The following is a 71,797-nucleotide window of genomic DNA, read 5'->3' on the forward strand; positions in this document are numbered from 1 at the left end:
TTTGCCTTTTGGCTGTAATGTTTCAAGGGGGCGGATGTGATGCAATTGCAGGTTAAATAGAATTTTATTAAATAAAGGAGAAATAGAACAAAACATAGGGAGACAACCAAGTAAACAGGAATGCACTTAAGGGAGAACATACACATTAACACAGTAAAGAGAAATACTAGGTACAGAACCAATATAAAAACAGATTAGAAGACTAAATACAGCAAACGGAACTACTTGGGGACAGAACCAATATTTAAATCAGAAGACCATATGCCACAAAAAGAACAAAACCCATACAACATAACTTAAAACCGACAGGGAAACAAAATGGATATAAGGATACAAATACTCGGGGTACAGAATGAGGGGATCCTCTAACTAAACAGGGACACTTTAAACAGCGAATAGAGAACACGGATACTAACCTGAAATCGAAAGTATAAAACAGTACTACACGTAAGGGCAGGAATAGGCGGCAGGTAAACATACAACGGAGAACGACAAACGAAACAGAACTACAGAGCTACAGGGAAGAAGAGAAGTGTATAAGAATATAACAGGACTAGGAAATAACGAACCAGATGGGGGCAAAGGGGAAACAAGACGGATAATAAACAATACCAAGAAAAGAGAGACGGACACAGAACACGTATAAGAACGCTAACAAGAATACAACGTGGAATACTAAGAGATGGGGAAGAGCGGAGAGGAACAGAGCAAAGGAGGTACTCACTAACCACACACAATGACCGACGACGAGGGGTAGAACAGAAGGGTTTAAATACTCTGAAACATGGAAGAGAAACGTTCCCTCTTCACCACAACAGTCCGGTACAACGTACGCAATACTGCAGCCGCAGCACCGACCCACCTTCTTGGAGTCCTTGGAGGGTGAGAGAAAAGATGCTTCTTTCAGATCTCACCTCTTTGTCCCTATGGAGATTATTCTTATTATTCATCATCTGCTGTCTGTCAACCCCTGCTGTGGCAACTATCAGAATCCCTGAGAAGTGTTGATGGTTGCCCACCTTTGCATGCCCAGCACCTCTGTCCTTTGAAGTCTTAACCCTAAGGTGATGACTATCAACTACCAACCCAATGTAGATTGCCTAAGTGCCCTCACCTTCATCCCACAGTGACCCCTCCTTAAACTCCTCTTCCTCTTCACATTCATTCCCAATTTACCCCCCTTAAACTCCTTGTCTTCCTCCTTCTTCCTCCTCCCACATTTCACAATGTATATAAGGTTTTCCCAAATAGACCACAGTAGAACTGGTCGTGATCCACCTTATGTTACATGCTCTGTGTGTCAATAAACTTGTCAACACTGAAGCCGTCCAGTCTCCTGACTCCTGAATCTGATTCCTGAAGGCCGAATTTCTAACAAGGGGATCCTTGTTCTGTGCCTCCATTGTCAATGCAGCAGACTGGAGCTGTGGCCGCAAGGTTGTCGGTGCTTGTCGTGGCAGCAATCCCTGAACCTGGTGGTGGATACCTCAGGTAAGGAAGGCCGTCATGCTGAAAAAAGTCCTATTGGGTCTGGTTGGCTTGTGGGACTCTGGAGGCAGCAGATGGTTACAGGAGGGCCAAGCAGATTGCGGCTATGACTGTTGCAGAGGCAAAAACTCAGGTGTGGGAAGAGTTTGGTGAGACCATGGAAAGTAATTTTGATCGGCTCTGGGAAGATTCTGACAAACCGTCAGGCAACTCAGAAGGGGAAATCAGTTCCCGACCAACACTGTATACAGTGGACCTGGGGATCTGCTGACCTCGCCTGGGGATGTCATTAGACAGTGGAAGGAATACTTCAGGGATCTTCTCAATCCCACCATGGCGCCTTCCGCAGAGGAAGCAGAGCTGGAGGACTCAGACAGGGGTTTGCCCATCACTCGGACTGAGGTGACCAGGGTAGTTGTGAAACTTCTTGGCGGCAAGGCTCCGGAGGTGGACGAGGTCCACCCTGAGTTCCTTAAGGCTCTTGATGTTGTGGGACTGTCCTGGCTGACACATATTTGTAAGTCGCTCTGGATAAGAGCGTCTGCTAAATGCTGTAATTGTAAATGTAAATGTCTTTGCAACATCGCGTGTACATTGGGAGAGTGCCTCTGGACTGGCAAACCAGGGTGAGGGTTTCCCTTTTTAAGAAAGGGGACCGGAGGGTGTGCTCCCACTATCGGGTGATCACACTCCTCAGCCTCTCTGGTAAGGTCTATGCAGGGGTTCTGGAGAAGAGAGTGCAGTCGATAGCCGAATCTCAGTTACAAGAGGAACAATGTGGGTTCCATCTTGGTCGTGGAACACTGGACCAGATTTTTACCCATGCAAGGTTCCTGGAGGGTGCATGGGAGTTTGCTCAATCAGCCCACATGTGCTTTGTGGATTTGGAGAAGGCATTTGACCGTGTTCCGCTGGGAGCAGGAGCTTGGTTCGCACGGACGGCAGTAAGTCAGACTGGTTCCTGGTGGAAGTTGGACTTCGCCAGGGCTGCCCTTTGTCACCGATTCTGTTCATAACTTTTAGGACAGAATTTCTCGGCATAGCCAAGTGGTGAAGGGGGTTCGGTTTGGTGGCCTCAGGATTCCGCTTCTTTTTGCGGATGATGTGTTCCTGTTGGCATCATCAGTCCAAGACCTGCAGCTCTCGCTGGATGAGATGGCCGGGATGAGAATCAGCACCTCTAAAACTGAGACTATGGTACTCAGTCGGACAAGGGTGGAGTGCCCTCTCTGGGTCAGGAGTGAGTCCTTGCCTCAGGTGGAGGAGTTTAAGTATCTCAAGTTCTTGTTCATGAGTGAGGAAATGATGGAACTAGAGATTGACACTTAGACACTTAGCCCATTAATACCAATTGAGCATCTTGTCAATGCCACAGCCTACTTGAGTATTGATGCTGACCATGTCCATCCCTTTATGACCACAGTGTACCCATCTTCTGATGGCTACTTCCAGCAGGATAACACACCATGTCATAAAGCGCTTCTGTCAGCTGCAGCAGTGTTTGTGGTGTCGTGTCTTGTCCCCGCCCCTCAGGAGGTTGTTACCTATTAATGGGTTTGCCACCTGAAGGTCATTTGTCTTTGTGTATATACACTGCTCAAAAAACAAATGGAACACTTAACCCATGGAGGTCTGAATTTGGAATCATACTCAAAATCACAGCTTCAGTGGAAATTCCTCAACACAAGTTAAAATGAGGCTCAGTAGTATGTGTGGCCTCCATGTGCCTGTATGGCCTCGGTAAAATGCCTGGGTATGCTCCTGATGAGGTGGCAGATGTTCTCCTGAGGAATCTTCTCTGGATTAAAGTGTCAGTCAACTCCTGGACAGTCTGTGGTGCAACGTGGCATTGGTGGATGGAACGAGACATGATGTCCCAGATGTGCTCGATTGGATTCAGGTTTGGGAAATGGGCAGGCCTGTCCATAGCATCAATGCCTTTATCAGCCAGGGCCCATTGCACCAGCATATAATCTCACAATGGGTCTAAGGATCTCATCCTGGTACCTAATGGCTGTCAGGGTACCCCTGGCTAGCACATGAAGGTCTGTGCAGCCCCCAAAGAAATCCCTACCCACGCCTTTACTGACCCACTGCCAAACTGGTCATGCTGGAGGATGTTGCAGGCAGCAGAATGTTCTCCACAGCGTCTCCAGACTCTGTCACATCTGTCACATGCTCAGTGTGAACCTGCTCTCATCTGTGAACTGCACAGGGCACCAGTGGCAAATCTGCCAATCTTGGTGTTCTCTGGCAAATGCCAATCGCCCTGCACAGTATTGGGGGCTGTATGCACAAGCCCCACTTTTGGACGTTGGGCCCTCTTACCACCCTCATGGGGTCTGTTTCTGACAGTTTGAGCAGAATAATAATAGTGGTCTGCTGGAAGTCATTTTGCAGGGCTCTGGCACTGCTCCTCCTGTTCCTCTTTACACAAAGAAGGGGGTAGCTGTCCTGCTGCTGGGTTGTTGCCTGCCTACGGCCCCCTCCATGTCTCCTGGTGTACTGGCCTGTCTCCTTGCCACAGCTCGCATTGATGTGCCATCCTGGATGAGCTGTACTACCTGAGCAACATCTGTGGGTTGTAGACACCTCCTCATGCTACCTTTATGGTGAGACAACTGCCAAAATGCCAAAATGACCAAAACATCAGCCTGAAAGGATGAGAACAGAGAAAAGGTCTGTGGTTAGCACCTGCAGAACCACTCCTTTATATGGGGTGTCTTGCTAACTGCCTCTAATTTCTGCATGTTGTCTGTTCCATTTGCACAACAGCAGGTGAAATTGATTCACAGTCAGTGTTACTTCCAAAGTGAACAGGTTGATTTCACAGAGGTGTGGTTGACTTGGAGTTACATTGTGTTGTATAATAATTTTGATTTACATTGATAATTTTATAGGATGTGTTTATTTAGTGTTCCCTTTATTTTTTGAGCAGTGTATGTTGTGTTTCAACAAGCACATTGCTGGTTATTGTTTAAATGTCACATGTTATGTTTGAGCACCTTTTACATTATTGAATTCATGAGACTTGCTTTTTTCACTTCCTTTATTCTGCACGTTCTCCGCCCATGACATAGACCTTCCACCACATAAATCATTGTCTAATGTATGAGAAGCAACTACACTGATCAGCCATAACATTTAAACCACCCTCCTAATTTTGTGAGGATATCCCTTATGCCTCAAACACAGCTCTGACCCACCCAGAGATGGACTCCACAAGGACTCTGAAGGTGTCCTGTGGTTTCTGGCACCAACATGATAGCAGTCATGTCATGTTATGATTTGGGGTTTCCATGTATCAGGTTTCCCTTTCCAGCACATCTCAGAGTTGCTCTGTATTCAATTCATCTATGAATTCAATAATATAAAAAGTCCTTAAACAAAACATGTGACATTAAAAAAATAACCAGTAGTGTGCTGGTTGAAACACTCAATATATATACACAAAGACAAATGACCTTCAGGAGGCGAACCCACTAATGGGTAACAACCTCCTGAGGAGCGGGGACAAGACACAACAACACAAACACTGCCGCTGCTGACAGAAGCAGCCAGCAGGGGGCCTCAATACCGTGACAATCTATGACTTCATCTGAAATGGCGTACTTTCCTCCTATTCACACCAAAGCAGTACGAGATAACAGGTAGTATGTCCCAGGTTATGAAAACTGCCCAGTTGCCCACTGAAAGAATGCACTGCTTTAACGGTTGAGCAGAACGTACTGCATTGAAATCTAGTGCCTACTGCTTAAGTACGGCATTTCGGATTCAGCCTATGTGTCACATACATTGTAACTTCTGTGCCAAATTAGTTTCTCAAGATGTTTCACACGTTCTACCCAAAGACTCAGCACATAACGATCTCCTTCACATGCATTCTAACCACAGCCAGGTGAAAATGAATAGTTTTTTCAGCAATCTTCTCCTCATACTGGCAAAATGTATGTCCTTGATACTTTACTTTTACACATATAAACTCATAAACTCATTAATGTTACATAATAATGTATTTCTGGCTAAACTGAATTATCAACACCTATCTGGTGACCCTTGAGTCCCAAAAGAATAAAAAGCAGAAGTCAAGTCAAGTCAAATTTATTTATACAGTATAGCGCTTTTTACAACACAAGTTGTCACAAAGCAGCTTTTCAATTGTATGGGTCCAGATCCCTAATGAGCAAGCTAGAGGCGAGAGTGGAAAGGAAAAACTCCCTATGATGGTGGGAATTAGGAAGAATCCTCGGGAGGGTCAAGACTCAAAAGGGAACCCATCCTCCATTGGGTGGCCTGCTAGCAGAAGTCCGTATTCATAGTCCAAATGTAGTTCTATAGTTATAGATGTAGTTCTAGTTCCCAGGCCAAGTAGTCACAGTTCCTTCAGTGCAGATAGTGAGCCTCCGGTAGGCTCCGGTAGAGTTCAGCGCATCCTCTTGCGGCAATGGCACATCCAACCCCTGCATCAGTACATCCACTGGCAAGCCAGTGGTAGAGGTAGAGGCATGCAAAAAGATATACAATATAAGTTGAGTATGTGGACATCAATTTAAACAACCATTGATTTAAACATACATATCTCACATGCGAGTGATTAGCATGTGGCTCCGGCAAGCTAATCTATAGCAGCATAAATGGAGGGGTTCAGAGGTGAATACAGTCATGAGGGCTCACTGAGACATTGCTTTCCAGTCAAGTCATAGTCACAACTAGAGTGATTCCATGACACGGCTGGATGACAGCATCAACATCTCAGATTACCAGATGTCTCAACGTCTGGGGCCCCCCCAAGCCCCACACCTTCACAAGTAGAATATTAACTGAAGGCTTGATTAAATAAGTGAGTCTTAAGTCTAGATTTAAAGATTGGAACTGTGTCAGAATCTCAGATTGGAGCTGGAAGGCTATTCCATAACAGAAGTATTGACCCACTGCAAAAAAAAGAAAAAACCCCAAAAACAATTAACAGGAGGTCATCTTGTTAGAGTGGAACTTCTCTGTCTTCTCTGTTAACTATACTACCAGTTTTGTTATGTTTTTCAAACTATCCTCTCAGGCTAGCTAATTCCACTCAGTCTGTCTTACATCTGGACAGTGAAATCACAAATCCAATGTCATAATCTGAGCTCATTGGTTCCAAAGGCTATAGTGCTACAGAGAACATGTCAGTATAGTTCTGACATCACATCGCAGTGCTGTTCTTTGTGCCTTTGTTCTTTGTGTTTCCGTAGGTGGTTGTTCTTTGCGAGGAAGCTATCAGTTACGTTTTTCTTGCGTTGTGTTGTATGGCCATGGAAACATTTGCCTGTAAGTATGTCATGTTCAGTTGCTGCATACATTTATACTGAGTTTATGTTTGATGTAAACTAAGATACGCTTGTATGTCTGTATTACAGATTTTTACAGTGAGTCTCGATTAAAGCTTTGAGGAGAAATCTGACTTTTCTTGGGATACCTGTTGTCTTTCTGCCGAGTTTGTAGCCACACACACACATGAGCAGGGGCAGAATAATAGTGTTTATATGATGGTGCCCGAATATGTCATATATCTTTATGTTGGAATTGAAAATCTATCAAATTTCATTTTTATTTATAATTTTTTTTTCTATAAATATATAACTTTTTTTATCTTTGAATTTCTTTGTCATTTTGCTTGTAGCATTTATTATTTGTAATTGTATAACATTATTATTTGTTAGCAATTATTATAAGTAATTATTATATTTTTATGTTTGCTACACTTACTTTAGGGGAATAAACCATATTTTGGCACTAATAAAATATTGTGTTGTTATTGCCTACTTTGCTAACTGCCTTCTTATATGACATGAATGAGAATGTCTTCTTTTTGAAGAATTACACTGGGTTCTGTTCTGTACAACTGTCAATGCTTATTAAACAATTTCCAGGTCACACAGGAGAGTTTGTTGGGCAATAGGGATGGTTCTCAAAACAAACAAAACGTCAACAAAACAACTTTGTGAAAAACAAAAGGTCAGGGGTCGGGGTCTTAATGCTCCCTCCCTGAAATGGGTTGTTGCAGGCAGTGGCGGATGCAGCCGGCAGTTTTTGGATGGGCCAAAGTGTAATTGGGGTGGGCAAGCACGAACGAAAGTTGTTGCCGGGGGGGGGGTTGGCGAACGAAAGTTTTGTTCGGGGTGGGCGTGGTGTATGGTCATTAAATGACTCGTGCTAGGCGCCATCCTGCAGCAATTATAGTTTATTTGTTTTAATTTTCATACAGAAAACTGTATTCTGAGCTTGTGATTAGGTGGGCCCAGCTGCCAATCAGGGTGGGCCTGGCCCACCCAGGCCCGCCCGTAGATCCGCCCCTGGTTGCAGGTGTGATGTTTATATATGAAGACATACAATTGTAGGTAAGCGTAATTCATCCATTAGCAAAAATAAGGCAAGTGTTTTTCAATGTTTAATTATTAGAAAAAGTTTATATATAGAATTGCAAAGTAAAAACAAACGTTTTGATTACATTAGTGCAACATAAGTTCACAAATGACAAATTTTGCTGTAGCAGTCCATGCCATAGAGATGAGGCATGTCATGTTTGGGGCACAGCACTTTTCTAACAGATTAGAATGGGGATAAAAGAAGAGCTCAGATCCCACGGAGAGTGTTGCTCTCTAGATGACTATCATAACATACAGTCCGACATAAGTTCTGTCGCTTATCCATGTTGTGGAAACAAAAGCTTATAAACTGACTTTAAATTCATCGATTGGTTTTAGAAATGACGCATATGAAAGCTGAAACCCTCCCAAATGAGATTTAATTTACGAAAATAAATTTGCTTTACTGCGGAAATATTGACCATTTAATGAACACAGAAAGGTCAGATTTTGGCAAGACAAAAGTTTTGTCGCCCACAGAAAGTAAGGTGAAAATCAAACAAATAATTCACTTCATATATAAATATATGCTTCATAACACTGGTGAGTGAAGTTTTGGTGCTATTAGAGCCATATTTAATATTTTGTGTGACTTCCACGAGCTTGAAGGACCGCATCCATGCGTTTCATCAATGATTCTCCAGTCTCTTAAGATCTTTTTTTAATTCTTTGTACTTGACGCTGAGACACATTAAAGGTGCCAGCCACCTCTGCAGTGGATTTAGCGTTTTGATAATCCAGGCTTTGGTCGCAGGATGGATTTTTGGTATGTTGTCAGAGGTCAAGTTGCAGTGCAAGTGAAGGTCTGGGGTGCTGGAATTCTTTTTATACACACCCACTAATTAACTGTCACGTATGGCTACGCTCCCTCTCCTAGCTGTCACTCCGGGTTCCCTTGTGTCTGTGTCCCGTGCCTGTTTATCCCGCCCTGCTCGTTGTCTCCGTGATTCCTCGTTTGTTACCACGCCCCCGTGTCATTGTTATCACCTGTTCCTTGTTTCAGTTCTATGTATTTCAGTCCCGTCATTCCCCCAGTCGAGTGATCCGTGGTTTTGTTCTATCAGTCGGTTTGTGCTTTCACGTTCGTTGTTTTTCAAGCCCTGTGTTTCCCATCATCTGTTTGTTCCTGCCTGGTCCGTGAGTCTTCCCTGTTCTCGTCTCGTCATGCCTGTTTCTTGTTCTTGTTCGGACTGCTTGCAAGTTATGACCCCTGCCTGTTCTATCGGGTTTTGGTATTCCCTGTATTAAATCTCGCTCATCTCTGCATTTGTGTCCGTCTCCTCGCTCCGTGGCGCGAGCCACGTTACATTAACCAATCAGTTAGTGAGCACAGGTGAGGCTATAAACTAGGATTGGGTGCATTATATGACAAGGCGACAAAACTTTTGTCTTGCCCAAATCTGACCTTTCTGTGTTCATTAAATGATCAATATTTCTGCCGTAAAGCAAATTTATTTTCGTAAATTAAATCTCATTTGGGAGGGTTTCAGCTTTCATATGAGTAATTTCTAAAACCAATTGATGAATTTAAAGTCAGTTTATAAGCTTTTGTTTCCACAACCTGGATAAGCGACAGAACTTATGTCAGAGACTGTATGACATACAGTATGTTTCCAGTTCAGTGCATGTCAAACTTCCATGAACTACATTAGATGCTACTGTATTAGAAAGGCTTTTGTTTGTTTCACAAAAAACGAACAACTGAAGGAACAATTAACAAAGGTTTCATGGTGGGAATGATGACATACTTCACACATTTTAACACTTGTGATTTCAGTACTCATATGTACTTAAACATTTCAGATTTTAAAAACATGTTTATTACAAAATAGCTTTAGTATGTGCTTTTAGCTGCCCTTTTGAAAAAGATAACCTACCCCTACCAATGAATGTTGCTAGGGTTTTGACAAGCAAATCTCAAATTTGAAGTAGGGACTAGATATAAAGTAGAACTCAGGCAAGAGCTTTAGTTTCCTATCAAACAAAAAGGTCTATTCTGAGAGTTCTGAGAACCAGTGGAGATGCATTGGGGGTGTTGTGGTTAACGCTCAATGCTCACTGTGCAAAGTGCACTCAGCAAAGTTGGCTGTCTTGGAGGCAAATACATTGGTGTCAAAATAAATGCTTTGATCAGACTGCAAAACTGGTATGAAAACAGACCTTGAAAATTAATGAAAATGTGTATTTATTTAAGATTAATTGCAAAATGTCTTTTAGCGGACTATGTGACAAATGCACATCAATGTCGAAAAATCATATATGACACAAGTGCTATGCTACATTTCATTCTAATTTTACACCGATCAGCATCAACCAGTGGCGTGCACAGACATTTTGGGGGGCAAGTGCACACGTGGAACACTTCCTTATAAAAAAAATTACATGCACATGTTGAATGAAATTTGACTTTTATTTGTAACATTCTCTAAACGTGAGTTTTCATTGGAAAAAAGTCACACCGCCAACTGAAAAAAATCCATATCCAATATTAACTATATACAGTCATTGTTAAGTCCTTCAGTTAACTTCTGTTTACCCCCCACTGTCTGCAGGCCGTGTTAATTTATGTTGCCTAACAAAACCTATACAACAGAAAACGTTCAGCTTAACACATAGATTTGCAAACTCTACCTTAATTAACTGTATGTGGTCATCCTCACATTATCTATCATTGATTTGGGGAGTGACTAGTTTATCAGGTGACCAGTCGGCTAAAAATGCTTAGTAGTTTGGTGCTGTATGAGACATTTAACTGCACAACAAAATGATTTCACGTTGGGCTTAGAGGGCAAACAGTACGATTTGACTTGATGTGTATGTGACCTGGTTGGTGGGGCACGGGAGAAGAAGTCTATCTGTGACCGTGCGTGCTGTGCTGAAGACGCTTCCTTCCACTCGCTGAACTGAACTGCTACTGCAGCGCATCTGGTGTGACAAAGGAAGAGAGAGGTCGGGTGTGTGCGAGGTGGTGGCTCATTTCAGGGCATTGTTTTTAATCGCTCAGCTTTTCAAAAGGTCATTTCAAACCGACCTCAATAAAATGATAATATATATTTTTTTAAACTGAAGTTTCAAAAGGGCACTTTCGTTGATAAAGGGCAGAGTTGGTGGTGCTTTAGCACCACCTGATGTCTATGTCTGCATGCCTATGGCAACAATATTAACACTTCCTAAAGTAAACCCCTTCGTGGCAACATTACTTGCTAATGGCAGTAGTCTCTTTCATCAGGGTAATGAACATTCTCACCCTGCAGAAACTGTTCAGGTATGTACTGACTGAGGAACATCACAGAGCATCTGAGGTGATGACCTGGCTTCCAGATTCCCCAGATCTCCATTGAGCAACTCTAAGATGTGCTGGAAAGGAAAGTCTGATCCATGGAAACCCCAAATCATAACTTAACATGACATGACTGCTAACATATTGGTGCCAGAAGCCACAGGACACTTTCAGAGGCCTTGTGAAGTCCATCTCAGAGGTGTGTTGGAGACATGAGGAATATCCCCACAATTTTAGGAGGATGGTTTTAATGTCATGGCTGATCAGTATAGTTGATGCTCATACAATAAACAAAAAAAAAATCATTTATGTGATGGAAGGTCTGTGTTCAAATACATGTGTGCCAAATGAGTTTCTGAAGATGTTTCACACATTCTACTCAGACCCAGCACATAACAATCTGATTCATATGCAGTATAACCACATGCCAAGTGGAAATGAATAGGTGTTTTTCAGCAACACCCCCCCCCCCCCCCCCAGACCATACTGGCAAAACTACACCCTTTGATGCTTGGCTTTTACATGTTTATACTCAGTTTATAACTGTTGTGTATTGTCATATAAAATGCTGATGACAAGAGGTAAAAGAAAAATCAAGAAACTAAAACCGAATTAATTGGTTGGTAAAGTGAGTACAAATAAGTGTCCTATCTTGTCAAACGCATATTAACACTAACGGTTAGGTGAAAAGCTACATCTGTGGAAGTCCATTTCAGGAACTTTCATAAAGTTGAATACCTGTGAAATTCTCAGCAGTTTATCTTGGATCAGTTTATCTTAATAATGATAGATAAAATAACACAATAAGGTTCCAAATGACCTACTTAGTGAACTATTTGTTTTTTTCCCATTTAAACTCAAACACAATGATTAAATAATCATCTCAGATTTGTTCTTTTTTTGGTAATAATTTGAGATAGATTTAAATCTTTATAAGTTTGTCTGTTAAAGTTATTTGTCAAACCACCCTGCTTTAATAAACAAATGTGGCAACATTCTCTGACTAAACAGTGAATACTTATTCCTGAAAAAGATGTGCTGCTGATGCTCCATTCAATACTAGTATGTCAGTATTAGTCACATGCTATTAGTCTGTTATAAGTACACAGTGGTCTGATGTAGACTTCATTAGGAGACATTACTTTCCTTTCATAATTGGTTTAGTTTCTTCTGTTGCTTTGGGAGGGGTTTAGGAGGAACATCACACATCTGCTCACCCTCGAGTCACAAGTGAATAAAAGTCAGAAGTGTTCAGCCACTGCAGTAAAATCATAAATCCACAGCCATAATCTGACCTCACTGGACCCAAAGGCCACAGAGAACAGGTCAGTATAGTACCTTTATGATGGTGTTTATAATGTCATCACAAATATGTCATTTACAACATCTGTATAAAATAAAGGTTGTCACTTTGTTTTTTTAGCCTTACAGCTTGTGTTTCTTCTTCTTATCACTGCCCCAGTACTTCTGTAGGGCGCCGTCATTCCTGCAGTATGTTGTGTGGCATAGTTGACATAGTTGTGTTTTCAAAAACAACTCATTTCTTTCTGCAACCTGTTTTCTCCCTTAAGAAACATTTGAGCTGTACCAAGATGATGACTGTGTATGTTGGCAGGGTGCTACTGCTATTGACACTTTTTTTGTTTATATGGAAGGTGAGTGCCATATATTTACCCAGTGATTAAATGACATGTCCATCCCTAACACTGGCATTGTGTTGTGTTGATGGCTTGAATATTGTATTAACAAGGCAAGGCAAGTTTATTTAAATAGCACCTTTCATACACACTGGCAATTCACAGTGCTTTACAAAAGATTAAATATTAAGGGGCTACTGTTTAAAAAACAGTCTAATTTGCACACATAAGATGAGCAATAGTTCGTTTGCAGCCATTCTACAACAGCATGTGTGAGCAGCATCTTCTGGATTCTAATCCACTGTGTGTGTGTGTGTGTGTGTGTGTGTGTGTGTGTGTGTGTGTGTGTGTGTGTGTGATTTTTAAATTTAGGGTGATGGAGTGTTTCCACTTGACATGGCCACTGAATCTGTGGATGATTCATTTGAACGCTGCCTGGACCAAACACGTAAACTAGTGTTAGCAAAGTACCTTCCAAAGGAGTTAAAGTCTTCAAACATCTTTTCAAAAGCCTGGAACAATGCACAGAATAAAGTCAAAGCGACAGATGAACTCAGCAAAAATCAATACGCTGCCATTTACATTTACACAAAAGGAGGAAACAACCCATTATATGGTATATTCAACAATGTGAGCCGTAATGGAAAAAAAGATTACAAGGCAGGTTCCTTCAAGTTTTACACTTTGTATTTCTTTTTGACTGATGCCATTCAAAAACTTAAAAGTACTAATCAAGACTGTTTTACTTCATATCGCAGAACTAGTGTTTCATTTGTAAACAATGTTAGAAAAAAACAAATTCGATTTGGGTCTTTTACATCGAGCTCTTTGTTCTCAAACCTTAGTAGCTTTGGTGAGAAGTCCTGTTTTAAAATTCACACTTGTTTTGGAGCTAAAATATACAAGTACTCACATTTGCCACATGAGAAAGAGGTGCTGATTCCTCCATATGAGGTGTTTAAAGTAACTTCTATTAAAAAGAGAAGTGAGCAGAAAGATCCTTGGTGTGATGTAGAGTATACACTCAACAGTACTCGTAAAAAAAAGAGTTATGTTAATTGTATGAAAGGCCTCATTCTGGAGTAATCTGGAGAAGCAGATAAACTATTGCTCCCCGTTCTGTTCACAACAGAAGTCTTTAATTCTGGACTCCACATCTAAAATGGATTTGTCCTGGATGTTGTAATCACTGGTTCTGTGATCAAATAATAGAGAGATGTTGATGACGAGGATTGTTATTATTATATTAATTTTTTATTATTTAAATGCTATTGTAACACGGGGGTAGGCAGGATGCTGAAACGAGTGTGCATTTAAATATCGCTTTATTCAATACCAAGGCTGCGCAACAAGCACTTAATAGTGCTTAACAGAGACATGCAACACTGAACACACATGGAGCGAGACTCAGACAAAGACGGGCGACAATCACAACATCACCACACATTAAATACCTTAACATAAACAAGACCCAAGTGCAATGCATAACGTTGACTAGACAAGCCACAGGTGAGACGGATGAATGCACACACATTGAACCACACCCAAAGGAAATACATATATGGACATAAATGGGGAGGGGTCCAGGGGCAGTACAGTGACATTTATTATTAATAGCAGTTGTAAATATACAAAATCCACATTTTGAAATCATCACTCTAGGAAGTGACAGCAGGATGCAGGAGGCAGTTTTGGTGGACCAGTAACATTTTTATGTTGGAAGTGAAAACCTATATAATTTCTTTTTAATTTACAATTCTTTCTATAATTTTTCATATTCTTTGAATTTCTTTGTCATTTTGCTTATGGCAAATTTTATAGCAAATTATTATTTAGCTATTATTATAAGTAATTATTAGCCTATATTATGTTTGCTACATACACTTTGGGGGAATGGAAACTTTTTGAAGAATTACACTGGGTTGTGTTCTGTACAACTGTCGTTGCTTATTAAACCATTTTCAGGTCACACAAGAACAGTTCTCTTCAAAGTCAACAAACAAATCAACAAAACAACTTTGTGAAAAACAAAAGGTAGGGTGTCGGGGTCTTAATGCTCCCTTTCTGAAATGAGGTTTTGCAGGGTGTGATGACATAAAATTGTAGGCAAGGATTTTTCAATGTTTCATTGTCACAAAATGTTTATATGCAGAATTCCAAAGTAGAAACAACTGTTTTTAATACGTTAGTGCAAAATAAGTTCACAAAAGAGTTAATTTTGCTGTAGCATGCCTGAGAGATGAGGGATGTCATGATTAGGGCACAGCACTTTTCTTCAGATTAGAATGGAGATAAAAGAAGAGCTCAGATCCAACAGAGAGATGACTATCATATGCCTTTGATTGTATTCAATAATGACCCTGCTTATGTTTCCATATCACTCCAGCTGGTTTTGCTTAATTGACATTTGAGTGTAAGTCATTCTATGACAATGGAAACATCCAAAGGAAGGAATGTAAGATATGAGAAACACCAGCGACTGTGAGAAGGACAGGGAGAATAGGAGTATCTGTGGCTCTCTGAACCTCAGTTCTTTCTGCCATGGTATAAAGTCGAGTATTGGAAACATTTCTTTAATATTTTAGTCCATGTTGGCAAAAACATGTTTCCAGTCCAGTGTATGTCAAATGTCCATGCTGGATGTATTTGAAAGGTTTCTTTGGAAGCTCAATTTGTTTCTTTTTGGTTGTTGACATTTAATAACCTTAAACAAACAAAATGTGTAACCCCTTATCTGAGAGCTAAGGTCAACTTGGTAACAATTGTTCACAAAAAAAAGTTAATTCAGCTATTTGAACATGATTCGCATCCCATTTGGCAACAGTTTTAAACATATACTGTTGGCAGTATATATGTTGCAACCTTTATATAGCTGTTTTTTTGCTTAAAACCTATATTCTTCTTGTTTTTGTTTGTTTTGCAAAAAACAAACAACCGAAGGAACACTTAACAAAGGTATCATTGTGGGAATGATGACATGCAGTAATTCACACATTTTAAACACCCGTGATTTCAGTACTCAGATGTACTCAAATATTTCAGCTTTTAAAACCAGATTTGGTACAAAAATACTCGGGCAAGGGCTTTAGTTTCCTATCAAACAAAAAGATCCATTCTGAGAGTTCTAAAACCAGTGGGGGTGCATTGAGGGTGTTAACGGTGGTTAACGCTCAATACTCACTACACCAGGGATGTCAAAGTCAAATGCACCGAGGGCCAAAAAACCAAATTTGCTACAAGCCGAGGGCCGGACTGGTTCAATGTTTATTAAAACATTGAAATGATTGCACATAGCCTATTGAACCAAGACCTAACACAGTGTTTATTATTTAATGCTTAAATGAATAAAGCAATACTTTCTTATGGATCTGTCAGTAATTTCAAGTGAAAACATTTTTCAACAAGCAAACAGATAAAAACAAACTTCCTTCAAAGAAAACATGTCCTGTACATTAAATGAATAAAGTAATAAAGGTTTGAAAAGTGCTGGAATTTAGGCTAAAGTACTTGAAAATGCTTGAAATTGTAATTACTTTGTTTCACAACAAATATCTGTCTGACTGAACAGTTAACAAATACGAGCCTCTTGTAATTCCAGGACGAAACATGAGAGAACGTGAAGACGTTAAGATTGGGCGTTCTGAAAATAAACAACCATTAAATAATGTGAATAAAAGCGAATTATGTCGAATCATTTCGAATATATGTATAAAAATTTAACTTAATTAAGTTTAACGTGCTGGTGCGCACAACGTTACAAAATTCGAGAGGTGCACGACCTCGCGAATCGACAGCGCGCGACGCCCTCGCCCACGGGCGGAGCCACTGCGATTACGTCATTTTCGCAGAGCGGACCTTTGCCGCTTGTGTGCGCTGCAGTGACTTCGCGGGTTACCGTTGCGTTGTGGGGAATGTAGTGTTTGTGCGTGCAAAACACCAGCGGGCGGCTGTGGCCTGCGGGCCGGTTCTAATAGTAATTAAATATCATCCAGGGGGCCATAGATAATCAATTCGCGGGCCGGATCTGGCCCGCGGGCCTTGACTTTGACATATGTGCACTACACAAAGGTCACTCAGCAAAGTTGACTGACTTGGAGGCAAATACATTGGTGTCAAAATTAATGCTATTATCAGAATGCAGACGTGGTATCAAAGCAGACCTTGAAAATGTGTGAACATGAAAATATGTACTTCAATTAATGTAATACATTTAAGATTAAATGCAAAATGTCTTTTAGAGGAATATGTGTGACAAATGCATGTAAATGTCAAAAAATCATATATGGCACAAGTGGTATGGTACTAACATTTTAAATTTCATGCTAATTTTATACACCGATCAGCAACAACATTGACACTACCTAAACAAGTACATCCCTTAATAGCAACATTTTTCCCTAATGGCAGTGGTTTCTTTCAACAGCATAACACACCTTCTCACACTGCAGATATTGTTCAGGAATACACTGGGGAACATTACAGAACATCTGAGGTGTTGACCTGGCTTCCAGATTCCCCAGATATTCATCGAGCAACTCTGAGATGTGCTGGAAAGGGAAGTCTGATCCATGGAAACCCCAATTCATATCTTAACATAACATGAATAAGTTAACGTGACATGATTAAGAAACCACAGGACACCTTCAGAGGCCTTGTGAAGTCCATCTCTGAGTGGGTCAGAGCTGTGTTGGAGACATGAGGGATATCCTCACACTTTTAGGAGGATGGTTTTAATGTCATGGCTGATCAGTGTAGTTGCTTCTCATATTTCTTCTTCTTTTGGCAATTCCCGTTTAGGGGTCGCCACAGCGGATCAAACTCCTCCAAACTCTTCCACGTGTCCTGAGTGTCCTCCACTGACACACCAGCCACTGTCATATCCTCTACCACTGCATCCATAAACCTCCTCTTAGGTTTACCTCTCCTCTTGACTGGAAGTTCTATTCTCAAGACCCTCCTACCAATATACCTCTCCTCCCTCCTCTGTACATGTCCAAACCATCTCAATCTCGCTTCTCTGCCTTTATCTCCAAAACATGCTACATGTGCTGATCCTCTAATAAACTCATTTCTGATCCTATCCTTCCTCGTCACTCCAAATGAGAATCTCAACATCATCATCTCAGACACCTCCATCTCCCTCACCTGTCTCTTTGTCAGTGCCACTGTCTCCAGTCCACATAGCAGGTCTCACTACTGTCCTATAGATCTTTCCTTTCATTCTAGCCGACACCCTTCTATCACAGATCACCCCAGACACTTAATGCTATCCACACCACACTTCTTTACCTCTCTTTCACTTCCTCCATTACTCTGTACCCTCGATCCTAAGTAGGTAAACTCGTCAACCTTCACCAAATCAACTCCTTGTAACTGGACCTGTCCACCGTCTGCCCTCTCATTCACACACATGTACTCTGTTTTACTCCTGCTCACTTTCATTCCCCTGCTCTCCAAAGCATATCTCCATCAGTAGTTGCTTCTCATACATTAAACAATTATTTATGTGATGGAAGGCCTATGTTCAAATACATTGCAAGTTCTGTGCCAAATGAGTTTCACAAGTTCTACCTAAAGACCCTGCACATAACAATCTGATTCACATGCATTCTAACCACAGCAAGGTGCAAATGAATAGATGTTTGTCAACAAACGTCTCCTCATACTGGCAAAATGTATGTCCTTCATACTTTACTTTTACATGTATAGACTCATGAACTCAGTTTAAAACTATAATGTGACATACTGGTTTACTTTCTACTGTTATTTTTGGTAGTAGTTATCAACACCTGTCTGGTCCCCTTGAACCCCAAGTGAATAAAAAGCAGAAGCAAAACACTTCATATATCTGCCTTATATGAATAGGTTATTTAAAAAGTTCTAATCTCTTGATTAGTTGTTTTCTTCCATAATTGTTTGTATTTCTGCTTTTGCTTTGGGAGGAGTTTAAGAAGAACAACACCCTTGAGTCGCAAGTGAATAAAAGTCAGAAGTGTTCACCCACTGCAAAAAAATTAACAGGAAGTCATCTTGTTAACTAGATCTATAATCTTTAAACATTTTCAAAAAAAGTTTTAAAGGTTTTCAAAACTGTCCTCCCAGGCTAGCTGATTCCACTCAGTCTGTCCTACATCTGGAGTAACATCTGTAACCCTATGAAAATATAATATCCTTTAATAATAAATAATTTACATAGAGTTCATGATTGAATAAAAAAGGTTTAGTTTAAAAAGGTTAAAAACATTTAGACCTTTGATAATGAATGTTCATTACATTGAGTGTGTGGTGACGTTAGGTTAAAGGAGAATGTAATGCAATATGCATACAGGGTTTTTATGTATTTATTTGTTTGTTTCATTATTATTTTATGAAGTTGGAAAATAGTAGAAAGATGTTTCTATTAACGGGAAGGAAATTTCTAAAGATACTTAATCTTTCGTAATGTTTTAATTTCGGTAACCAATCAGAAGCTTGAGAGGTGAGAGATTGCGAGAGTGTGGTAGTGAATTGGAGAGAAAGGGAAGAACGGAGATACTGATGAGTGTATATATTAAGTCTGAATCCGCTATGAGAAGTAAAAGTGGAAATATGTAATCCATGTATTTCTGACCAGTAATCATAGTAGTAACTTTAGTGACCAACGAGGGAACTTATACCGTTACTACAATCACTTTGGGACTGGTTATGAAAACCTACTGCTAATCGCGGTAAAAGTTCAGACAGTCGCCATTGTCATTTCTGTAAGTTCAGGAGCTAGCTTTGTCGTGTGTCTTAGAAAACGGACATTGTTCGCCAGTCCGGGGAGCAGGCTGTGTCGTTTAAGGAGACAGAGGACATTGCCTAAACTACAGGAGACGTTTAAACCGCGGCAAACATCGTTCGCAGCGAGGTGTGGTTCAACACGTGTTGCGCATGCCTGCAGCTCGTGGACGCGGTGCTAGCAGGAGCCAGGAATCTTTTATAGCATACGCCATCACATCTCATTCGAGGCCTACTCGGATTTATTTCTACGCACTCAAGCATCTCTTTTGCATCAAAAGCGCTGACGTTGGGGTATTTCCTTATAGTTGCCGGCTATAAGTTTCCTTTTCTATTTTCTATATTCTGCGTTACAAGAGTGTATTACTGGGAAAAGTATATTTGGATGTATTCTTTATGAATCTTTTGTTTACCGTGTTTAAAGAGAACTAAGGGAATATTGTAAGGATTTAAAGCTATGCCAGAGGGGTATAGAATATTTAGTTTATAACTGAAATAGACTAAACACTAGTTTACTATTCATTTAAGTTTGTATGTGGGTTTATGTGTGCATTTTAAGTAAACTAACATTTGTTTTAAACCTCTTGATTTATTTATTATTACCAAGGTATAGCCTAATTTAATAACTTAATGGTTATAGAGGACCTAGGGTAGCTAAACCCCTGCGTGATTTCCTGAAAGGAGCAACGGGGCGCTACATAAAATTGGAGGCACCGCTGGGATTGGATTGGGTAAACCTATGGTTTTATTTTGTGCATTTAGGGTTAATTAAATCACATTAAAGGTGTAGTAGGTAAAATACTTAACTCTTTAAAATTGTACATTTTCCCTTTTTATTAGTTTTATTATAGTATAGTTTATACTAGTATAGTATAGTATATACAGTAATAGAGTATTATTACTGCATTAATAGCTTTTCACTATGGATATTAAGTCGGTACAGTCAGAGCTGGCTACGGAGCTCAGAGAGTGGTGTCAAGGTGAGTTTCTCAAGGAAGAAAATGCCTTACTTGCCCTGGTGCCTAAAGGCTATGAAGTTGAAGAGATAGAGAAGACTCTTGAAACTGTGAAAGCTTTGGGACGTGTGCGAGTGAAGGGAAGGAGATTTAATACCAAATTGAACAGATTGAGCGTGCTTTGTGAAACAAGAGAGGAAATTGACCCCACTAGGGTTCCCTCTGAGGTGAGAAGCCTTACAGTGGAAGAATTTTGGCCAGTCATTGTCGCAGGTGAGCGTCCTGTTCCTGATGAACCTGGCCAGACCCCATTGAAAGATCTGCTGGATGTCTCGGCGTCCAATGGCTCTGCTGAGTCCATCATTCGGGCAGTTGGTGAAGTGTTGTCAAAAATAGAGAGACCTACAGGTGAGAACAGCAGTTATCGTCGCCTAAGGATGTTCTCGGGCACACTACCTACACCGGTTGGGGAAGAGGCATTGGAACACTGGCTCGAGCAGGCACGTTTAATGGTGGAGGAAAGTGACTGCTCAAGTAAAGAAAAGCGAAGACGCATTATGGAGTGTCTCAGAGGACCTGCACTTGCAGTAGTGAAAGCAGTGCGAACAGCTGAGGCTGATGTCACGCCTGCTGAGTGCTTGGACGCCATTGAGAGTGCATTTGGTGCAGCGGAGTCAGGTGAAGACCTCTATTTTGAGTTCAGATTGTTGCAACAAGGGAAAGATGAGAAATTATCCGACTTCTTGAGGCGACTAGAGCAGTCTCTTACCAAAGTAGTTTCTAAACAGGGTATTCCCCCCAGCCGTGTGGACAGTGCCCGAGTAGAACAACTGCTACGAGGGGCCATACATTCGGACTTGATGCTGATCCAGCTTAAGATAAGGGAGAGAAGGCAAAACCCACCCAAGTTCTTAGAGTTGCTATCGGAGATCCGGGCTGAAGAGGAATATGCTGCTGCTAGAGCCAAGCTCAGCTCATCCGTTCGTGGAGTTCATGCCACCAAGGAGGTGGACAGTCGCCAAACGGAAATACTGACCTTGAAAGCCGAGATAAAGGAGCTTAAGTCATTGTTTGCCACTATGAACACTAAACCATGTCAAGGAGTGAGTGACGATGACAAGGGGTTTATTCCAGTACCAGTTTCAGTGGCTGAGAGCAGTGGAAACACTGAGGTTGCAGCGTTAAAGAAGCAAGTGCGCAGGTTGCAGAATAAGTTGACCAAGAGCGACAAAGACTCACATTCTCCAGCCAATGCACTGAGAGTACAGCCCTCCAGACCTGCTCACAACGGCCAAAAGCCACAGAAAGTCAAAGCCTCTGATGGGTGCATCTGCTATCGTTGTGGTGAGCAGGGGCATTTCGCCAACAAGTGCCAAAATGCAGAAAATCAGAGCAAAGTTATTCAAAAGCTCATACAGTCTCTCAAGAGGGCAAAGACAGGGCAGTCACCGTGCCAAGAGACTAAAAGCCCAGAGGCTGTGTGCCTTAGTAATAAAAGTGAAATTACTGAGGTGGGAGGCTCACACCTTCCCAAAGGCCTAATAGGTCCCTCCTCTGTAGTACACGTACGTGTAGATGGCCATCCGTGTGAGGCTGTCTTAGACAGTGGATCACAAATTACCATTATTTTCGAAACATGGTACAAGCAGTATTTGTCAGACGTACCAATCCACCCTGTCTCAGGCCTAGCCATATGGGGGTTAAGTGAGAACAGCTATCCATACCTGGGCTATGTTGTGGTAGACATGGAGTTCCCTGAAAGTATCAGTGGTTCCACAGAATCCATCTCTGTCCTGGCATTGATATGTCCTGGCCCCAGAACACCTGACCAGATTCCAGTCATCCTGGGGACCAACGCCAGTCTTTTCAAGCGCTTGGCAAAGGTATGCAGAAAGACTGCCGGCGTGGACTTAGCTGAGACGCTGGGGATACGAACTGAGGAAGTAGTCCAGCCTGGTCCAGAGATCGGTGAAGGAGAAGAAGACGTGGGATGTATCCAATGGATGGGTCCTGGGCCCCTGACCATACCTGCTGGTCGAGTCTGTCAGGCCATCTGCCAGGTGGTGACAGAGGAGTCATTCGACCAAGAGGTATTGATGGTGGACGCTTCGCCCAAACTTCCACTTCCTGCTGGTTTGCTACTGCAGCCAATGGTCGTGCCCGGTCCAGAGGTGAACGTGAATCATTTTCGCGTCGTAGTACGTAATGAGTCAGTACGTGATACCGTCCTCCCTGTTGGAACGGTAATGGGAAACTTGTGTCCTGCTGATGCTGTGAGACCTGCTCTACTGCCAAAGAAGACGCCAAGTACTGAGGGGACAGAGAGGTTTCACCCCAGCCTCATTGACTTTGGCGACTCACCCATCCCAGAGCACTGGAAGTCTAGACTCCGGCAAAAGGTGTCAGAACGAGCTAGCGTTTTCTCTCTGCATGAATGGGATGTTGGACTGGCAAGAGGAGTAGAGCATCACATCCGGCTGTCAGACACTAGGCCATTCAGAGAGAGGTCACGGCGCCTAGCGCCTGCTGACATTGAAGATGTACGCAGACATCTACGTGATCTTCTGAAAGCTGGCATTATCAAGGAGTCCCGTAGCCCATACGCTTCTCCGATAGTTGTCGCAAGGAAGAAGAACGGTAGTGTCAGAATGTGTATCGACTATAGAACATTGAATGCCAGAACTGTACCTGACCAATACACCACTCCTCGCATTGACGATGCGCTCGACTGCCTCACAGGAAGTAGGTGGTTCTCGGTGCTAGACCTACGGTCGGGGTACTATCAGATCGCTATGGCAGAACCTGATAAGGAGAAGACGGCGTTCATCTGCCCATTAGGGTTCTACGAGTTCGAACGAATGCCACAAGGTATCACTGGAGCCCCTGCGACATTCCAGCGATTAATGGAGCGTGCAGTAGGGGATATGAACTTGTTACAGGTACTAGTGTACCTTGATGATTTAATCGTGTTTGGGAAGTCCCTAGAGGAACACGAAGAGCGGCTTCTCAAAGTGCTTGACCGACTCGAGGAAGTGGGACTTAAGCTTTCTCTTGACAAGTGCCAGTTTTGCCAACCAAAGGTGAAGTATGTTGGGCACGTAATATCGGCAGATGGCGTTGCCACAGATCTTGATAAAGTGAAGGCAGTCACCAACTGGCCTCAGCCAACAGATCTGAAATCCTTGAGGTCGTTTCTAGGATTCTGCGGATATTATAGGAGGTTTGTGGCCAACTATTCAGCGATTATTAGACCCCTCACTGAACTCACCAAAGGGTACCCACCCACTCAGAGAGGCAAGAGAAATGTCAAAGAGAAGGATAAGACCTATCTGAAGGAATCAGAACCCTTTGGAGACAGATGGGACCAAGCGTGCACAGATGCTTTCCATCGCATCATCCAATGCCTCACTCATGCGCCAGTCCTTGCTTTTGCAGACGCCAACAAGCCGTACATCTTACACACCGATGCCAGTTTGAAAGGGCTTGGTGCTGTGCTGTACCAAGAACACCCAGAAGGACTCAGGCCAGTTGCTTTCGCGAGCAGAAGAGTGAGTGCTACTGAACAACATTATCCTGTGCACCAACTTGAATTCTTAGCACTCAAGTGGGCAATTGTGGATAAATTCCATGATTACCTCTATGGAGCTAAATTCACCGTCCGTACAGATAATAACCCCTTAACCTATGTGCTAACGACAGCCAAGCTGAATGCAACAGGACATCGCTGGCTGGCGGCCTTAGCCACATACGACTTTGACATCAAGTATCGGCCCGGTAAGTCGAACATTGATGCAGACCTGCTTTCCAGAAACTTGGCTGATGAGGAACAGAGAGGAGAGTGGGTGGAGATACCACAGAGTGGAGTGAAGTCCATTTGCCAGAGGTTGTGTGCTACAGATGATGCTGGAACACCACACAGGTATGTGGACCAGTTAGGTGCATCCCCTGAGTGCATACCTGAGGTGTTTGCTTTCCCTACTCACCTTAATCTGTGCTCTTTGAAGCAGATGTCTAAATCTGAACTGTTAGAGGCACAGCAGAAGGACAACATCATCCGGAGAGTAATGGAAGCCATGAGAGATGAAAAGTGGCCGAATGACAAGGAACTACTTCCTGAAATCACTTTGTTCAAGAGAGAGAGAGACCGTCTTGTGCTGAAAGATGGACTGCTACAGAGAACAAGCAAGCGACCTTCCGGAGACCTGGTAACACAACTGGTGCTGCCTGCAGAGTTCCGAGGGGCCGTTCTGAAATCCCTACATGATGACATGGGACATCTAGGAGTGGAGCGGACGATTGACTTGCTGCGTAGCAGGTTCTATTGGCCCAAGATGACAGCGGATGCTGAACATTATGTCAAAGACTGTGGAGAGTGTGTCTTACGAAAAACACCTTGCAAGAGGGCAGCCCCCCTACACCAGATCATGAGTAGTGGGCCGATGGACCTGGTTTGCATAGATTTCCTCTCCTTGGAACCAGATTCGAAAGGGATCAGTAATGTGTTGGTCGTGACAGATCATTTCACGCGGTACGCCCAGGCATTTCCGACGAGGAATCAGAAAGCCCTCACTGTAGCCAGAGTCCTGGTGGAAAAGTACTTTGTGCATTATGGCCTGCCGTGCCGAATACATTCTGACCAAGGCAGGGACTTTGAAAGTAAATTGATACGAGAGCTCTTGATGATCCTTGGGGTACGGAAATCCAGGACTACGCCCTATCATCCGCAAGGCGATCCACAACCCGAGAGATTCAACCGTACTTTACTGTCCATGTTAGCGACCTTGGGGCATGAGAAGAAACGATCGTGGAGTCAGCACATTCCATACGTCGTCCATGCCTACAACAGTACAAAATGTGATTCGACTGGGTTTTCACCATATCTACTGATGTTCGGCAGAGAAGCAAAGTTGCCAGTAGATCTGTGTTTCGGTACTTCTGTTGATGGAGCTGGAGACAGACATCATTCCAAGTATGTGGGGAAACTGAAGAAGGATCTGCAGGAAGCATATGAACTCGCAAACAAAGCAGCTGACAAGACACATCAAAGGAATAAAAGAGCATATGATCAGAAAGTTCGTTTCCAGACTGTTGACATTGGTGACAGAGTGCTCCTGAGAAATGTAGGGTTAAAAGGAAAACACAAACTCGAAAGTCGTTGGAACTCAGTGCCCTATGTCGTGGTCGGGAGATTACCTAACTTACCCGTATACAAAGTGAGGCCTGAAAGTGGGAAAGGTGGCGTGAAGACCATGCACCGAGATCATCTCTTGCCCATAAGCCAGTCCTTGAGAATGCCAGATGTCGAAGGTCCTGAACAGTTGCCCGTGAAACCACGGACAAGGTGGCAGAGGACAAGAACTAAAGAAAGATCCAAAAGAAACCTGGAAAGAGCACCGCACATGGATAATGATGACACGGATTCATCTTCAGAAAGGGAATATGGGTGGACTCGTGGACCCTACTGGAAGGGTCTGAGTGAACTCTTACTGGAAGAGGCCCACCGAAAGCCCAGTGCTGCAGACACCAGAGTGGGTGACGAGCCGGAGGGCCAGGAACCCATTGAAGAGGATGCAAGAGTCTCAAGTGATCATGAGGAAGAGATAGTAGTCGAGGAAGAAGCAGATGGAGTCTCTGATGGCAAGGAATCCCAAAGACCGGATCAAAACCTAGAGGAGTCGTCATCTCAGGATGAAGATGATGTCAGCGTAGCCACTTCTGACGCTGATCTCTCTGACTCTGAGGCAGACCAAGTAGTTGAAATACCTGTTAAAACTCCTAGAGGAAAAACTAGTGCTCCATGTAAGGTTGAGCGTAATCTTAGATCTAGGTCTAGATCTAGAAGATCTGTAAAACCTGTAATTCGTTTGACATACGATGAACCTGGAAAAGGTAGTGATAGGCCAATCACTATTGTCCACAAGGGTATTGTTATTAAACTAGGTTATTGACGTCAGCAGTAGTTTAATAATCTCTTACTGTGTGCGTCTCATGAGGACATGCAGACATTTAGAAGGGGGAGGGTGTAACCCTATGAAAATATAATATCCTTTAATAATAAATAATTTACATAGAGTTCATGATTGAATAAAAAAGGTTTAGTTTAAAAAGGTTAAAAACATTTAGACCTTTGATAATGAATGTTCATTACATTGAGTGTGTGGTGACGTTAGGTTAAAGGAGAATGTAATGCAATATGCATACAGGGTTTTTATGTATTTATTTGTTTGTTTCATTATTATTTTCTGAAGTTGGAAAATAGTAGAAAGATGTTTCTATTAACGGGAAGGAAATTTCTAAAGATACTTAATCTTTCGTAATGTTTTAATTTCGGTAACCAATCAGAAGCTTGAGAGGTGAGAGATTGCGAGAGTGTGGTAGTGAATTGGAGAGAAAGGGAAGAACGGAGATACTGATGAGTGTATATATTAAGTCTGAATCCGCTATGAGAAGTAAAAGTGGAAATATGTAATCCATGTATTTCTGACCAGTAATCATAGTAGTAACTTTAGTGACCAACGAGGGAACTTATACCGTTACTACAATCACTTTGGGACTGGTTATGAAAACCTACTGCTAATCGCGGTAAAAGTTCAGACAGTCGCCATTGTCATTTCTGTAAGTTCAGGAGCTAGCTTTGTCGTGTGTCTTAGAAAACGGACATTGTTCGCCAGTCCGGGGAGCAGGCTGTGTCGTTTAAGGAGACAGAGGACATTGCCTAAACTACAGGAGACGTTTAAACCGCGGCAAACATCGTTCGCAGCGAGGTGTGGTTCAACACGTGTTGCGCATGCCTGCAGCTCGTGGACGCGGTGCTAGCAGGAGCCAGGAATCTTTTATAGCATACGCCATCACATCTCATTCGAGGCCTACTCGGATTTATTTCTACGCACTCAAGCATCTCTTTTGCATCAAAAGCGCTGACGTTGGGGTATTTCCTTATAGTTGCCGGCTATAAGTTTCCTTTTCTATTTTCTATATTCTGCGTTACAAGAGTGTATTACTGGGAAAAGTATATTTGGATGTATTCTTTATGAATCTTTTGTTTACCGTGTTTAAAGAGAACTAAGGGAATATTGTAAGGATTTAAAGCTATGCCAGAGGGGTATAGAATATTTAGTTTATAACTGAAATAGACTAAACACTAGTTTACTATTCATTTAAGTTTGTATGTGGGTTTATGTGTGCATTTTAAGTAAACTAACATTTGTTTTAAACCTCTTGATTTATTTATTATTACCAAGGTATAGCCTAATTTAATAACTTAATGGTTATAGAGGACCTAGGGTAGCTAAACCCCTGCGTGATTTCCTGAAAGGAGCAACGGGGCGCTACACATCAATGCCATAATCTGAACTCACTGGACCCAAAGACCACAGCTCAACAGAGATCAGGTCAGTGTAGTGCCTTTATGGTGTTTAAAATGTCTGAATATACATCAGATATATTGTGCAAGATTATTTCAACATTTGCATGAAAAAGTTGGCCCTGTGTATTTTAGCCTCATAACTTGCATTTCTTCTTATTATTATTATCACTACCCCAGTACTTCTGGAGGGCACTGTCATAACTGCAGTATGTTGTGTAGCATAGTTGAGTTTTAGTTGGAATAGGTGTGTTTTCAAGAACCACTCATTTTTCTCTGCAACCTGTTTCTCCCTTAACAAAGATTTGAGCTGTACCAAGATGAAAGTACTTGTCTGGATGCTAAAACTATTGGCATATCTTTTCTCTGTATGGAAGGTGAGTGCCATATAGTTACACAGTGAGTAAATGACACATCCACTGCTAACACTGGCGTCATGCTGTGTTAATGGCTTGAAGATTATATTAACAAATTAAATATTAAGGGTGACTGTTGCCTAGCACATAATCCATGTGCTAAATGAGAGGAAATAACAGACAAAAGTCTAATTCTGACACATAAGACACAGTCGTGTGCTTGCAGCTGTTCTATAACAGCAATTCCAAGCATCTTTTGGACTTACAATCCACTGTGTGTGTAATTATTTAATGTTCTCACACATTACAGGTTCATGACGATCTGCCTCTTGACATGGCCGAACAATCTGTGGATGATTCATTTAAAGGGTGTCGGGACCAAATGTATCTACTGATACCAACATACCTTGAAAAAGAGTTAAAATCTTCAAATAATTTTCCAATGGCCTGGAGAACCGCACAGAATCGCTGCAAATCAGACGATATTCTCAACAAAAATCAATCTGCTGCCCTATATGCGTACACATTGGGGGGACCAAAGCCAGTATATAGTGAGTTTAATCACGAAACTCGTACAGGAAAAGAAAAGTACTCATCAGATGACTTTCCATTTTATACATTGTATTTCTTTTTGACTGATGCCATTCAACAGCTTAAACGCAACAAGTGTGACTGTTTAACCTCATATCGTAGAACTAGTCACACATTTGTAACTGATGTTCTTAATCAAGAAATTCGATTTGGGTCTTTTACATCCAGCTCTCTGTTATCAAACCTTAGTAGATTTGGTGATAAGTCCTGTTTTATTATTCACACTTGTTTTGGAGCTGAAATATACAATTACTCATCTTTGCCAGAGCAAGAGGTGCTAATTCCTCCATATGAGGTGTTTATTGTGACTTCTGTTGAAAAAAAAAGTGAGCAGAAAGATCTTTGGTGTGAAGTAGTGTATACACTGAACAGTACTCAGGAAATTAGGAGTGATCTTAAGTGTGCGAAAGTCAGTGCTCTGGAGTAATCACTCTAGGAAGTGACAACAGGGAGCAGGCTCCCCCTTTTTCGTATGCTATTCAACAGAAGTCTTTAACTGTGGAATTCACATCTGAAATTTAATCTGGGATTTTATGATCACAGGTTGTTTATGATCACTTATCTGGGAGGAAATAAAGAAAATTAATATAACTGCTGTTATTATTACTACTGTTATTAATATGGTTTATTATTGTTATTATTGTTGTTGATTGGTATTATTTTCAAGGGTAAATTACTCAGCTCTCTCTCGGAACCTCCCAACTATTTTGAGATAAGCAAAATAAAAACAACAGACTGGTAGTAAAGCCTGTTTCTGAAACTGGACACCCACGATAACCACACTGTATTCCAAGGCTTTGCACAGTCTTCTGTACTTGTATCGGTTACTCCAAAACTATAACATCCCATGTCTGGTGGGCAAGCTGTCAGTTTTGGTGAACCAGTAACATATTTATGTTGCCATTTGAAACTTTCATAATTAATTTTTAGTTTGCACATTACTTGAAAATATATTCTTTTTATTATTCTTTTATTTTATTTTATTTTCTGCCAATAATAATATCAAATTTCATATTATAACAGTATATATTATAAATACTTGGCAATCATTCTATTCTCAATCATTCTGTTATTTTGCTTGGGGGAAATAAACATATTTGGCAATAAAACGATTTGTGTTTGTATTGCCTTTATCAGGCTCTGATAGAATCAGAATTATATGCTGTGTACTGCACAGCTATAATTGATTATTAAAAGCTTTTCCAGATCATGCAGGTTAGTTTTACAGGAACAGCCTAACCGCAAACTAATTGCAATATTTTGCTAATGAAAATTAAAGAAAAAAGAAAAAAATTGGGAACAAAACATTATCGATATGTTTGTTACATCTTAGTGATAACACAATAACACAGTAGTAATATTTTAATGTCTGCTTCATCTACTAGAAGAGAAGAAAATAACACACACAACCAGAAGTACATATATGGACATGGATAGACGCAACAACAAACACACGGACATGCCTGGGGAGAGGAGTCAGGGGCTGTACCGTGACAGACCCCCCCCCAAATGCACCAGAGGCAGCTCCTCCTGGAGTGCCCAGATGCAGCTTCACAGCTCCGTACTCGCAATGAAGGGCGGGACCGGAATGTTTTTATCACATACAGAAATATAATTGCAATCATATTATGAGTAACAAAAGCTTTTATTGACAGTTAGAATGAGTTAATGCAGCAAGTCAATATTTGCAGTGTTGACCCTTCTTCTTCAGGACCTCTGCAATTCTCCTTGGCATGCTCTCAATCAACTTCTGGACCAAATCCTGACTGATAGCAGTCCATTCTTGCACAATTATAGCTAATCCCAACCTTTTCTTTACTAGTTGAAAAAGGTGCCGCGCTCCGACTGATGGTTTAAAGTTTATTACAGGTTGTTTTCTGTCTTACACTTCCAAGACCACCGTGAACACTGAAATAAAATACAATATACGTCAACGAAAACATCATGTTCCGGTCTATGAATTATTTAACGAATTATTACATAAAACGCTAATGTTCTTCAACCTAATTTACACACACATACAGACAAGAATATTTTACTCAATTGATCATACCGTGTGCACCTCCAACCAGAAGGTTAGGCATAGCTAGAAGTCAATTTTCTTCCAAGCTCTTTGTCCTTTTGTAAGCCGCTTGCACACACCGACTAACTTTTTGCGAAACTTACATCCCTTCCCCCCAAGTGCATCACGTGACCAACTGATGACCTCACTGCTGACATGGTTAGGTGTTATTAACTAAACAATTCTTACACAATTCTTGTACACATAATAATCAAAATATACAAATATGAATAGATATTAAAAGAAAATGAATAAATTTACACAAACAAAATGCTTATATTACTGCATTCGTTACAACAATCAATGCTTGCATTTTGTCAGAATGTGCAGGTTTGTGTTTGTCCACCCATCTCTTAATGCAGTGGTGCTTAATGCAGTGGTGTAGGCACCCCGCCTACACCCCCCCCCCCCCCCCATTGACTAGGGATGTGTTGAAAACTTACAAAAACAATAGGTTCACAACTTTGGTCAAACATGAAAAAAATAAACTGCAAGAAACCTTTTAAATGGTTCAAGAATTCTAAATTTAATTTAAAATAAATAAGGAGATGAAATAAGAGAAACAGCAATACATATGCGGCTAGTTTGCAAGCGCAGACATCACGCAGAGCACAAAGCATGTAACGGCCAGAAATATGTGTACTGTCTCTTTAAGGGAGCGAGTTGAGCGCACGTATGGAATATTGTTTTTTTAGCTTTCTGCCGTAGACCGAGTCAGACCACTGCTCTTTAATTTATTTCTGTAAGTAACGCATTAAATGAGCTTTGGACAACTCACCAGTTCATGTATGAACAGTGAAGTATTGCTGGAGCCCAGGTTTATTTTGGCCAACCAGCAAATAAACTGACTAAGTGGAATACCACCAGCGCGAGTATTAATGTTAAACTAACTCATGTTGAAATGTTGAAAAGCAAGCAATACAAGCATAGAATTAGACTGAATAGATCTGTTTTTATGGATCGGTCACATTGTCCCCGATACCCGATCTAGAATTTTTTCAGATATTAATATCGGAATCGGTGCATCCCTAATATTGACACATGTGCACGTTTTACTTTCAAGCTCCGCGCCCCCCCTGCAATAGCTCCGCACCCCACCTAGGGGGCGCGCCCCCCACTTTGGCAACCACTGTCTTAATGATTGACCACAAGTTCTCAATGGGATCTGGGGAGTTTCCAGGCCACGGATCCAAAATCTCGATGTTTTGTTCCCTGAGCCATTTATGGCAAGGTGCTCCATCATGCTGGAAAAGGCATTGTTGATCACCAAACTGCTCTTGGATGGTTGGGAGAAGTTGCTCTCGGAGGACATTCTGGTACCATTCTTTATTCATGCTGTTTTTTTATGCAAGACTGTGAGAGAGCCGATTCCCTTGGCTGAGGAGTAACCCTACACATGAATGGTTTCAGGATGCTTTACAGTTGGCATGAGACAAGACTGGTGGTAGCGCTCACCTCGTCTTCTCCGAACAAGCTGTTTTCCAGATGTCCCAAACAATCGGAAAGGGGATTCATCAGAGAAAATTACTTTACCCCAGTCCTCAGCAGTCCACTCCCTGTACCTTTTGCAGAATATCAGTCTGTCCCTGATGTTTTTTTCTGGAGAAAAGTGGCTTCTTTGCTTCCCTCCTTGAGACCAGGCCTTGCTCCAAGAGTCTCCGCCTCACAGTGCGTGCAGATGCACTCACACCTGCCTGCTGCCATTCCTGTGCAAGCTCTGCACTGCTGGTAGCCCGATCCCATTGCTGAAACACTTTTAAGAGACGGTCCTGGCGCTTGCTGGTCTTTCTTGGGTGCCCTGGAGCTTTTTTGACAACAATGGAACCTCTCTCCTTGATGTTCTTGATGACGCGATAGATTGTTGACTGAGATGCAATCTTTCTAGCTGCGATACTCTTCCCTGTTAGGCCATTTTTGTGCAGTGCAATGATGATTGCACGTGTTTCTTTAAAGATAACCATGGTTAACAGAAGAAAAACAATGATGCCAAGCACCAACCTCTTTTTAAAGTGTCCAGTGGTATTATTCTTACTTAATCATGACAGATTGATCTCTGTTTTGCCTTGTTGCTATTGTGGATCAGCAATGTCGCACCATAAGTAATTTTATTTATTTCGAAACATTGTATATGAATGGGGTGTTTTGTTTTTAAAGGTGTGAGTCTGATGTATTTTTTCATTTTACAATCTTATGTTATGGTGAAGCTAATGTCGAAAGACCGTGCGCTACTGTGACCCCAAGAATCAGGCTAACAGTGCAAGTACCTAGTAAGTAGCAAGAAAAAAGATTTATAATTAACAGATACAGATACAGATGAGCTTTATTGTCACATTGTACAAGTACAAAGTGAGATGACATTCCCCGGGACCAGTGTTAAGGCACTGGGAGCCCTGAGTCGGAGAAGCCGCAATAGGACGTTAATTTGCGCGCAGCCCTACATGCCACAGGGTGGGGAGAGAAACATAAAGAGATAACATGTCCTGTCGCAACAGGACAACAGTCTGTGTGCATGCAAAAAATTCCCATAGCACATACAAGCATTGATAACACAGACAGTAAGCAGTGAGAGGCATGATTCATTCAGATGGGGAGGGGGAGCCAGAGGCCTGGCACAGAGTTTTTGTGTCAAAGTTCACGGTGGAAGGCGAGAGCCATCTCTGACAGTCTCTGTGTGGGGGTAGGAGCAGGTAACCAAGATGACAACCTTCTGGGAGAAATTTGTTTGGGCGCCAATGCAGATAAGAAGAATGAAGAATTTAGCAAGGAGCTCGTCCTTGGGAATTTGAGCACACAAACTCCTCTTTAAGGCAGCGGTCTCCCAACAGATCCATCTTCGCACGTAGAGCATTGATTCCATCCGTGATCACCTCCAAGCTTTTACTAACAGTCACAGTCTGTGTTCCAACAGCTCTACCCACCGCATCAGTCATGTTGGGCACTTGACGTGGACGTTCAATGACTGACTCCACTTTATCAATTTTCCGATACACCAGGGCAATGCCTAATCCAATCAGCAGAGCCACAGCGAACAAAGTTCCAAATAAGAACACGTCCTCAACATCTTCCAGGGAGAGAGGCGCAAGACACAAACTACGCCAGGTCCCCCATGAGTCAAACACATATCCAGATGAGAACGTATCGTCCGGGCATGTGGGTTCTCCCGCACCATTGACTCTTCGTGGAAAAAATAGTGTCAATTGCGTTGAGAGACCACCTGATAAAATTCTCGTTGAAGATTCGAAGAGCAACGTCAGGTTACTAAGACAAGACAGAGAATCTAAGCCAAGCAGAGCAGAAGGGAGGGAGTGCTGGAGCAGAGATAAAGTGCGACTGCCTTTCTTGAAAACCGGAAGAAGAACTTCATAGTGAAATAGATATGCACAATTAACGATGATGAGCCTATATTTTATCATTTCTATAAATTTTTTCAATAGATATACCCGCAGAAGGACCATCTGACAGGGATGTTGCCGATTATGAGGAACCGTCTTACTTCCCCACTGTGACGCTCGAAGGAAGGAGGCACGACGAGCGTAGTGCGGTGCAACACAACGTTTAATTACACAAAACAACATTAAGCTCAATGCGCAAGCACTTCCACACGACACTTACACAGGCACGGAACTGTAGACAAAGACGAGCACAAGACATTGTGCGAACGCACATTATATAGGTGATTAACACGTACCCTCCTGATCTCGAGACAAGGCACAGGTGAGACTACAAACACGCTCACAGACGACCCACACCCCCGGAACTACAAACATGGACATAACTGCACGCAGACGACATAACGACACGCCCACAGGGATGGGTCCGGAGCTGTCATCGTGACAGAGCCCGCCACCAGGGGTTCACTACTCCCGGGGCATCCCGCGAAGCTGGAAAGCCCCGAATCTATACCAACGGGCAAGTCCGGAGCCGCTGAACTCACGAGCCCCCGAGAGCCTTCTCCCCCGATGGCGGGAACCGCCGCGAACAGCTCTAAAACATCCTCCCTGGGAAGACAGGGGAAAAAACATTTAAAACGGGCACAAACACACACACCGGCACATGAAACACAAACAGCACAAGAGGGAAAAGGGGATTAGGGAAAAACATTGGGACGGACAAACAGACAGAGCGCTAACAGAGGCGCGACCCCTCCTGGGGTCGCAGGTGGAACAGGCGGCGAAGTCCCTCCGGTCTTCGGGACGGTCTTCCGAGCGCGCGTTGCGCTGCTCGGTGCACCCGCTGACTGAACACCCGGTCCTTTCTTTGGGGACGCCTCGGGTGCTTTTTTGGGCACTACCGGGGGGCTTGCCCTTCGCCGCTTGCTGGCGGCTTTGTGTGGCACTTCCAAGGGCACTCCAGACCCTCACATCGAGCCGCGGACTATGCCACCGCTTGCTCGCACTCCTGGGGACAGCTTCACCTCACCGCCAGACATCTCCATCTCCTCCTCTCCCTCGAAGTCGCCCTGACCCAGCGACATTGGCTCCTCAGAGGCCGGGTAGTGGGAGCAACTCATGTTGCTCTTCTCCGAGGGGGCATGAGGAAACTCCTCCCCTTGAGGACACCCCTTCTCCGAACGCACAGTCACCTCCGAATAGATTGAATCGTGGTCCTCAGCCTCGCTCTCGCTGGTGTGCTCGGAATGGGAGGAGCAAACGGACGGAGGTAAGCTGACGTAATACTGAGGTAATACTGAGGTAATACTCCCACCCACTCCCACCACTATAGGCGCACTGGATTCCTCCTCGGGGTATACCAGGTTCGGAGCGCTGTACTCTTTGGGGTATGCCAGGGTCGGAGCGCAGTGCCTCTTGCTCCACACCCTCTGTGCGGCCAGTCGGAAGCACTTTGCCTCCGCCTCGGATTCGGCCGCCTGGGCTTGACGCAGCAGGTTGGCACAAATGGGGTCCTGCTGCATCCCCTCAACTGGGACATTGCGCGAACGCACATTATATAGGTGATTAACACATACCCTCGTGATCGCGAGACAAGGCACAGGTGAGACTACGAACATGCTCACAGATGACCCACACCCACGGAACTACAAACATGGACATAACTGCACGCAGACGACATAATGACATGCCCACAGGGAGGGGTCCGGAGCTGTCACCGTGACACCCACAGGTAATCAATTATTAGAACGATCAAATAATAGAACAAATTCTGATTTTATGAAAAATCTGAAACTCACATTCTTTTCCCATTGCTTTATCAGTATCGGTATCTGATGAGGAAGATTCCGAAGAAGACAAGCATGCTGATCCCTATGAGGTACTTTTCAGACTCCTATTTAAAACTGTTTCCAGCCTAATTAGGAACCATGAACAAATAAATTCACAAATCCCACTAGAGTGTAGCAGTAACAATTTCATGAAATTCTTTAATGATAAGGGGTAAGTTTTCCGAAAGCGATTGAACTTAGTGATTTACAAACAACTTTAAGAACAACGTGACTTTAAGAACGCCGTTTTTACACTGGTTTCCCAAAACCCTTCTTGTCTTTGAAACTTACGAACGAGTCCCTAAGTAGCACTTACTTGACTCCGCCCCCGCGTTTGCACAGAACAGGGTCTGCCAGTCAAAAACTGAACAACCGATTTACATACATTTCTATATTATTTAGCCACAAAAGTGTCATTATGTAACTAATAATCATGAAATCAAACAAACAAATTTACACAATGTATTTACACAACATGTATGTAAAAAAATTTAAATAGCTCATTGCTGTCCATCGCATGCCAAGCCTACCTATAAATAGGCAATTAACCTATTCTAATAATCTTTAGAAGCAATCAAGCAGCAAGCCTGGCAAACCGACCACGCAAACTAAATTTTTCTGAGGACGAACTAACACAAATGCTGGACGAAATTGAAGAAAACAAGAGCATACTATTATCCAAAGCTCGTGGAAGCTCAACAAATAAAGAAAAAAACAGAAATGGGAAGAAATTGCCCAGAAAATAAATGCCTGCAGTGCATACAAGAGATCTGCAATTGACATACGGAAAAATGGCATGACTTCGCTAGTCATGCAAAAAGAAAGTTAGTGGAACTTGGGAAAGAGAGGGCTAAGACTGGTGGGGGTCAATCATCTACACCAGAAGAGGAAAAATCCCTGGGAATACTGGGCCCAACTGCAACCCAAGGCATGACTGAGGGGATAGATGTATCCTCAAATGAGTTCCTGACTACCCCACCTCACCTGCATCCCCTGTGAAACCTTCTTTTCCCTCCAACAGTCCTGTCCCATCTCCTGGCCCTTCCTCTGCAAAACATATTGAAAGGCCTTCACATGCTCTTGACAATGAATGTAGCAAGGAGTTAATTTCTATTGAAAGCCAAAGGCTCCAGATAGAAAAAGATTGTCTGCAGTTATATGTGTATATTAATTAACGGCCCACCACTAACGGCCCACCACTAATATTAATAGTATGTTGTATTTCGTGAAAACAATCATTTTAATTTACGGTAGTATGTATATTAATGCGCAGTATTGAACTAAGGACGTTGGATCTAATTAATGTGACGCAATTACGCTTTCAAAGGTACATTTAACTGTTCGTGGATTCGTGTTTGTACACACAAGCGTGCATGGTTCGTAGCATTTTTAAAGGGATAATCAGCGGCCTCTATCGTTTTTCAGACAGAACTGCGCGTGAACTTCAGGTTAAGAACAACTTAGCGAGTTACGACAGGGTCAGACCACTCGTAGATTTACGAACGAGTTTAAGTACAACGTGGGTTATGAAGACTTTTGGGAAACTGGCGTAAATTTAAGAACGTTCGTAAGTACGAGGTTACGAAGTACTTAGCGTTAAGAACGTTTTGGGAAACTCACCCAAGATTGATAAAATTTGGGAAAAAAATTGTAGTGCTATCTCAGAGCCTGTCAACATGCCAATGCACCTTGACAGCTGTCTGGTCAACTTTGATGCCCTGTTAGAGTCCTTCTCCCCAATTGGTTGTGAGGAGCTTATTTCATTGGTGGAATCTGCTAATGATGGGCAAAGCAGTTCTTTTAGATGAACTGAATCATTAGAATCAGTTCACTAAAAAGATTCGTTCAAAAGATTTGTTCACCAAATCGTTCAGTGCTTGGCAGGACTCCAACCCATGGTCACCCACCTAATGACGTAATCACGGTAGCTCCGCCCGTGTGCGTGGGTCTCGTGCGCTGTCGCTTCAATTCTCACTGTCATATGAGCTCATACGGAGTGAATCCTGTAACAAAATTCACTGAAGATCTTCTGGCCAACAATACAAACACATACATTTGTGCACATATCTTTTCCTTTATCCTTTGTTACCATTTATCCTTTCCAATTTACCCTGAGATTGAGAATGATAAACCAACCCATATTTGTGTCTCAAACCCAAATTTTGTTCCACAAATTTTAGCTCCTAGGTAGCATCCCATTATCTTAATTTAGTGCACTTAATTTATTATACAATGGTGCAGTATCCAGTAATTTTATCAACATTTTGTAGACCAACTTAGGGTCCTCTGGCCTGGTGGGAAATGCTTCTACCCAACATAAGAATTTATCCACAGTCACTAACAAATACCTTAGTCCCCAAACTGGTATTAACATGTCAGTGTAGTCAGTCTGGATCTCCTCTCCTGGCTCCTATTGCCCAGGAAACTTGCTTAGACCTGGTCTTAAAACACAAGTTATGTGCTTTACAGATATTCACATTTTCAGTCCAGTCTGCTATTAAGTCAGTTAAGTATGGGTGTGACCAGTGACACATGTTCCTTCATTTTTGCTACCCCGTGTGCTTCAGAAAACACTAATTTATCAATTGACTTGGTAAAATCGGTCTCCCGTTAGGTCCTTTCCAAATCTCCCTACCCCATTTACCACCCTTATTTAACCACAACATTTTTCCTGTAGTTTACGTAGCTCTGAATCCTATGGCAGAGGAGACCACTGTCCTCTGCCCTGCAAACCATCTGATGGGCTCCTGTAACATATCCTGCCTCTTTTTAGCATCCACGTCTGCAGCTCAAATCAAAGTTTATTTGTATAGTGCTTTTCACAACACATGTTGTCACAAAGCGCTTTACAGGATTTAAAAGGTTAACAATACTATGGGTCCAGAACCCTAATGAGCAAGCCAAAGGCGACAGTGGCGAGGAAAAACTCCCTATGATGGTGGGGATTAGGAAGAAACCTCGGGAGAACCAAGACTCAAAAGGGAACCCATCCTCCATTGGGCGGCCCGTTAACACACAAATTACACAAAATACAGACAAATACACAAGTCACACACAAATCACACAATCAGACTAATGGCGCATTTCCACTAGGGCCTGCTTGGCGCGGTACGGTTCGATACGGGTCGCTTCGCAACGGAACGGTACGGTCGCGTTGTGTTTCCATTACAATGGTGAACCACCCCAATGTGGGTGGAGTCGCTGTTGGCGCGCGGGTTGTAGTGTCGTGACATCATTTGTATGCGACCACAACACCGGCACAACACCCCTTAACAAATAGCATTATTGTATCTTATTTATCTTTATCTTCATTATTGTATGTGGTTGCTCTAATTATTGATAATAATTTGGTATTACTCAAACAGGCTGAATACACCCTGCATAAAAAGCATCAGTCATACAATCAAATGAAATCAAACTTTATTATGAAATAGATATTTAAAGTACAACATATGTAAATTATAGTTATAGTTTAAAAAAGTGCAAAAAGCAAATATATACGTATAGCTTTATATGAAATAAATATTTATAGTACTACAAGCAACATTTTGTGTGCTTTTACTGGCGTCTGTCTCGCATGGTGTTCACAAGTTCGCCAAGCACCCCGAGGAAAGCCCGGTTGAAGGAAACATTTTCCGCCAACTCCGCTCGCCTCGTCAATGGAAGGGGAATCTTGAACGTAAAAAATAACAAATATTAAACACAAGTATTCCCGTGAAAGCAACAACAATATAGCGTAACTGCACAAAATGTGTAGCACGTCATCGCTGCTATGGCTACAGCTAACTAGCAAGGCTAAGAGCTAGCTATTGTACAGTAGTGACTGTGGTGGTAACATTAACTACAAACACAGCTCTAAATTCCTGCGTTTACAATAGATGCGTTCATATTACGTTCATATTACATCTTTTACGAGCCTAGTAGTAAAACTGTGAAATCACAATACACTCACCATTCTCCGTGGCCTCCAGCACCGACATCGTCGTGTCCAGCACGTTTTCTCTTCCGTTACTGGCTGGCCGGTGACCGTATACGACATCCATTTGCTGGAACCATTTCCAGTCTTTGCGGTTTGCTCCGCTGCGTCCGTTATGGTCCTTCACCGCCCGGTAATCGCGTTAAGCTTTTTTAGCTTGGACCGACCGGCACTGCTGAACGGACCGCTGGTAGCCATGAGTGGCCATTAGCGCGGAAACATCGCTAAAAACCTTTACATTTCTAGTGCCCCCGTCCAGTTCACCCTGGATTTTTTGATCGCTGATTATTAACAGAAAGGTTTGTATCTCGGCGTTTGACCAGGGAACAGACTTCGCTCCTTGGGTTTTAAAAATGGCTGAGGAGTCCATAGCATAGCGGAGGAGTCGCTCTCCTGACGCACCCTGTGACGACACTCCCTGGCCAATCAGTGTCATGCTGTTCCTCCACGTCACAGAACTGTACCGCTTCGGAACGGTTAGAACCTCGAGCGAGTCGGTACGAAAAAAGTACCCAAAGGGGCCGGCTAAACGGGTCCTGGTACTAATGGAAACACTCACAAACCGACCCGTATCGAACCGTACCGCGCCAAGCAGGCCCTAGTGGAAATGCGCCATAAGTAAAGGTAAAAATGAAAGTTCTGGGTTTTGATATTGTCACTGTAAATGTCTGTTGATGAACGCCAGGCTTTCATTCCATGTCGGAGCAGCGATGCTGGTATTGTAGGCTCCGACTGCAATGTTACTCTCCAGGTGAACCTCGGAGAAAAGATACGAGATGTAGTAACTATGTAACAGATTAATCAAAGGCCAAACTAAACAGATGAGTCTTTAATCAAGTTTTAAACATTGAGACTGTGTCTGAGTCCCGAATAGAGGCAGGAAGATTATTCCACAATTGTGGAGCTTTAAAAGAAAAGGCTCTTCCACCTGCTGTTATCTTTTTGATCCTAGGAGCAGTTAATAACCCTGCGTCCTGCGAGCGAAGTGAACGCGCTGGGTTATATTGTTCAATAAGTTCACTAAGATTGTCTGGAGCTAGCCATGCAGCGTTTTATATGTTAATAAAAGTATTTTATAGTCAATACGGAATCTAATTGGCAGCCAGTGTAATGACGATAGTACGGGACTAATGGGCAGTCATGGCCTGGCGGTTAGGGAACTGGTCTTGTGACCGGAGGGTCGTGGGTTCGATTCCCAGACAGGTCATGACTGAGGTGCCCTTGAGCAAGGCACCTAACCCCAACTGCTCCCCGGGCGCCGGGCTAGGGCTGCCCACCGCTCTGGGCACGTGTGATCCACAGCCCCCTAGTAATCACTAGTGTGTGTGTGTGTTCTGACTGCACAGATGGGTTAAAAGCGGAGGACAAATTTCGATTGGGGTGTAAAAATCACAATTGACAAAATATGGCACATTTCATTTCATTTCACATTTCATGGCACATTTCATTTCATTTCATTTCTAATGTGATCAAACTTTTTAGTTTTTGTTAAAACTCGTGCTGCTGCGTTCTGAACCAGCTGGAGTTTGTTTATCGATTTACCAGAGCATCCAGCTAGGAGACTGTTGCAATAATCTAAACGAGAGGATATGAATGCATGGATTAGTTTTTCTGCGTCACTAATATTTAATATGTTTCTAATTTTGGCAATGTTGCGCAAGTGAAAGAACGCTACCCTAGTTATATTATTAATATGTGTATCGAACGAGAGATCTGGGTCTATTGTGACACCCAAGTTCTTTACCTCTGCGCTGGGGTTATAGTACAAGAATGTAGATTCAATGCTACATTATGTATCTTGTCTCTCGCAGTCCTAGACCCAACTATTATTAATTCTGTTTTATCGGGATTTAGTGCTAGAAAGTTACACGCCATCCAATGTTTTATCTCTTCTACACATTTCTCAATCTTACTGTTTGCGCCTAAATCATCGGGTTTTGCCGATAAATATAGCTGAGTGTCGTCTGCGTAGGAATGGAAACTGATGTCATGCTTATGCATAATCTCGCCTAAGGGTAACATGTACAGTGTGAATAGAAGTGGTCCTAGGACTGTCCCTTGTGGGACACCATATTTAACCTGCACAGATTTAGAGGTTTTATTATTAACACTTACACATTGGAAGCGGTCAGTTAAATATGATCTAAACCAGGAGAGTGTGACTCCTTTAATACCTACCGTGTTTTCTAGTCTATCCAGCAAAATGTTGTGGTCTACAGTATCAAAAGCTGCACTAAGATCTAACAGTATAAGGAACGAGACAAGCCCATTATCGGCCGATATTAGTAGATCATTCACTACCCTGAGTAATGCTGTTTCAGTGCTGTGGTTTGGTCTAAATCCTGATTGGAACTTTTCATGGATACTATTTGATTGGAGATAGTGGTTTAACTGATTGGAAACTGCTTTTTCTAAAATTTTAGAGATAAATGGGAGATTAGAAATGGGTCTATAGTTAGCTAGAATCTGCGGATCGAGATTCTGTTTTTTAATCAAGGGTCTAATTACAGCGCATTTTAATTGTTTGGGCATGTAACCTAGGTTAAGGGAGGAGTTAATCATATTAAGTAAGGGCCCTGCAATGGCTGGGAGTAGGTCTTTAAATAGACGGGTTGGAACTGGGTCAAATATACATGATGTAGGCTTAGACGAATTAATCAGTGTTGTGAGCTCTTTTTGCGATATAGGATCGAAGATATTTAGCTCAGTAATATTTTTGGATGCATAGTTACTAATAACTAAACTACTGGGGTTGGATTGGAGGTTAGGCTGCGATGTATTATGACTCTGTAGTCGGATATTATCTATTTTATTATTGAAAAAGTTTAAAAATTCATCGCTAGTGTGTAAGTGCTGTGTTAGAACTAGTGTCGTTGATATTTCTTGTTAGTTTAGATACCATCGCGAAGAGAAATCTAGGGTTATTCTTGTTGTTTTCTATCAGTGTCGAGTAGTATGCGGCTCTAGCTTTTATTAGGGCATGTTTATATTTTACTATGGCGTCTTTCCATGTGATTCTAAACACTTCTAGTGAGGTGGATTTCCATTTTCGCTCCGCTGCTCGAGCTGCCTGTTTTAGAAGACGAGTGTGTTCGTCATACCATGGTGCAAGCTTTTTCTCCCTAATTAATTTTGTTTTAATTGGAGCTACACTGTCTAAGGTATTGCTGAGTGTGGAACAAAACTGTTGTGTTGCCTGTTCCAATTCATTGGGCTGCAGTGGCATAGTGTTCGGTAGCTCTGGCAGTAAGTTTATAAATGTTGCTGCAGTGTCGGATGTGATAGTGCGCGTGGTTTTTGTATGGCGCATCTGATGTACATTGTATAAAGTCATTTCATATATTAGTAAGGAATTATCTGAAATGGCGTCATTTTGGGGGATGACTGCCAAATGTTCTATGTTTAATTCGTAAGTAAGTATTAAGTCTAAGGTGTGTTTGCAGCGGTGGGTAGGCCCTGTCACATTTTGGGCTATACCTACTGAATCTAGTATGGAGTCGAACGCAATTTTCAGTGGGTCTGATTCATTTTCATAATGAATGTTGAAATCACCCACAATTACAAATCTCTCGATGGTTAAGACTAGTTCCGAAAGAAACTCAGCAAATTCCTGAAGAAATTCTGAGTAGGGACCCGGCGGTCGATAGATGGTCACTAATTTAAGCTTTGTTTTATTGCCTATAAGATTATTGCCTATTTCACCTATCAAAACCTGGAATGAGTTAATAGAGGTGGTTGGTTTTACAGTAAAACCTATATCTGTGTCATATATTGTGGCTACTCCACCTCCACGCCCTGTGATACGGGGCTGATGAACATAACTGTATCCAGGAGGAGCTGCTTCATTAAAACCTACATATTCGTCTACTCTAGCCCATGTTTCTGTTAAACAGAGTGCATTTAGTCTGTTATCTGAGATTATTTCGTTTACTATCACAGCTTTTGATGCAAGCGATCTAATGTTTAAAAGTCCTAGCCTTAGCTTAATATTGCTGCTCACTTCATGTTGATTATTTAATTTAATTTTAATTAGATTTTTAAAACATATCGCCCTGTTATTCTTATACCTGCCACGGCTAACAGACACAGTCTCAATGGTTTGGTAGTTAGGTAAGTAAGTTCTACTTAGCTGATTTGCGTGGTTTGTTGTGGCTGGTCAGGCCTGGCGTAGCACGTCCTCGATGTTCCTGGAGAGGACTGCCGAGCCTAGGCGACTGGGGTGAAGTCCATCTCGGCGGTAGAGTGATGGACGTTCTCGGAAACTCTCCCAGTTGTCGATGTAGTCCACGCCGGCGCTGCTACAGGTGTCCCGGAGCCAGCTGTGGAGACAGAAAAGACGGCTAAATAACTCGCACCCTCGCCGGAACGTTGGAAGCGGACCGGAGACAACAAGCCTGGCCGACGTCTTCTTCCGCGCGGTGTCCAGAAGCGATCGGTAGTGCTCCTTCAGGATCTCGCTGCGCCGGGCGAAGGTGTCGACAGCCCCCACGTGAAGGACGACGGTGCCGAAGTCGTCTCGCTGCTTCAGCGCCGAGGGAAGCCGCCTGGCCACGTCCAGGACACGAGCGCCTGGAAAACATGACACAGTTCTTTTAACTCTGTATTAAATTGCCCCCTTTTGATAACTTGAACATTTAATGATAGCAACTCTTACCAATAGTAACAACACCTTTTACATCTTCTTGTCATTTAATAAATTTACCTTCTGAAGTGGTGTAACCTACTCTCTTTGTACAGAGTTCTACATGAACCACTCCTACAACGTACGCCGAGTGTGTACAGATGTTAACTTCCTTGCCTTCCACCCACCTTAGTGCTGCAATAACAGCCAAAAACTCAGCCTTCTGTGCTGATTGTACTACCCAGTTTTACCTGAATGCGCTACCCGGAACTCGCCTGCGTCTCCCTGAGCTTCCATTACCACCACAAATCCTGATTCAACACCACCATCTCGACTCCTGAACCTGCACGCATGTTCTCTACCCCAGGGATTGGTTCCATTTAGCTGCATATGCCACCTCAGTTACACACTCATGTGCCGGACCCTGTAACATACCATGCCATATTAATTCCTTCAAGCGAAAACATTCAGTTTTAAAACACAAAACCTTCTGTAGTGTGAACATTTGTAATTTTACAAAAGCCATGACGCTGTGACTGGTTAGAATATATAATGAATGTCTTGTGACTATGTGTGCTGTTTTATTTATTTAAACAAGTTGATGTAATAAATCAGCACCTTCCTGCCCCCCCCCCCCCCCCCCTTTTTCCTGAAACACAAAGGGGTGTTTCAGAAACATCTAGAGTAATCTGCCTGTGTCTCAAACGCAGCTGGTGGCTGTGAGATGAAGCCAACGTCATGAGGTCCCTCTGACCACAGAGAAGCTGTTATCTGATCTAAAATTAAATTATGGTCAAGATGATCGCAGCATTCTCTCTCCTGGAACCTGCTCAACATATCACATTCGAATAGTTTGACAAATGACATTGTTTTAATAAACCAAGTATTACAAGACTTAGCATAGCTCACACATGGAATATTAGTTATTACCCAATTCTTAGCTATAGTGGCTCTCCTAATCATACCAGTGTAGCTAAGCAGGTGTCAGCCCCACAGGGACCACCACACCCTCAGGCTCCACTAATATGGGAGACATACCTGATCCTGTAGCTCTTCCTCAAATTCCTCCCCAAAATATGGATCCCCTATTGGGTCATAAAACAAAGTAACATGCAATGGGTCGGGCGGCAGGACGCGAGGCTCAGAGTGATCCACAGCTCCCAGGCCATGAAGACAGAGTGGACGCTCCTCGCAGTGCAGGAGTCTGGCTCCAGAATATGTGAACTGTGGGAGGCCATTCCGTGGAGATCACCAGTCCTAGAGGGCTACATAACACAGTAGCTCCTAAGTTTAAAAATGTCTCTTCTGCAGAGGTTATCAGGTGCAGTCTCTGATATGAGGAAGTTGTGGTTAATGGCCTGCTGGCCACATTGCACAGTCATTGGAACAGCTTTATGCAGCTTTGGTCACAGAATCAGCATCAGGTAAAACACAGTTGAATGCTGAATGAGTTGCTCCTTTGTTTCAACCAGAAATGACAACCTTTGAGTACGGGCAGTGAGGGGCAGCATGGGGTCTGCCACAGCTTTGGTTTGGTGCTGGTACATACGGACTTCTGGACCTCCCTTGTCCAACGGCGTTCTGAGGACACTCCCTTGACCAGTAACACTCCTGCCCACAAAGAAACATCCACCTGACATGCCACGACCACAGTTGCCAGGACAACCCTGACCACCGTTCCCCCTTGCCCGACCCCTCCCTCTTAAACTTGAGTTAAATCTCATTGGTGGGTACTCCCACCCCTGTTGCAGATAGAGAACATATTGAGGAGTCTGGGGCGGGCCCCTGTACGCGTACACTGCCTGCGTACACCCTTTTCTAAACCAGTTAAGGTGTGAGCATTGGGACACCCGGATGTATGCTGCTTGGCTCTGATAACTTGTGGGAGTTGACTTATCCAACCATGTGACTTTAGAAATGGCGGATGCTGCATGTACTGGCCATTTAACAGAGGGCCTCACCTAATGCTCCATTATGTCTAGTGAGGGGTACTTCATGTAGCAGGTTAGTTGTGCTTTCTGCATACTGAAAGGCACTTAACTTAAACAGTAACTTAATACAGTAAACACTGTATTCCCTGACAGTGTGGTGAACTCATTAAAGTTATTCTATTTGTAAGCAAAACTGCAAAACAGTTCAAACAGCTTAAAACATTAAAGTTCATACAATGATATTCAAGTTTTAATCTCAATAAGCTCAACATTTTCAAGTGATCACTAAACTCATTGTTTTCATTTAATATTTGCCGAGCGTCTGACACAATGCGCTCCTGCATGCCTATTGGTTAAAATCATCTAATTACCATACTGTGATTTTTGCTACTTAAATATTAGGTTTTAACTGTAAAAACTGGGGGGGGGGGACCAAAACCGGCTTTTGAAAAAGTGGGGGGACGTCCCCCCCGTCCCCCCCCAAAACTACGTCCGTGCATGAACTTAACATTTCTTAGGTAATCGGTTACAGCAAAACTTTTGAGTTTAGTGGACTTGTTGGGTTTTACAGTGCACTTTAACACTAAGAATATGAAGGTCCACCGTGACTATGCAAGGAAGAGAAATTTATATGTAAGGGAGTGTTAACATAACACGGGGCACAGGGAAAACACTGTAGGAACTAAAGCAACTAGCGATACAGAAACAAAACAGAACCTTATTAACTAAACCAGACTGCTAAAAACATGTGTAGCAAGGGAACATGTCAGTAACCTAAACCGAAGACAAAACTGCTAGACAGGCAGATTCAAACACTAATAATGCATGAACATCTATCATACTTTCATTAATGGCCAGACATCAAAACAAACTAAGGACAAGGAGGCTAGATGAACCAGTAAAAATCCAATACCGGCAAAGCTTTTAAACATTTACCTAAACAAACTTATGACCCAACTGGCCAGAGTAACAGAGGGAAAAAACACAAGATCACAAACACAATAACCCACGATCAGAACATATAAAACCAGGAACCCAGACAATAATGAGATATAAACTAGAAACAGCTGAGATGGCAAATGAAGGCAGAACTATACAATGAATGTATGACAGTGCATCAACGTGCTACCACACCTCTAACGTCTCCCAAAGCCAATATCTTATCAAAACTTATCTAGTTTAACTTGCCAAATACATCACCGTTTCACTCTGGCATGTCTACGTCGCTTACTCACTTCGCTTATCCCGGTGTGTGCGCCATCTATAATTATTTCCACCCAGTCCCTATTAATTTGCAGTTAACCCTTACCGCACGACCCGACTTACTTTTATTGTCTATTTCCCTTTTTCTTGGTCCCTTAACTCCCTTCTTGGTCTTTCCTAGTTTAATTCCTTTTAGCAGGATTAGCACGTTTTTTATTTTATTTTATTATTTATTTAGTTATTTATTTATTTATTTAACCTCTGCTCGCCTGCCTGTCTTCTGTGTGCAGTGTGTTCTAATGTTGTTCACCACTTCCTCTATGTCAGTCTCTCCAGAGTGCTCAGACTCACTTCCTCATTGGTCGCAGTTCTCCCCCCCCCCCTGCTTTTTTTGCTCTCATCTTGTCGAATGACTGAATTTGCATGGGGTTTTTTACACTCTTTATTGGGGGTTTTAACTATTTGGAACATGGGTTTTTTACACACTTTATTGGGGTTTTAACTATTTGGACTGTTCTTGTTTCTACATTAACCACTGAATAGATTCCTTTTACTTCTCCCTGAGTTTTGGTGGCACTCTCCTGTGAGGAAGCTGTGGGCATTACCGGGCCTTGTAGCACATTTTTCTGACTGTCTGCTATCTTCCTGGCCTGTTCCCCAATAGCCCAAGCCAACAAACTTATATTTTGCATCGCAATGCTAGTTCTCTTTCACAATTGATTATTTTACGGTTTAACTGCGCTCGCTTCAGTCTTCCTACATTCTCATGTTGCTCTTTCAGTTATTCTAATTTGCAGAGAGACTGTGATGATTTATGGTCAATGATGTCACCTAAAGACACACAATAGTCACCTGCCTGTCTTGGTCACCTCATACTTTTAATGTCTCATAACATTAGTTGTATGAATTACTTTACAAGTCACAGTCATTTGTTCCTATAAAGTTTTCCACTCACATAAACCAACACCATAAACCAACCATTTTACATCAAACTTTTACATACGTTTCACATTTCCTCACCAGTCATTGTTATTGATAAAAAAACTGATACTCGCCTGCAGTCATCTTCAACCTTACTTTAATAGATTGAGGGCTCTGTTGACACCGTAAGGTTTACCACCCTCAATCAATAAAAAATTTAAAAATTGCTATTTAATTTAGCATCGACCAAACACCATTAGTTCATCACAATTTGGTATTATACAAATGTGCAGAAATTTTGTTGTAACAGGTATTCTGCTTTACCTTTAGCCGGCTCGGACGAACTAACGGTATTTTAGAAGAAGTGTTCCAAAAATCTCTCTTCCCATCACGTCGGGGTCACCAATTGTTGTGGGCTTTAAACTTCTACCTACCACTTTAGCCCAGCGTGTTCGTTTGATGGGAAGGAGATAGCAGGAACAACCATACCAAAATTATAGCAATAACAAAAAGGCCTTTATTAAAACAGAGATATCTCTGGGGATCTCACATCCTAACATTTACATCAGAGAGACCCAACAAGTGTTTGTACATGCCGTCTTTATATATGATTTCTCCACCCCCAAACGCTTAGATCTTCTTCTATACCTTACATGGTGTTGTTGTTCGAGCAAACATGATTTTGCTGTTCAAGCAGACATGACTTATCCATTTGTTTCAACATATTAAAATATCTGGTCAAAGGGATGCAACTGTAATGTAACTTTGCTCTTAAAACCGGTTTAAAACTCAAAAATATTACTGGCAACACCGTAGTACATGTCGCTAGGCTTACAGTATCGATGTGTATTAGAAACGCTCACAAAATAACTGTTTTAACTATTAAAATGCACAATTTATGTAGAGCGCTACACAGTATACCTCTCTCAGTCGGGTTCGCTGCAGACTGAGGTAAAAATAGCGCCAACCGCGACAATAGGGAGGGTAACTACGGGTGCACATACTGGACAAAAAAGTATATACGTACTCCCATTGCCATACAGAACCGTAAAGAACGTAAACGTACGTAAAATGGACACAGATTCAGTGTTATATCGCCGGTGAATGGCGCCAGAGCTAGCGAACTAGTAACGTATTGAATCATATATGTGGATCTGAGGTAAATAAACTGGATACTTTTTTTCGGTGTGAGATATCGGAAGTGTGGCGTGAGAGCGTGTGAAAACGGTCAAATGCGTGTGTCTCACGCTCAATGCGTGAGAGTTGGCAACCCTGATAAACCCCTTGTAATGTATAAAGCACGCAGAGAGAGATCCTGATGCCGAAATGACTTGTTTTTATTAAGGCAATGCTGTATAGCGAGCCGTGCAGACAAAGTGGCGGTGTTGTGCTGGTATGGGGCTGCAGCGGAGTAGTGATGGTCAGGACGGTCCGGGGTCGTGAGGCGAAAGCAGAGTCCGAGAAGGTACCAGGGATCAGGCAGGAGACGAGGTCTGGGGAACGAGCAGAGATTGGTACACAGAAAGACAGTCAGGAATAAAGGCTTGGTACGTGACAACATGGAGGCAATACTTCGCAACCAGGAAGTGTAGTTCTGGTGCTTAAGTACGCATGGAATGTGGGCGTGGTGGTGAAACAAGTGAACTTGATTATGTCATCGGCTATTCCTGACACCCCTATTATAGTGAGAGACTCCATCAACTGGTTAGAGCACATATGTCAAAGTCAAGGAATTGATTATCTATGGCCCCCTGGATGATATTTAATTACTATTAGAACCGGCCCGCAGGCCACAGCCGTCCGATGGTGTTTTGCACGCACAAACACTACATTCCCCACAATGCAACGGTAGCCTGCGAAGTCACTGCAGCGCACACAAGCGGCGAGGGTCTGCGCGGCGAAAATGACGTAATCGCAGTGGCTCCGCCCGTGCGTGAAGGCGCCGCACGCTGTCGATTCGCAAGGTCGTGCACCTCTCGAATTTTGTAACTGCGCGCACCAGTTAAACTTAATTAAGTTAAATATTCATACATATAGTCGAAATGATTCAAAATAATTCGCTTTTTTATTCACATTATTTAATGGTTGTTTATTTTCAAAATGCCCAATCTTAACGTCTTCACGTTCTCTCATGTTTCGTCAGGGAATTACAAGAGGCTCGTATTTGTTAACGTAATACAAGAGAACTGTTCAGTCAGATAGCTATTTGTTGTGAAACGACGTCATTACAATTTCAAGCATTTTCAAGTACTTTAGCCTAAATTCCAGCACTTTTCAAACCTTTATTACTTTATTCATTTAATGTACAGGACATGTTTTCTTTGAAGCAAGTTTGTTTTTATCTGTTTGCTTGTTGAAAAATGTTTTCACTTGAAATTACTGACAGATCCATAAGAAAATATTGAAATATTGCTTTATTCATTTAAGCATTAAATAAAATACACTGTGTTAGGTCTTGGTTCAATAGGCTATGTGCAATCATTTCAATATGTTTTAATAAACATTGAACCAGTCTGGCCCTCGGCTTGTAGCAAATTTGGTTTTTTGGCCCTCGGTGTATTTGACTTTGACATCCCTGGGTTAGAGGATATACCTGATACACTAATATGAATGAGCCACTGCTCAATACTTCTGATGATTGTCTTTGATCAAATTGATTAGTTGCTTGAACATTGCAGGGGCAGAGGAGGGGTCTGTGGCTAGGGCTGAGCCGGAGGAGGGGTTGTTTGAACGGATAGACAGCGCAGGAGAGGGGTTAGAGTAGTGTCAGAGAGGCTAAGCAGAGCAGTGGGAGATGTCAGAGCACTGAGTCTGGAGAGACCGTTTCCTCAACACAGTGCTTAGAAGAAGCATTAATTTTTCAGCCCTGGTCCAGAACGTTGAGTTTTTTTTGGAATTCTTCTGGAACAGTTAGACAGTGTGTTGGAGATTGCTAATCCTTTAATTTCCATGAAAATAACCCTGAAAAGAATATTTTTGAGTTTGAGCAGCAGGCTAGACAGATGCAGCATAATGTGGGTATGACTCCTGACAATAAGGTTCGCTTTACTGACATGGTTTGAGTGTCATCTGGGATGTAAAATTGTGGTTTTCGAGACGGCTCAAAAAAAAGGATGCAGTTTTTTTCAATTCACAGAATTACTCCATAGCAGACGTTACGGCTGTGCTCTGTGTTTGCTGTCTTGTTGTTGTGTCTGCCTGTTTGTTCTAGTGTTGTGTCATTCGTGAACGTTCAAATGTATGAAACGTTTGAGTGAACGAACTGAATCGAATCACTTCCTCAGCTGATTCGTTCCTTTTTCAGTTCAGTAATTGAGCTCAGCAGCGACCGTGGGAACCGGCAGGGGAACTGCAGTGTGGTCTGTGAATCAGCGAATCACCCGCCAATCTGGAGACAGACACATTCATTGCGAGGGAACTGTGCATGCTCAGTGATTCGTTCAGTGATTCGTTCATGAACTGAAAGCTCTCGTTCACTCGCTGATTCGTTCATGAACTGAAAGCTCTCGTTCACTCGCTGATTCGTTCATGAACTGAAAGCTCTCGTTCACTCTCTGATTCATTCATGAACTGAAAGCTCTCGTTCACTCGCTGATTCGTTCATGAACTGAAAGCTCTCGTTCACTCTCTGATTCGTTCATGAACTGAAAGCTCTTGTTCATTTTCTGATTCGTTCATGAACTGAAAGCTCTCATTCATTTTCTGATTCGTTCACTGAACGTAATGTCACCCAGAAAACTGTTGTAAGGAGGTGATTCACGTTTGCGCTGCCACTCACTCACATTTTCTTTTTGATTGCACATTTAAGTCTTAATTTTCATCTGAATGTACAGTTTTTATCTTAATGTTGCTCTTAATTTAATATTTATTTTGCACTCAGTTAGTTTGCACTCAGGTTAGTTCATACTTATTTTTGTGACGGGCAGGGTGAGCAACTAAAAAGGAAGCGATCACGGCAAGTCTCAGGGAAAGAGGATGGTTTAATTGAAAGTGCGCAAACCAGGAGCAGCCTGCAACACATCACACACACACGCACACATACGACACACAACATAACGCGCACCTACTCTGACCTTTGACCCCCCTTTACCCAGGGGGGAGGGGACCCCTTCTTGGCATGAGGAGACACCCTGTCCATACACCCCAGGCATCCTCTGCCTACATAAAGGGGTACAGGGGCTCCTACCCGCTCAGGGGTCCCTCCCAACCGGTCAGGTCTCCTAAGGGAGTTGCGCCTTCAGAAAAGAAAAAGGAAAGGAACCCCATAGCTCCCCCCAAAAAACATATTTAGGGAAGGCCCCTCTGGGGATGTAACGTGGGTCCACTGACTACAGAGGACCCACGGGGTTTTTTGTTTGATGGGCTCAGGAGCAAACTCCAAACACAAACGGTGAACTGAGGCCTCCGCGAGGAGCGGGAAACGCAGAAAATAAAAGCAGAGAATACGTCTCTGAAAATCCCAACAGAAAACACACGGAGGCAACGGCTCAACGTGTCTGCACAAAACAGGAGCACAAACGAACAAAATAAAGAAGCCAAAGAACCAAAAACACACGGAGGCAATAACTCAACGTGTCTGCACAAAACAGGAGCACAAACGAACAAAATAAAGAAGCCAAAGAACCAAAAACACACGGAGGCAATAACTCAACGTGTCTGCACAAAACAGGAGCACAAACGAACAAAATAATGAAACAGTAATACAGGAAGGGAACAGTGAAGGAAAACTTGAGGTAGGCCAGGAAGGGCGCAGGAGAGAGACTCGAAGTGGAACAGGGGAAAGACAAAACAAACGAGAGAGAGAATGCACTAGAGAGGAGTAGAATACCGGCTGGCAGCACGTGCGAGTAGCAACGAACAACTCAGCAGTGAGGCACTGCAACTGTGCCTGTTAAATAGGGGAAGACACAGCTGCAGGTCCTCACCGCTGATTGCGTCTCGTTTGCGCATCCAGTCTAGCACTCCTTCTAGTGGCGACCGGAGGGACGGTTCTGGACCCAGCCCTGACAGACGTGGGTAGAGCGCGCCCTCTAGTGGCGACAGGGGGAACGGTCCTGGGTCCAGCCCTGACAGAGCCCCCCCTCCTAGGCCCGAGGCCCCGCGGGCCCAGAGCGACGGCCCTGTCGCGAAAGAAATCCCGAATAAGGGCCGGTTCCAGTACACGGGACCGGGGAACCCAGCAGCGCTCCTCGGGCCCGTACCCCTCCCAGTCCACGAGAAACTGCTCGCGACCCCGGACACGACGCACGTCCAAAAGGCGGCGAACGATGTGAGCCGGCGACCCGCCGACGTCGAGCGGAGGGGGGACGGGAGGCCTAGGGGCACCGCACAGGAATGGCCGGAGATGGGACACGTGAAAGACCGGGTGTACACGCATCGAGGGAGGCAGCACCAAGCGGTAAGACACGGGATTGATCCGTCGGTCGACCTTAAAAGGGCCCAGGAACCGAGGAGCCAACTTCCTGGTGCCCCCGCGTACTGGCAGGTCACGGGCAGCCAGCCAAACCCTTTGGCCAGGCCGAAACGACAGTGCAGGGAGGCGATGCCTATCGGCAGCGCGACAGTGGACAGCGGAGGCCTTCTTCAGGGCCTTCCGCGCTCGCACCCAGGCCTTCCGGCACCGCCGCACATGAGCCATAGCCCCAGGGACCGCCACGGCCTTTTCCTGTTCAGCGAACACCTGCGGGGCGTAGCCGAACAGGCACTCGAAGGGCGACATGCCCAACGATGAATGCCAGAGGGTGTTGTGAGCGTATTCCGCCCACATGAGGTGGGTAGCCCAGGAACCGGGGTTGTCACAGGCCAGGCACCGAAGGGTTTGTTCAAGGTCTTGATTGACCCGTTCGGTCTGGCCGTTAGACTGGGGGTGAAACCCGGACGAGAGGCTAGCAGTAGCACCGATGAGGTCCAGAAATGCCCGCCAAAAGCGGCTGGTAAATTGAGGGCCCCTGTCCGACACCACGTCCTGGGGAAACCCGAAGTTGCACACAACGTGCCTGAGGAGGAGAGAGGCGGTCTCCTGAGCCGAAGGCAGCTTGGGCAGCCCAATGAATTTGGTGAACTTGGAGAAGCGGTCGACGACCACCAGGATAGCGGTGAGACCCTTGGATGGCGGAAGACCGGTCACAAAATCGAGGGAGATGTGGGACCATGGCCTAGGGGGCACGGGAAGAGGATGTAACAGCCCCCTGGGCTTGCTACGGGGAGTCTTACCCCGACCACAGGTTTCACAGGCCTCTACGAACCTCCCCACCTCCTTGTCCATTCGGGGCCACCAGAACCTCCGTCTGATGAATTCCAGGGTACGGCGCGCCCCAGGATGAGCCGTAAAGCGCGCCGTGTGGCCCCAGAGCATCACCCTGCGGCGAACGGCGGGGGGAACATAGAGGCACCCAGTGGGTTCGCCACCAGGCCCGCGGTCCTTGGCCAGCTCTTTTTTAACACTAGAACTACCAAGCCGCCTGCTTTCGACAGTACCCCACTAGAACTACCAAGCCGCCTGCTTTCGACAGTGTCCCAACTAGACTCTTGGTCTCTTGGCAGGTGTGATAAGCCCTTCTTACCTCCAGTGTTATGTAAATGAGGCGTGTGCTGTGGGTGGTTGCTGTTGACACACCTTTCAATACACACCTTTGGCTGCCTCATGAGACTGCAAGCTCTCTTGCAAGAAATCTGCTCATCTTAGGATATGTTTGAGATTTGATTTGTGGAAGGTTGAAATAATGTGAAATTGACACAAACATATTTGAATTATAGTGACATATTGATTATTCAAAATGGCTCTGATTAGAATTAAATAGAATAATATTCTTGAGCAATTTTAACTTATCAAGATGGTACTTTTTGCAGTGTGTCTCTTTCAAAAACACAACAGCCATAACTGGCAAACAAAAATAGAAAATTTACTTTTCTCTCCCTACTCTCTTTTTTTGGCCTACCTCCACCCCCCCATACCTTCTTTGGAGGACAACTTTATTTTTATGTAAGGATCAGAAAACAATTCTGTACCACCACCATCACCACACAGAGAGTAGCCTGTTCAGCCATAACAGTGTTATGAAAATGAGGCCATTACATTGATTCTAAATGTAGGAGTACTGTTTGTGTGTTTGTATGGGGAGGGGTGGAGGTGGGAATATGCAGGTCCAGAAGAAATGGTCCTCTGGAACAAGGTGAAGGTGAATTGGTGAAGCCACCCCCCACCCCCCAAAAAAGTCAACATTGCCAGAAATTGATATTCAAGTTAGCTTTATTGGTATATAGGTGTATATATAAATACACCTATGAATATTCTGCACACACTTGGCACTGCCACATCATCTCCTTTCTGCACTTGCCACATGTGAACCTATCACAAGACACACAACGATTAGTGGCACGGTTACTTTTGCAACAACACTTGACCTGGCACCATGCCCTTTTCCCTGTGTCAGGTGTAGGTGGTTGCTGCTGCTGAGCCTTTTCCTTGGCCACCTCCTTGGCTGCCACATGAGCCTATGCAAGCTCTTCTGTAAGATTGACCAAAAACTCCGACCGTCTCTCCTTTACCTCAGTGCATGCTTGAAAAAGCACATAGGCATTCAGTGCTGCAATGTCAATCATATTATAAAACACAGCGACTGGCCAACGCCGTGTTCCGCAACGCACAGTGTACTTTCGTACCATCTGGTCCATTATATCCACACCACATTTTAGGGAGTTGTAGACAGTGATTGTGTTTGGCTTTTTTTTTGTGTGTTCCCAGTCTCCACCGTACTGTGCATGGTACTGAGGATGCATACAGTCTTTCAGAAGAAAACAGCAACGGGTCTTGGATGGGAAAAGTTGTTCATCTATGGTGATATGCCTTCCTGGGTGGTATGAAGTGATGCAGTTGCCATCGAAAGATTTCCAAATATTAGAAATTGCAGCAAACCGGTCAGTTGCAGCTCGTTCATGGCGTGTGTCCTTGTCGTCAAAGCGTAGGTGCCGCATGATGTCCTGAAAGCGGTTTCGCGACATTATCTTCATGATGAAGGGCACTCCCAGTTTTGCAGACCATGCGTCATGCACCGCTGGAAGGCGGACAATCCCTCGCAGGATGAGGATTGCAATGAACACCATTAGTTCAGGGATGGCCATGAACCAGTTTTCTTGCTCTTGCTGTGTCTGGCGTGCATGCTGGACAGTCCACTCCTGTATGGTCTGAAGTATCTCCAAAGAGATGAAACAGAGGAAACTTTGCAAGCGACTAGTCACTTTCCTTCTGGGAAAAGCAGTTGGCTCTCCGTTCATGGGATGGCGTTCAGCTGGGCTGTGATGTGCATAACAAAGAATGGGGGCCATACAGGTGGACCATACAGGACAGGATAGAAATGTAATTTTTTAACCTTATTTTCAGTAGTTTTTAGCACTTTGAGTTGCATGAATGTATGAAAGGTGCTATACAAATAAAGACTATTATTATTTATTAGAAAAAAACACAGCTCAAATGACCACTGCAATGGTTCACCAACTGCTGCTACATTGGACATCCATATTCATCCAAACACAAAGACAGTCTCCCTCAATCTCTCCAAGGGGAGGCCAGAGTTTTTTCTTCTCTATCTGAGTCAGTGAACACATCCAGCAGAACAATGAACTGATGGGTCACACCATCACCCACTCCCCGTCTACCTATAATGGCTGCATGTGCATAACAAAGGGTGGCCTAATGGGATGCAAATGTCCCCAGAACTGCCCCCTGGTGGAGGCCAGGTAGAAAAGTTTGGAATTAAAATGGTGGTAGTCCTAGTGTTAACGAGGCCCTCTACCTCCCACTGGATGGGAGCCACCACCACTCCAGGGGGAAGCACGGTTTCGGGGAAGGCGGGCTCGGGCTCGGGTTCCCACTGTCTGGACAGGGCGTCAGGTTTAGTGTTCTTGGAGCCGGGGCGGTAGGACAGGGTGAAATCAAAACGACCGAAGAACAGGGACCACCTGGCCTGCCGAGCGTTCAGGCGCTTGGCCTGCTGTAGGTAGGACAGGTTCTTGTGGTCAGACCAGACCAGGAATGGGTGACGAGACCCTTCTAACCACTGGCGCCACTCTTCGAGAGCTAACTTAACCGCCAACAGCTCCTTGTCCCCTACATCATACCTGCGCTCGGTGGGCGTGAAACGGTGGGAATAGAAGGCGCAGGGATGCAACCGGGGAGGAAGGCCGACTCTTTGAGACAACACGGCTCCTACTCCCATGTCGGAGGCATCGGTTTCCACAACAAAGGGGAGCTCCGGGTCGGGCACCCGTAGAACCGGAGCAGAAGTGAAACGAGCCTTGAGGTCCTGGAACACCTGTTCGGCTTCCGGGGTCCATGTGAACCCCCCCAACCTCTTGCTGGTCAGGGCAGAGAGTGGGGCGGCCAGGGAGCCGAAACCCTTAATAAACCGCCGGTAAAAGTTAGCGAACCCAAGGAATCGTTGAACAGAACGAACCGACGTGGGTGTGGGCCATTTAGTAACAGCCTGGATCTTAGCGGGATCCATAGACAGCTGGTTCTTAGACACGATAAACCCCAAGAACGGCACCTCTTGACTGTGGAACACAGACTTCTCGAGCTTGACATAGAGGTGGTTTTCCAGTAACAGCTGTAAGACCCTGCGGACGTGCTGCACGTGCTCCTGGACGGTACGACTATATATAAGTATGTCGTCGAGGTAGACGAACACATAACGGTCAAGGGCCTCTCTAAGTATCTCATTGACAAAGCGTTGGAAGACCGCCGGGGCGTTCATCAGGCCGAACGGCATGACCAGGTACTCGTAGTGCCCGGCTGGTGTGATAAAGGCGGTTTTCCACTCGTCCCCCTCCCTGACCCGCAGCAGATTGTACGCGCTGCGTAGGTCCAGTTTGGTGAACACCGACGCCTGCTGGAGGGCCTCAAACGCCGAGGACATGAGAGGGAGGGGGTGACGATCCTTGACAGTTATCTTATTGAGTTCTCGATAGTCGATACAAGGCCTAAGGCCCCCGTCCTTTTTGCCCACAAAAAAGAAACCCGCCCCAGCTGGGGAAGTGGAGGGTCGGATGATCCCGGCCGCCAGGGACTCCTGGATGTAATCCTCCATGGCCCTGCGCTCGGGTAACGCTAATGAGAACAGGCGCCCCCTAGGGGGAGCCGTACCCGGGAGGAGATTAATAGCAATGTCGTTAGCCCTATGGGGTGGTAGGAACCCTGCCTTGCGCTTGCTGAAAACGTCCCGGAGGTCGTGGTATTCCGCGGGGACCTTTCCTAACCCCTTGATCTCCTCCGGGTTACCCCCTGGCTCGGGGCGGAGAGGAGTCAAACAGACCTTCTCACATATGGTGCTCCAGCGGCTAATGGTGAGGTTAAGCCAGTCTATATTGGGGTTGTGGCGTTGGAGCCACGGGAAGCCCAATATGAGCTGTAATCGGGGCGCGGCAATAACGTAAAGGGCGGTCTGTTCGTGGTGGTTGCCTTTTTGTATCAACAGGGGCACCGTCTGATGAGTGACCATACCAGAGGTAAGTATACGACCGTCGACAGCGGACACAGAGAGATGCTTCTCTAACGGGGTAAGGGGTATCGCGAGGGACGAGGCTAGGGACGCGTCAATGAAGTTCCCCGCAGCTCCGGAGTCGATCAGGGCCAGTAGCCGATGCTCCTTGGAGCCTCTCCATGACAAGACCGCATGAGCCATCAGACCCGTGGCAGGGGAATATGTGGTCTGACCCGTCGGGGTTTCCCCAGTCACCGGCGGGTCTGCCCTTTTCCCTGTAGCTCGGGGCAATCCGCGATCTTGTGCTCGGTACCCCCACAATACAGGCATTTACCCCCCCGCAAGCGGTCCTCCCTTTCCTGCCTTGACAGGCGCGTATGGCCTAATTGCATTGGCTGTTCCCCTGTCTCGGCAGGTCCGGACGTAGTGCCGGGTGTGTCTGGGTGTGTTACCACTCTACTCTGTGGTCGCCGCTGCGTTTTACGGTCACGCAACCTGTTGTCTATCTTGATCGCGAGATCGATCATAGCGTCTAGCGTGGTGGGTGTTTCTCTGAGGGCTAGCTCGTCCTTGAGTTCCTCGCTAAGCCCCTCCATGAATATGGCCCCGAGAGCCTCTGATCCCCAAGAGCTCTCTGCAGCCAGCGTGCGGAAACTCAGGGAGTACTCGGCCACGGTCGCCCTGCCCTGGCGTGTCCGCAGCAGTCTAGAACCCGCCAGACCGTCGGCCAGAGGATGGTAGAAGGCCTGACGCATAGCATTGGAGAAGCGGTCGAACGAGGCGCAGGTCTCAGGCTGCTTCTCCCACACCGGCGTGGCCCACTGTAAGGCCTTGCCTGAGAGCAAAGCCATCACGTAGGCTACCTTAGCCCGCTCGGTGGGGAAGCGGGAGGGTTGCTGTTCGAAAACGAGTGAACACTGCAGCAAAAACCCTCGACAGCCTTCGGGTTCCCCGGTGTAACGTGCGGGAGCGGGTAACACGGGCTCCCCACGTGAGACGCTAGTGTGTTCGGGCACCGGAGAGGAGACAGACGGCCCGGGGTGAGCGGCAGCCTGACTAGCCGCCTGAACGGTAGCAGACAAGTTCTGCAGTTGGGTAAGTATCTGCTGTAAGACCTGCTCATGCCTGCCTATAGCTTGCCCTTGAGCAGCCAAAGCCGTCCTCAGCTCATCGACGGTCTGGGAGCCTGCTGAGTCCATAGTTGGCTGAGTTGTTCTGTAACGTGGGTCCACTGACTACAGAGGACCCACGGGGTTTTTTGTTTGATGGGCTCAGGAGCAAACTCCAAACACAAACGGTGAACTGAGGCCTCCGCGAGGAGCGGGAAACGCAGAAAATAAAAGCAGAGAATACGTCTCTGAAAATCCCAACAGAAAACACACGGAGGCAACGGCTCAACGTGTCTGCACAAAACAGGAGCACAAACGAACAAAATAAAGAAGCCAAAGAACCAAAAACACACGGAGGCAATAACTCAACGTGTCTGCACAAAACAGGAGCACAAACGAACAAAATAAAGAAGCCAAAGAACCAAAAACACACGGAGGCAATAACTCAACGTGTCTGCACAAAACAGGAGCACAAACGAACAAAATAATGAAACAGTAATACAGGAAGGGAACAGTGAAGGAAAACTTGAGGTAGGCCAGGAAGGGCGCAGGAGAGAGACTCGAAGTGGAACAGGGGAAAGACAAAACAAACGAGAGAGAGAATGCACTAGAGAGGAGTAGAATACCGGCTGGCAGCACGTGCGAGTAGCAACGAACAACTCAGCAGTGAGGCACTGCAACTGTGCCTGTTAAATAGGGGAAGACACAGCTGCAGGTCCTCACCGCTGATTGCGTCTCGTTTGCGCATCCAGTCTAGCACTCCTTCTAGTGGCGACCGGAGGGACGGTTCTGGACCCAGCCCTGACAGACGTGGGTAGAGCGCGCCCTCTAGTGGCGACAGGGGGAACGGTCCTGGGTCCAGCCCTGACAGGGGAATAACAAAATAAATATATAAACACAACATGTAACATGCACGCGCCTCAGACGCCCTCCGTGCCACATCCAGTGGCATGGGACCTCAAATGGACCCCTCCCAACACACAATAAGGAGGGGTGCAAGAGAGGAATTACATAAAACAAAACACGCTACACACTAGGACAAAACGAACATGCTAAGACAGAAAACACAAACAAATGGACAGGACCCACCGATGCGCGCGCTCTGTAGAGCGTGACGCGCCTACTCCAGCTCGCCATGGGATCCGCAGATACCTGGAGAGAGAGAGCTACGCGGCTTACGCGTCACGCCCACAGCGACGCGTCTTCTCGGCTCGCAGTCGCTCACCCCCGTCACCACGGGATGTCTGGTGAGCGAGGCAAAAGAGCCGAGAGACTCCAGCGTCTCACGCAGTCTAGCGTGCAGCACACATCGGTGGACCCGTCCACACACGAACACAAACACCACCAGCGAGACACACACACAACGGCACACACACACTCGCTCACGTCCGCGTCATTATTTAGACAAAACAACGTACACACACACACACACACAGACGATAACGAACGTGGGACGAGCGCATTGTGAGGTACCGGTAGTTACGCTGGGCGAGAGCGGAGTCTACAGGTCCCCAGCACTAGTCCCCAGCGGGACGAGTGGGGACAGAGTCAACACACTCTCAGACAACACACGTCAAACACTCACCACGTAGACCAGGGATGGGCAACTGGCAGCCCGCGGGCTGCCAGTTGCCCATCCCTGGTAAATAAATCAATAATAATTTAATAATTAAAAGGAAAAAAAACCGATGGAGCAGGACTTTTTGTTCTTGTCATGTCGGGCTACGCCCCCCTCTCCCGTGTCGGTGTTGTTCCTTGCCCGGTTATCCCGCCCTGCGTGTCTGTTGTCCTGGTTTCCCTCTGTCTGCCACGCATGTCATTGTGTTCAGTTGTGTCTAGTTTAGTCCTGTGTACTTGTATCTATGTTGTCGGTTATTTGTGGTTTGTTCGGTTTCGTAAATTATCTGTCATCGCTGTTCTGGTATTTTCCGTCTCCGTTGTGTTTCTCCGTTGTGAATGGCTTTCCTGTTACGACTCCTGCCTGTCCTGTTGACCACTTGGAAGGCTCTCCCGTTTTGACCCGTGCCTGTACAAACAACTTTGCCTATGGAATTGTCCTTATTAAATCTCGCTCTCCTCAGCGTTTGTGTCCGCCTCCTCCCTCCGCAGTGAGCTACGTGTTACAGTTCTTTGATATGAAGGAGTTCAAATTCCTTTTTACACTTTTTCATTAAGCAAATGTTTTGTCTTTGTTGCTTATTAAGGACATGTCAATGTATTTATATGCAGAAAATAGATGTATGTTGGTGCAATAAACATGTTGGTGCAGTAAAAACACAGATCTGAATTCATTTAAAATGTGTTCTTATTGAGAATAATTTGTAGTGTCTTTCATATCCAATTATTTGAAGTGCGTGGTCATGTGGCCCTCCAAAAATAGTGCTGAAAAAATTTTGGCCCTTTTTATCATGGAAGTTGCCCACCCCTGACGTAGACAAACACTCACCACGAGACATGACCACGAACGAAGGAGAAAGTAAAGGAGACTGGCGGCTTCCGAAGGGTGGCTGGTTTTTCTGTGACGGGCAGGGTGAGCAACTAAAAAGGAAGCGATCACGCCAAGTCTCAGGGAAAGAGGATGGTTTAATTGAAAGTGCGCAAACCAAAAACCCGTGACATAGTTCCAAATGAAGGAAATAATAACCAGCAGTCAACTGGTACAAAGACAAGACATATATAGACGAACAAACGACCCTCAGGTGAGACGGATCACGGGTCCCGTCCACCTGAGGGACGAACATCACGTGACCAAAACAGGACAGCTGCCGCTGTAAACGTGACAATTTTTTGTATTATGTTACAGTGATCCTGCGACACTTCGCACTTCAGCTTTTGTGAATTCACTATTTCACAGGTTTTTTTAATGGGAAAAATAATTTGCGGGTCATCACTTTTTTGCCAGTTGTCTGCGGAATTCGATCGGCGGAAAAAAATATATTTTATGATTTTTTTACATGACAAAATCCTAAAATGTATAAAAATATATTATAATTATTAATTCTAACAATTAACAAGGAATGTTATAAATAATAAAATAGTATGAATTACAGTAAATAGTGCATATTTTCTCTCGGAAACGAGAAGCAGCATCACTTGCCTGAGACGCTACTTGCCTACATGAGATTGTATACAACACGACTGGTTGCTTGCTAGACAAGCACACATGCACAGAACACTGTGGGGATGGTTATTAAGTGAATGGGAAAGATTTATGTAAAGGTGTGGGGAGGGTTTATAAAGTCATAATATAGTGTATAAATACTTAAATATACCGTTTCTATTTTCGGTTATTGTGGGTAGTTCTGGAATCTCCAGAATGCGATAAAGGCGGGATTACTGTATTTGTAATGTAATTTATATTTTATAATAATTAATATTTTATAAACCCAAACTGAAACATGAACCGTTCAGCCGTGTATCAGTTAAGGCTGGATACTTTCGTGAGTGACCATAGCGCGCGACTTTGCACACCTCGCGCAAACCTCTGTGAACGGCAGAGGCGTTTAAACTTGACACGTCACATTCTGTGCAGTGTTCTCTGAAACGATATGTGGTAGTATAAAGAAACACCCCTCACAAACAGGGGAATGAACATTTATTTATTTATTTATTTTATTTAGCTGACACTTTTATCCAAAGCGACTTACAATAATACAAAAGAATAGTTTCAATAGTTAAAATTCAGATTTGGCATTAAATAGATGACAGTGCAGTGGAATATTTAGGGTCACTAGAGCAGGTGCTCTAGTTCGCTCTGGCGCCAACCACTGGCAATCGATCGATCGCGATATAATATAATCCATCCCCCCCCCCCCCCCCCCACCAACAATTTACAGCCACTGAACGATTCAGTGAACGAATCTTTTGAACGAATCTTTTTAGTGAACTGATTCTAATGATTCAGTTCATCTAAAAGAACTGTTTTGCCCATCACTAGTTTGTTCCTCCGTGTCCCTAGGTGGTGCTGTCCTGGAGGTAATACCCTGCCATCTAGGAAATCCCCAAAAGGGCATGGCAAGAGGTCAGAAAAGAGAGAGAGAGGAAGGGGGAGGAGGCTCATTGTGATTGTTGACTGGTTGTATCCAAGTTGTGTTACTGTTGTACCCTGAGTGTTCTGTGTGGGTGGCTCAGGGTTGAACTGTGTGTCTTGATTTATTGTATGTTGCCAGAAGGGGGTAAGTGCCATTTTCTTTGGAATGTATGTCTTTTTTCTCCTGTTTTTGTGTGGGTTAGGGAGTTAGTGTAGTTGCCTGTTCTTTGGTTGTTTTGTACTTGTTTTGTAGTTGTAGCTAGTTTTGGTGTCTGGAGTTATAGTGGGATTTACTTTGGTTTGTTTGTTATTTTTGGCCTGGCTTACCCCTGGAGAGATGGCTTGGTGTACATGTGTGCTATCTTTGTATATTATATATAAATGTAAATACACGATTGACTAAAAACCCTTGTGTGTTGGTTCTTGTTAACTTTTCCTGGTCTGGTTGCCTTTGGAGGGAAAACGTAACATTTGGGGGCTCGTCCTAAGCCTTTGGTGTGTGGGTCTTGGTCTGCCTTCTTTTTTGGGTGTGGGCAGGTGTGGTGTGTTTTGTCATGTTTGGTTTGCATTTCCTTTGTTTTAAGATGGAGTTTGATTTGGAGCAGTTTGTGTTGTCTCCATCTGTTGAAGCTCTAGCGCAGTGTAGAAAGGCTGACCTATTGTGACCTATGTTTCAGTGGCACGTTCTGCCAGAAAGGCAGAGATCAGAGAAACTATACTTGAGTGGCTGCGTGAAGACCGGAGGTTGCCTGTGTCCCCTGATACAAGGATTCCTGCTGTGGCCCAGGTTGCGAGGTTACATGGGTTGGAGAGGGCTAGTGTTGCTGTAGGGGGTGGTGGTTTACTGTCTGCTGCGGAGGTTACAGGGCATTCACCAGGCACTTCCCCAGGCATGAATGTAGTCGATTCTCCACCAGCAGCTGGTTCTCTCAGTGACATTGATTTGAACATGGCTGTAAGGCTGAAGGAGTTTTACCGCTTTTGAGCATGTAGCAGCCACTCTACACTGGCCCAAAGACATGTGGTCTTTACTGCTACAATGCAAACTGGTGGGTAAGGCGCAGGAAGTGTGCTCTTCCTTAACTATTGAGCAGAGCCTGGATTATGACAGAGTCAAAGTAGCTGTACTACGAGCGTATGAGTTGGTGCCTGAGGCTTATAGGCAATGTTTTCGGACTCACCAGAGATCTGCAGACCAAATGTTTGTTGAGTTTGCTCATGAGAAAACAGTTTTATTTGAGAAGTGGTGTTCTGCCTCAAAAACAACTAGCTTTCAACAGTTAAAAGAGCTAGTCTTGCTAGGGAAAACGTAACACAGAACATATTTCTCGCTCCACTTGGTAACTCTGATCACTCTCTCATCCATCTCATCCCCTCATATAAACCTAAGCTCAAAACCATTAAGCCAGAGGCAAAATCAGTGAGGACTTGGTCTCCTGATGCCATTGAGAACCTGAGAGGATGCTTAGAATCCACCAATTCGGACTCCTTCCGATCAGCCAATGCTAACCTGGATGACTTTGCAGATGCTGTCACCTCATATATTAGCTTCTGTGAGGAGACCTGTATCCCATGAAAAACCATGTGCAGAATAACAACAAGCCCTGGTTTTCAAATGAAATAGGAAATAGCGCACTGCTAAGGAAGAGGCCTTTAAAAGTGGAGACCGTGATGCATACAAAAGGGCAAAGTATGCACTCAACAAAGGAGTGAGAAGTGCCAAACACAAATACAGGAAAAAAACTGGAACAACAGTTTTCTTCAAATGACTGTTCTTCAGTCTGGAAAGAACTTAAAGCCATAACCAATTACAAAACCAAATCTTAACACGTTACAACAGACCCACTGCTGCCTGACCAACTCAACAGCTTCTACTCAAGATTTGAATTACAAAGGACAATTCCCCCCTCCCCCCAGTCTACCTTCAGTCTGTAACCTCTTCACACCTTACCCCCATCTGCCTTTAGCTCCATTACACCCTCACCCCCCACCACCCCTCTGCTGCAGTCTCTTCACACCGCGCCATCTTCCGCCCTCAACTCCAGCAAAATATCACCCATCCACCCCTCCCCTCCACCGCCTATCATTTTCACAGAACAGCAGGTCAGCCAAGTTCTCAAGAAACAGGTAATCCGGAAAGCTCCTGGACCTGACGGCGTGTCACCGGCTACTCTCAGATACTGTTCCGAGCAGCTTTCACCCATCCTCATCGATCTCTTCAACATGTCCTTGACCATGTCTGCTGTGCCTGCCTGTTTTAAAACTTCGGTCATCATTCCAACTCCCAAAAAACAGAAGATCTCCTGCTTTAATGACTACAGACCTGTTGCCGCTAACATTGGTAGTGATGAAGTGCTTCGAGAGACTTGTACTTCAGCACGTCAAGGCCATGACTCATGCACTCCAGGACCCCTTGCAGTTTGCATATAGAGCCAACAGGTCTGTAGATGATGCCATTAACTTGTCTCTCTCCTATATCCTGAAGCACCTTGATGGTCAAAACACTTACGCCCGTGTGCTGTTCGTAGACTTCAGCTCTGCTTTCAACACAATCATCCCGGACCTTTTACTGGACAAACTATGGCAGCTGAGCATCCCCACATCTATAGGCTACTGGATTCATAACTTCCTGTCCAACAGGAAACAGTATGTCAAGATGGGTGACCACACGTCTGACCCTCTCTACCTTAGCACAGGCGCTCCTCAAGGCTGTGTGCTTTCCTCCCTACTCTACTCCCTCTACACCAACGACTGTGTTTCCAACAGAGACTCTGTTAAACTGGTCAAGTTTGCAGACGACACTACCCTGATTGGCCTAGTCTCTAACAACAATGAGTCCATGTTCCGAGAGGAAGTGTCACAGCTCGTGTCATGGTGTGGCATTACAACTTGGAGCTTAACACACAAAAAACAGTGGAGATGATCTTCGACTTCAGGAAAAAACCCACCCCCCACCCCCATTGGAAATTCACGGCTGCACTGTTAAGCAAGTCGAGTACCACAAACTCCTGGGCACCACCATCCAGCAGGACCTCAGATGGGACAGACACAGCACTACAGTTGCAAAGAAGGCCCAACAACGCCTGTATTACCTGCGACAGCTCAAGAAATTTGGGCTGCCACAATCTGTACTGGTTCTATTCTAAACAGCTATAATAGAATCAATCATCACATCCTCCATCTGGTTCGGCTCTGCGTCTCTGCACATAAAACGTAAGCTACAGCGATTAGTGCGTTGTGCAGAGAAAGTCATCGGCTGTCAGCTCCCTTCCCTCATGGATCTTTACTCAAGAAGAGGGCAGGGAAGATCATGGCTGACCCCTCACACCCCAGCCACCTCCTATTCCAGCAGTTTCCATCTCTGTGGAGACCGAAGGTGAGGGACCCGGACCAACCGACACCTTCACAGCTTCTTTCCTCAGGCCATCACCCTCCAAAATAAGGACCCATAACACATCCCTCCTATACCACAACACATCAATCCCATATGTTAGCACGTGCACCTTAGTATTTATTATTTATTTATTATTCTATTCTACTATTTATTATTCATTATTTTTCTTTACGATATCTGCTATTTATGTTGACACCTGCACCAAAAATATTCCTTGTACTCCTGCTACTTGGCGAATAAAAATTTCTGATTTCATTGGCCTTCTTCCATTGTTTCTTTAGTTGCCTGTGTTCTTTCACCAGCCTCTCAATCTCCTATTGTCGTCTTGATTTGTCATGCGGTGTATGTTCTTTCTTGACTTTCCTGTCTTTCACACCAAACCTTTCTTTTCCATAGCTGTAGATCAACTCCCCCATCCTCTCAAGTCGTCTCTCCACATCCCCTTTAAGGCTACTGAGAAGGCAAACAAGGTCAATGTCAATCGCTTCCCTTTTTTTTCTGGCAGGACTTCGGCCACTGGATTTGAGGCATGCATCCCTCCATTTTTCGATCCACTGCTGGTTGTTGCTGGATGGGTTTTGGGCTCGAAACTGATGGCATGTTAGTGCATGAAGGTGCTTCGGTAGGGGTTTTGGTACCCTGTGGACTGTGGTGCTTATCCTGCCACTGGGTTTCAGTCAACTTATTTTCCCCACTCCTAAGTATTGGTCCATGCGAGGCCTCTTCTTCAGACTAGGAGATGATGCATCTGGTCAGCACACTTTAAATGGCAAGACCCATCTATTTGTTGATAGATCGTATTCAATAAATAAATAATTTAAAGATATTTCCTGGTAGCTAACAAAATATAGAGTCCATGATCTCACCAGAGTGAGAAAAAACTGGTATGTCCAAACATCTAGGGTAAATGTTCAAAGGGTGGTTACAACAGAGCAAACATGAAACTTCGCTTGAGGAGATATTCCTGTTTTTGCACTGCTTATGAATGTCCTCAAGCTGTTACTAGCTGCATAAGATAAACCTGCAGATGCAGCACCTAGATTTGTTTCTGCAGAACAAGAACATGCATCAGTGTGTTAAAGATTCCAAGAAAATCATACCCAGATTCAATATAAACTCAGTGTAATTCAGAATAATAAATACAATCCACAGCAAAGCTTAAAGAACTGAATGGCCTTGTGCCAAACAAAGGAAGAATTCTCCCAAAGCAAAAGAGAAATTGCAGCTGCAGTCTAGCAGACGTGGAACTCTTAGCTGTTGCGTAGAGTGGTGCAATACTGAATATTTCAGAATTTTTTTTTAAAGCCAAATAACACATTTTAATGAAATCAACTAATCAATTAATTTTCATAGCTGTAGATCAGCTATGATGGAAGAGCTTTCTACAGTGCTCAAAAATCTCTAGTGCAGGGACATTAGGGCTTCCCTTAATAACTGTTGCTCTCAATGTAAATTGTGTTCTTCTCACTGTCCTATGCTTTCTTTAGAAATGACAGGATAGAATTCATAGATGTCAAGGAGGATATTAGAAGAGCTCCAAAGCTGGACATTTTTAAAACAAATAGAAATACGTATTTCACCTATTGGTATATATTATTTTGTAGATACTGAAACATTGTACCTAAAATGTGGCATTATTACTTGTTTTGACGTATGTGACGTCATGGGTATACTGCGACGGGGGGGAGGGTGCGGGGGGTTGGGGGTGGCTGCTGCTGTACGGGGATACAGCGACAGGTGATGCCAAATATTGCTCGTAAGGTGACATCATGTAAAAAATATAATAACGCGTGGCCACGACTTACTAACGCATGCGAACGACTTACTAACGCGTGCGAACAAGATAATTAAGTATTACTTTATATAAAGCCAGGTTTACCTTCCTTGGGCAGTCAGTTCGCGAACATCCCTGGGATCTGCTTGCTTTGCTGTGAAAAAATAAACTTTGTTGCCGCGTGTGAAAGGCGACGTTAGTATCTCGTTCCCACGCGTTAATAAGTCGTGGCCACGCGTTATTTATTTATTTTTTACATGATGTCACCTTACGGGCTCCGTAAAATATAGTGAAATCCATTAAAAAAATTTTTTTTGACTGTCATGTCAATGGATTCAATGTAAACGCAATCCGTAAACGCAAGAAGCCGCTCTCGCCATTCCGGATGGCTCAGTCAAAACCATTACGTCTTAATGAACCAATAAATACATCAGCGGCGAAAATGAGTGTAAAAATACCAGGTTCACGTGTTTTTATTTTCTAACCTGGGCTAAAGCACAGGGTAGACTCAAACGACAAGCGTTTACAACTTCATCTTCAACCTTTTCAGCCCTGGTGCGAATATGATCCTCACACGTCCCTGGATTCACCAGTTACAACTACAGACACACTAGAAAAAAAAATCTTGTTTCTTATTTTATGTCACCGTTAACTACACGGAGTTGACGCGAACTTAATAGGCCCATCTATCTACCTATTTATCACAAGAGCTTGTGGTTAGATCTGACAGTGTTCAACGCTGTAGCGAACGGCAGTAACTTTGTTTTACCGCAAAATATGAAAACGATTGAAACCATTAATATCCCAATTAAATCCACCCAATTAAAAATGTACGATCTGGTAAATGTAGTGGTAAATGTACGATCTGGTAAATGTAGTGGTAAATGTACGATCTGGTAAATGTAGTGGTAAATGTACGATGTGGTAAATGTAGTGGTAAATGTTCGCTCTTCTGCCTTGTCCCCGGTGTAGCACTAGGTCCTGCTTCTCGTCCCGCTTAGCAGTAAATGAATAACATAAATGAAGAACGTTTGTATGATTGAAACGCTATTTGGCCTCTATGAAGATTCTGGGCGGAAACTGCTGGCCACTGTCATTGAAATTGCCAATTTCGGAAGTGCTCTGTTTGTTTTAAGTCAATATGATAATTAAAATATATACATATAATCTCCCGACCCCCCCCCCCCCCCCAAACAAAAAACTCATCGGATCTACACGATTCACGTAGGTCACCCTTTTCAACTTCAAAACGGCGAATTTCGCCGAAAGGTGACAGATTTTCATGCCTGCATACTGGAAACTGTACTGCATACTACTACGAGGACCAGTATGCAGTATCCAGTATATACTGAGTCCAGTATGCAGTATCCAGTATGTAGTACAGTCAGGGCCGGAGTGGGACACCTTTTCAGCCCGGGAGTTTTATGCCCAAATCCGGGCCAAAATTATTTTTCCCTCCCAATTGGCCCAAACTAGAGATTAACATGAACCGGCACATCGGGAATCCTCCCGAATCTCCCGATTAGCCACTCCGGCTCTGAGTACAGTAGTCTATTTCGAACACAGCCAATGCTATTTTTTTACTGTCTTCATTTCCTCGCTTGTCTGAAAGAAATCATTTTGTATATTCTACCGCCATCTGCTGTTTAGCGACGAGTTTGATCGCGTGCTTGTTTTTGATTTCTAAAATCTTTAAACCACCTACGCGTACTTTGTGTTACCTGCTCCGACATTTATTACTGAAATCATTTACATTTAATTTACCAGACACGATAAAAAGCCAAACACACGAACCATGTGAGATTAATTCATTCTTATTGTACCCTTATACGCTCAAAATCTGTGCGCACTTTATAATGCCACAAGAGGGAGGCACATTCTAACCTTTTACTTTGCTGATTTTCCGTTGTTAGGATTATTAAAAATAAAGCATGGTCTCCCTCTAAAACAAACACACACACACACACACACACACGGTGTAACTCTTGAGGTCTAAACGGATGAATCACCGGGTTTTGTGTTACTTGCACTATGGCGTACTCTCCAGCCACATCAGTTATCAACGAGTGTTAAAGTGCTGATGTTCAGAGTCTGACAAATTGTATGTTCTATGTGGAGTGCACCAAAAGTGTTATTAAAGTGTTGTTAAAACAACACTACATTGTCACAATAACCTGCTCAAAATAATAAAACAAATCAATGTTATTAAAAAAATAAATACATAAAATCAACAATATATTTAAAGG

General features: G+C 44.0%; 4 protein-coding genes across 8 annotated transcripts; 3 read left to right on the plus strand and 1 right to left on the minus strand.

The window, feature by feature from the left end:
* The first annotated feature begins 12,350 nt into the window (after positions 1–12,350).
* Positions 12,351–14,767, plus strand: LOC143476603 (NAD(P)(+)--arginine ADP-ribosyltransferase 1-like). Its single transcript, XM_076974865.1, has 3 exons — positions 12,351–12,497; positions 12,744–12,827; positions 13,182–14,767. Exons 2-3 carry the CDS (start codon positions 12,765–12,767, stop codon positions 13,893–13,895), a joined length of 777 nt encoding a protein of 258 aa, XP_076830980.1. The 5' UTR covers positions 12,351–12,497; positions 12,744–12,764; the 3' UTR covers positions 13,896–14,767.
* On the plus strand, positions 14,198–26,474 carry LOC143476602 (uncharacterized). 3 transcript variants are annotated; one of them, XM_076974863.1, is made up of 3 exons: positions 14,198–14,318; positions 14,775–14,843; positions 17,233–26,474. In XM_076974863.1, exon 3 carries the CDS (start codon positions 20,491–20,493, stop codon positions 26,470–26,472), a length of 5,982 nt encoding a protein of 1,993 aa, XP_076830978.1. In that variant the 5' UTR covers positions 14,198–14,318; positions 14,775–14,843; positions 17,233–20,490; the 3' UTR covers positions 26,473–26,474. The 3 variants fall into 3 exon arrangements, with proteins under 3 accessions (XP_076830978.1, XP_076830977.1, XP_076830979.1); XM_076974862.1 differs by having other exon boundaries at positions 17,258–26,474; XM_076974864.1 differs by lacking the exon at positions 14,775–14,843 and having other exon boundaries at positions 14,265–14,318; positions 17,258–26,474.
* A 1,310-nt stretch (positions 26,475–27,784) lies between these two features.
* LOC143476604 (erythroblast NAD(P)(+)--arginine ADP-ribosyltransferase-like) lies at positions 27,785–29,834 on the plus strand. Its single transcript, XM_076974866.1, has 3 exons — positions 27,785–27,915; positions 28,191–28,264; positions 28,554–29,834. Exons 2-3 carry the CDS (start codon positions 28,208–28,210, stop codon positions 29,259–29,261), a joined length of 765 nt encoding a protein of 254 aa, XP_076830981.1. The 5' UTR covers positions 27,785–27,915; positions 28,191–28,207; the 3' UTR covers positions 29,262–29,834.
* Positions 29,835–30,482: 648 nt separating this feature from the next.
* On the minus strand, positions 30,483–48,133 carry LOC143476227 (uncharacterized). 3 transcript variants are annotated; one of them, XR_013121242.1, is made up of 3 exons: positions 47,969–48,133; positions 30,888–44,659; positions 30,486–30,742 (listed from the first exon to the last, which is right to left on the minus strand). XR_013121242.1 is itself a non-coding variant. In XM_076974305.1 (2 exons), the coding sequence occupies exon 2, from the start codon at positions 35,902–35,904 to the stop codon at positions 35,254–35,256; it is 651 nt and encodes a 216-aa protein (XP_076830420.1). In that variant the 5' UTR covers positions 35,905–44,659; positions 47,969–48,133; the 3' UTR covers positions 30,483–35,253. The 3 variants fall into 3 exon arrangements, 1 of the variants encoding a protein (XP_076830420.1); XR_013121241.1 differs by lacking the exon at positions 30,486–30,742 and adding an exon at positions 45,750–46,322 and having other exon boundaries at positions 38,898–44,659; XM_076974305.1 differs by having other exon boundaries at positions 30,483–44,659.
* Positions 48,134–71,797: the final 23,664 nt, after the last annotated feature.

Source organism: Brachyhypopomus gauderio, chromosome 15, assembly GCF_052324685.1.
Source record: "Brachyhypopomus gauderio isolate BG-103 chromosome 15, BGAUD_0.2, whole genome shotgun sequence".
NCBI classification, from domain to species: Eukaryota; Metazoa; Chordata; class Actinopteri; order Gymnotiformes; family Hypopomidae; genus Brachyhypopomus; species Brachyhypopomus gauderio.

What these genes read in the sequence shown, in the direction of transcription:
- LOC143476603 (XM_076974865.1), top strand. Translation starts at nt 12,765, where the DNA reads ATGATGACTGTGTATGTTGGCAGGGTGCTACTGCTATTGACACTTTTT. An exon ending in TTTTTTTGTTTATATGGAAG is followed by an intron (nt 12,828 to 13,181) that starts GTGAGTGCCATA and finishes TTTTAAATTTAG; the next exon opens with GGTGATGGAGTGTTTCCACT.
- LOC143476602 (XM_076974863.1), top strand. Translation starts at nt 20,491, where the DNA reads ATGGATATTAAGTCGGTACAGTCAGAGCTGGCTACGGAGCTCAGAGAG.
- LOC143476604 (XM_076974866.1), top strand. Translation starts at nt 28,208, where the DNA reads ATGAAAGTACTTGTCTGGATGCTAAAACTATTGGCATATCTTTTCTCT. An exon ending in ATCTTTTCTCTGTATGGAAG is followed by an intron (nt 28,265 to 28,553) that starts GTGAGTGCCATA and finishes CACACATTACAG; the next exon opens with GTTCATGACGATCTGCCTCT.
- LOC143476227 (XM_076974305.1), bottom strand. Translation starts at nt 35,904, where the DNA reads ATGTTCGTAGTCTCACCTGTGCCTTGTCTCGCGATCACGAGGGTATGT.